This window comes from Telopea speciosissima, chromosome 2 (assembly GCF_018873765.1).
Source record: "Telopea speciosissima isolate NSW1024214 ecotype Mountain lineage chromosome 2, Tspe_v1, whole genome shotgun sequence".
In the NCBI taxonomy this organism is placed as follows: Eukaryota; Viridiplantae; Streptophyta; class Magnoliopsida; order Proteales; family Proteaceae; genus Telopea; species Telopea speciosissima.
In genome coordinates, this window is record NC_057917.1 from 7827983 (window position 1) to 7890035 (window position 62053).

The following is a 62053-nucleotide window of genomic DNA, read 5'->3' on the forward strand; positions in this document are numbered from 1 at the left end:
CTGGATTAAACTTTGTAGATAAGAGATCCACTTTATTACTTGTTGTTTTCTTGAAAAATAAAAAGAGTTAAATATAGAATCCTTTGAGAAGACGGATCAATGCTTATTCAAGATCCAGTAATTGGCAAAGTATGTTAGACTGTTTTGCCTTTTTCTTGTCAAGGTTGCAAAATATTCTTGTCAGCTCATGAAGTGTGATTACTGGGATAGAGATCATCCTCCTTGATGTTATGTGTAACTGATTGTCACGTGTCCGTTAGGTGGTTAGGTAATTAGTTACAGATTCTATTATTGCCAGTTGTTCTCTGGTCATCTATATATATGCAATCTATGCTGGTTGAATAATATATGAAATATATGAGTCTCTACAAAGTGTACTATGTCACTAATCCCTGAATGGTTATAAAGATTGTGTTATCCTTTCAAAAGATAAATTAATCTTGCAAGTAGGTGCTCCTTTGGAAAGAAAAAAGAAATCCCACCTCATATTGAGGCCATGGAGGTAGAAAGAAAATAAATATAGGGAAAAGGTTCTTTTAGCTGGACCAAGGAGGGACGTTGGGTACGTTTGCATCCTTTCTTTATCGAGCTCCTCCTCACATGCAATGAACTCTCTACCCCCTTATTTACGAAACTGTTCTATCATCACATATTAGTGCCCTCCTCTATGCCGCTTGCTCAAAGAACCCTCGTCCTGATATTGAAATCCCACCTTATATTGAGTCTATGGAGGTAGAAAGAAAATAAATATAAGGAAAAGGTTCTCTTAGCTAAACCACGGAGGAACGGACGATACGTTGGCGCCCTCTCTCTATCTCCTCCGCACATGAAATAAACTCTATACCCCTTTATTTACGAAACCATTCTATCATCACGTATTAATAACTTTACTTTTTTGCTCTTTTAGTGTATACAAATTTTATTTTTTTTAATGAAGATAATGACACCTTCTGATAATAACATAATGATATGTCATTTTTAAATTATTTTTGAAAATCCTTTTGTACCTTAACTTAAAAAAACTTTTAAGAATAAGACAAGGACGATTAAAAGAAGGCGCTAAGTTTTAAATACATCAAAATTAAAAATTTTCCTTACCATTTACATAAAGTACATATAATGTTTTGTTATACATAAAGAATACATGTAATTGATCAAGTGTAGGGACCAATAGGTGAGCCTACTTAGGTGAATTTATTCCCCACCATGAGGCAGCTAGTAGCATTTGGTATCATTACTATGGATTTGGTATCACTTCTATGGAGTGATTTTGAAGGTTTTGATGCTCAATGGAACACGTTTAGTACAAATTCTATTGTTTGACATGATTAAAGAATTTTTTGCACTATTTTATGCTTTGAAGTGACAAATTGCAGAGATGACACACAGTATATATTATTCATTCTCTGCAAAAATCATTAGTCAAAATCAAAGAATCCTTTCTCGGAGGAATCACTTTAAACAAATGAAAGGGATACCAAGAAGATTTAGCACTAGAATTTATCAACACAAATGTTTCCCTCTATCATTTTGTAGGTTTCCATCCAAAGAAAACAAAATTACCCACATGGCAAAATAAAGAAAATTATTACAACTTTTATTTAAAAGAAAGAAGGGCAAGTGATCTCTACATGGTCGCATGGTCTCTACACAAGTGTTTGGGCCAATGGGTGAGCTCGTTTGGGCATCTACCTAGGGGGCAGATGCGTAAGTCATCTCACAATGCCCTGTGAGAGGGCGTAGGAAACACCACCAAGTAGAGATCCTTTTTCCAAAAAAGAATTAGGATAGTTGCCATAACTATGCAAGGTCTAATATATAGTAAGTCCTCATAAATTTTATTTGATCATGAAAATTGGCATTTGGCTAATCCAAAGGATCATCAATCTAGCTAATCCAAAGGATCATCAATCTATCTAATCACTTGAATGGGTTAAATCAATTCATCAACAACCACCCTACCAATCTTGGCTACATGTATAAAAAAGAGGACATTTGGTGTGTCAGGTCGGCAGTTGGCACTGAAAAAAACCCTAGTGTCGGACCCTTTATTTCATATGTATAATCTATGTAATTATTTGAAATATCACAAATTAATATATTTATTTAACATGAATGTGTGAATGAAATGATAGTTTTATGGCTTTGAAATTTTACAATAGCAGCCTCCATATTGAGCAGCTAAGACATTATCGTATTGTTACGATGTCATAATGCTCGCATTACTCATATGATATTTTTTTATTGTACATTTGGCTTAGTAGGCGGTTTTACTTCATCGTGAGCATTAATGGAGGGTGCGATAACGAGTGACATAAATGAGAGAGAGGTATTATGAACCTTCAACTAGCAGTAAGAGTAATAATGACGATCAGATCGGGGGTTCCTCAAAAACTTTCTCCTTTGACTTATGAAAACATATAATGCCCTAGTTTTTTTTCTGTATTACTAGTTTTGCTAAATATAATTATTAGTGATAGACATGACAGAAATGATTAATCTCATTCAACACCAACAGAAAAAACCATTTGATAGCAAGTACATTTAACCCACTTACCTGGAATTCTTAATTTGCAGGATTAGGACTTTGGGTGCTTGGTGAGATCTGAGATCAACATAGACATGATGAAGTTCATGCCCTCTTCTGATTGTGCAAGTTGATCTAATTACTTAACCAATAGAGAAGAGAGGAGATATCATATTGAAGCTTAATGAAACCAATTTATAAACATGAATAATGTATATTGTATATATGCAATACCTTTTGTACGTAACCTTTATTTATTACTTAATTACGTGTTACTTTGAATGTCTTAATCCCACAGGTTTGATAAATTAACCCAACACTAAAAGTGTCTCCCACTCTCCAGTCTCCTCTTCTCCAACTCGCACCGCCGCATAATTAATCTTATTGAAATCTTGAAAAGGCTCTAGAAGTGTGTGTGTGTGTGTGAGAGAGAGAGAGAGAGAGAGGGCACTACATCATGCATGAAGGCTAACATCAAGTTGATGATAGTGAAAGACAATATAAAAGAGAGTTATGTTTTCCTACCTGTCTTTCATAGTCATTCCATTTGTCACTCCATAATGCTCCAATGGCATATCATGCATGACTCATCTCCCACCTTAGAGTCTTGTAGGATCTCTCTCTCTCTCTCCTATCTAGAGCTAGGTGGATCGCAAGAAATGGATAAGAGTATTAATGGGGATCCAATAGAGCTCCCCTGCTCAACCAAAGAAAAAAGTGTCAATGTAAACCTCATGGCTTGTTATGTAAGAGGTTGTACGTGTGAGATAGAGTGTCAAGGTGGGCCTCATGACTTGTTATGTAAGAGGTTATATGTATGAATCACATTGAATGCAAGTTACACATTAAGAAGGCTGATTATTTTACACCATGCCAAATGAACATTCACAAAAAGTTGCTCTATTGAGGAAGCTTGGCCTCTGCCACCTAATTAAGTGGTTGGATAGGGATAATAATCTGTTCATTATCATATGATGAGACTATATTTAAGGATTACAAAGGAGTTGTAACTACTCCCACCTCTCTAATTCATACCTCCACTTACGTCCAAATCCTCACTACTAATAGGTAACTAGTACTAATTACATAAATAAAAAAACTTTCCAATAACTCTCTATTACTATCCTACGTATAAGCCCGTGCATTCCTTCTCAACATTAGGATATTCCCATGCAATAGTGCAAGCATATAACACTTTTTTTTAGCAAGAAAATAGAAAATAAAGTTAATTCATAATATATGGCTTTCAATGGACAATGTGTTGTTCAATAAACAATTTTTATTTTCGTAATCCCTCTCTATTTCTTTGTTTTTTATGTCGAAAAATATTGTATGGCATATTTGTATTGAAGATGTAATCAACAAATCATTTTAGTAAATTATATGTTCATTTTTGGTCATGGATTTGGGCTATATGAAGAATGATTTATGTAACATTTTTTTTTTATGAAATATAAAAATTTCTCTGAAATTAATTTATATTAATTAGAGTTTCAACAAAATGGAAATCATAATATTTTTCATTTTAAAAATAGAAATGCTAAACTCGTAGAAACTATTACATCACAGTCCAGCCATATTTCAAGTTAAATTATAGGAGGGGGTTTCTGGCAGTTTGTGTGACCCTTGCACCAGCTCAATCGAGGGCATCTAATAGTGGTGGGATTTTTCATTTCATGGGGGTTGGACAGTCCTTTTTACCCTTCCTACGTCTAGGCACAAGCCTCACACAACCCAACAGCCTTCTTTTTTCATTAAATTATATTTATTTTCGTCCTCTATATTGCTAGATTTTCGATTACATATTCAAAGAAGCCTATGTAGCTATGAGAAGTGGATAACTACCATCATTTGGAATTTTCCTGGCCGGCTTCCAAGTTCGTCATATTTCAAATGTTTGGGAGCTGAAATGACCACTTACCCACTGCCTAGACAAGTGTGTCCAGGCAGTGGGTAAGTGGTCATTTCAGCTCCCATGTGAGGGATTGTAGGGAAATTGGAGGGTGTCAGAATTGTAGGAGATAAAAATTCCATCTAACACCCAAACATATCACAAAATATCACAGACACGCCTTACTTAATGAGTTTATTTCGACTTAGTCCATTCCGTTAGGTCTGTGCAATTAACTCGCGGTTCTCTCTTTTTTAATAGCGAAATTACTCTTACCACCGGGTAAACTTCCCATTATACCCTTCAGGGTTAAAACCCCAAATTATAATGCATTCTCTTCATCATCTTCATTGGTCGGGAGGCGGAAGAAGCAAGAACAGGGCTAGTTCTACTACTGAAACTGCTACCTTGGGAATTTCTGAAGCGTCCGAGGTTACGTTTCAGAAGAGTTTCACATTGAAACGAACTCAAAATTATATCGTTTTTTTCTTATTAATTTGGTTGTTCTGGAAGACGAGAGGGGCCTGCAATTTTGTTAATTGGCATTGGTAGGTGGAAGGTGGAAGGGAAAGTTTCTATGGTTAATTGGCTTACGGTAGGATGCAATCTTCCAGGTTGATCATGGTGGCGGCCCTTCTATCTGATGCTTCTCTCCAATGGATCTGATCTCTGCCATCTCCTCACCGTCCATGGCTGGATGCAGAAGGTCTCCTGTCATCATTGGAGGTTCTTCGGCTGATGATGATATGGCGTATGACGATGGAACTTCCTCCATGGCAGTGGGAGGAGAATAAGATGATGATGATGATGATGATGGAGAGGAAGATGAGTAGATTGATGGGTTGTTGTTAAAATCATGGAGATTGAGATTTAGGCCTAGGGTTTGATTGGGTGGAGAAAAATTGTAGTTCTCACTACTGATTGGTGAGGTTGCAATAGGAAAGAAGAAGCCCATGAGAATTTCCCTTCTTTTTTTAAAAAAAAAAAAATTGATTTTCCCCCTCCTCTCTCCTCTCATCTAAAATCTAGGGTTCTTTCTCTTTCTCTCTCCATCCCTGTCTCTATTGGAGATGGGTCTCGAACAATCCTTCCCTGGAATGCGATTTCAATCTTGAAATTCAAGGGCGATTCCTCGAGTCTGTAGCCCCAATCTGGAGCATTTTCGATGGAGGTAAGTACTGATATACCTTCCGTCGATGTATTTGTTGGATTCGAGATCTATCCACCCCTTCAGTTTCTTTTGGTCAATTTTAATTTCATTTTTACACATTTTATTCTTCCCTCTCCGGGTTTTGGTCGGTTGGTTATCCTCCTTGAGATTGAAATTTGTGACAAAATGTTGGCTTTTGTTTATTTTAAATTTATTTCTACTAGAGGTTTATGTTTTTTGGTTTTTGGGATTGAATTTCTTCAGAGTTAGAATTTGATGTAATTTCTATTAGGTTGCTTTATTAGGTATTGCGGAGATATATATGAATTTGGGTTTTGGGTTTTGCATTTTGTAGGTTTCAGCAATGGAGGAGTAGACTAAGAACACTGAAAAACATCTGACCTCGGCTGCTGCTTTTGTGGAAGGGGGAATTCAGGAAGCCTCTGCCTTGAAGCCTTCTGTGAGAGTGATCCTTCAACGGTACACCTTTTAATTGATCATTCGTTTTTAGTTATACCCACTTCATTTTCTACTTCCCTGGTTGTTAATTGAAATTTTGTCTTATCTTCATGAGCTCTGTTTGTAGCGAATTGTCTCTCTTAGAAACAAACTTCTTACTGTGCAGGAAACTACTTGCAAGCATGAGTTTCATCTTCAGTGCATTCTTGAATTGTATAATCCCTTTATTTAATTGTGGATTATATTTGTGCTTCTCCCCTAGAAGGTTTGTGATGTGTGGTGTAGTGTTACAATAGTGAGACTTGTTCAATTGCATTTGGGTAGTGGATCTGTTAAACTGTCTCCCTTTGTTCATTATCCTATGTTCGTAATTGGTACTTAGGTTGCTTGATTCCCATCAGGGTGAGGGCCAAGACAGAGGGTCAGGTCGGGCTGGGGAGAACCCTGACAGTGTCGGATTGGGTTGAGGGTATCTTAGGCCCTCGCAAGGTTGGTTTGGTTTTGGGTTTAAGTTAAGGTCCCTAGGGTTGGGCTAGGGTTTAGGGCAGGCCCGGCCCAGCCCGGCCCATTGACAACCCTACCTCATTGGGAATGGATTCTGCTGTTGAAGAGGGTGTTCTACTCAGTTTTAAATCAAACACCACTACCAAACAATAGCCCCATTTCTTCTCATCCGTCCCTTCAAGCAAGGAAGAACACAAGAAATCCATTATTCCTTCAATAGAACAATAAGAATACAAACCTTCCTCATCATCAGAATATTATCTTCCAGTACCACATGATCTAATGACCAAATTCAAATCTTCCATGAATCATACATCGGAGTTACCATCGATTTCGAAGTCGTCGAGCCATGGTGATGTTGTTTCAGGGGGTACTACCAGCAGCTTAGACATGGATATGGAGTTGATGGACTCTGTTTGTCTCAATGATGTATTCTATGATGAAGAGTTGTTTTCATTAGCTTCCAACCTCTCTCTCTCCTCTCATTTTCTTTTAATCCATCTGTCTGAATTTCTATTGAAAATTTATGGAATTTGTATACCACAGTGGGTTTTCAGTTCCCTTGTCTCGTAGGAATCAAGAACACCATCCAAAGTTGTGGAGATTGATTTCTATTGAGATCTTATACAAGATGGACTAGTATTCATTACTAAGTTAATGCCAAAACTACCCAATTTTGGGTCATTCAGACTTTTAAGATCCAAGCCATAGAAGGGTAATTTCCTTTAATATAAACTCAAATAAGCCTTCAATGTTGTATGATAATTATAACCTAAATTTTCCTTAATATAAGTATGAGAAGATTGGCATATTGTAATTTGGTATTTTCCTCTATTGAATTAGTCAATGGTGTTACAATATATATAGATTACAATTGGCTGACGTGTATGGAAGATTCTAGATCTATTGTACAAATAACATAGATGAAGCTTAACACGTGTCCTTCTCCTTAACATGGCAATCCCTTTACGTGGGAAAAATTAACAGCCCACTTAATTTCTTGATTCTTATATTTTTTAAATTTGATTATATGAGAAAAATTATTTGCACCTCTCCCACCATTTTTGAGTGGCATGGAGTGATGATCAGTTCATTAGAACACCACCACGAATCAACTTAGGCCCAACCGAAGTTGTGGTGGAGCCGAACCACCTTCACTTCCATCGTAGATCATAGGTTTCTCTGTTTTGGAACTTAAATGCCTCACTCTTTGAAACCCAACTCGAGCCCAGTCCATTAACAAGGTTTTTGAGAAGCAATGTGTGGAGTAGAAGCAGGGGAAGGTCTCGTTCAAGCCCTATGTTTGCGTGCTGGAGATGGAGTTGCCGTGGGTGATGGTCACCGGAGATGGAGTTGGTACAGATGATGGTCGCCGAAGAATGGTTTTGCAGCAATTATCCAAAGGTATGAACAGGGACGAAAATTCAATGGTAAGAATAGGGAAGAAGAGGGAGGAAGATGGAATGATAGGTTATTATTTAAATAACTAATGGGGTTAAAATGGACATTTCAACTTTGGGTGCTTACTATGCTTAACGTCAGGGGGAAAGGTTGATATTTTGTAATATGTTTGGGTGTCGGTGATATACGATATACTTAAAGGGGGTGTCCGTGAAATTTTCCCTAAGAATTTTGATACCACATGGAAGAGACGTCAATATGGGAAAGTAATGGAGTAATACGCTTTGCTGGCTTCATCTTATGAACCTTCATCTCTGATCTTTGGCTTTAAGGGTGTCAAGTGGTCGCGTTGGATCAGTTTCGGTTTTGTAATGGGCCAGATTGAACCAAACTGTTAAGCTGAAGTATGGTTTTGATCTGGTTCAGTTTGGATCTGTGCTTGTGCTTCATTGCCCTTTACCGACCTGCTTTGTTTGTGCTCCATGCCACCATGTTACGTATGTAATGGACGGGCTATTCTCGATTTAGGAGGGAATAGTTAGTTTAGATTTTATATGTTTTAATTATTATTATTATTGTGTTTAATTATTGTAGTTATTGTAGTATGTGGTTAAATAGTAATTATCACCTCCAATTCGTGGGCACCTCTAATTCCTGCAATTCCTCTAATAGGGGGGAGTGGATCCCACCTTGGGCAGTATTTTGCGGGCAGGGGGTGGTGGTCATTTCTGCCCCCATGTGAGGAATTGGAGGAATTGAAGGGGACAGCGAATTGGAGGGGATAACGATTGGTTATAAGTAGTGAAGAGAAGTGTGGTAGTTAGGGAAGGGGTAGGTAGTTATGGATAACTACTATTGTAATTTGAATTTTATAAATGGTAGAGTAACGAGTAAAGAAGGGACTTTTGAAATCCTAAATTATCTCTTAAGAGCTATCTTGAGAAGAAGAATGCCTGCCACCTAATTAGGCCAGGATGTCCGGTGGCTTCGTCCGTAAAGCCCCAAAACCCCTATTCCTCTCTCTTATCTTCCCCTATTATGTCTCTCTCATATCTTCCTCTTCGTATTATTTCTCTTCTTTTTGTTATTTTATTTTGTAAATTATCTTGCACGTAACACGCCATGGGTGCCTCTTTGGCTTAAATCCTCCTCAACCCATAACACCTCCTCCTCTCAAAATAATTATTTTAGGGAGAGATCTACTCGTTGTCTTCCTATTGTCATCATAGACGTCAAGCCGATAGCGTGAAGTAACATAGTATATTTAATTAGGAGAGAGAATGTGATAAAGAAGTACACATTAACAACATGCACTTTCTTTTCTTTTTCCCATAATTTTAATGAGTTCCAAACGATATCAACTATCCATTGTATAGGATGCAAATGGGCCAGGATTGGATTCCAAAATTGATAATTAATTTTTGTCCAAATTGAGATTAAGCCTGGCCTAGCCCAGCTCATTTTGGATCATAGTTGAGTGCAAGATTCTAGGTATTGGTATTGGATCAGCCGTATCAGAAGATTTGTATTGATATCGGCCATAACCAATATATCACTAGTGATCGATACCGTGAACACTACACCTATGTTTGAGCCTTTTAATCTATTCCATACTAGGTTGGTCCAATCATGGTTCTAAGTATCGAACGATACATATCGATTTTGCATGTAATCGATCCCGATACTGTGCCAATACCGTATCAATGACACGATATAGACAAGAGGTAAAATTGTCAGAAAACTTATTTTTTTAAAAGAGTTTCAAGGGTAATTTTATCCAATACAACTAATCCATTCCAATATCATATCGGTTTTGCAAGTGACCGATACCATGACCAATCTAGCGTCCATATGATAGATATAACTCCATTATGCACATAACAAAAATCTTCAGGTACGTAGGTGAATTGGTGAAATGATTAAATCAGTTCAAGTACATTGTTTAAATGACATGTGTCATATTAATTTGTCATTTTTTTATTTTATGGAAATAGTAATTTGTCAATTTTAAATTATGTTTTTTAACGCATGTCATGTAATGGGCGTATGTGAAGAGAAAAATCAATCCAGGATACTTAAGGGTCGGTTCCTATTTGACTCATTAAAACAAGAACAGTTGGTGAGCAAAAAGGATTCTATCTCGCATCTTGTTCGAGCTACATGTGCAACGTCGGACTTGATGAGGTGTGAAAAGATTATTTCACTCCTGCTCAGGCAAGGCGCTCAGGCAAAAATGAGACTATCTTTTCACACGTAACTGTGCCCTACGGGTGTTAGACAGGAGCCGAGTCCGTTATTGAGTAGCTATGCTGATTCCACATGTCTTGGGGAGTGTGATATTTTTTGGAGGCAATAATTTTCGAGCCTAACCCTACTAAGTAGATCTTCCAAGGAAACGATAGAAAAGGCTCTCGATGCTATGGAGCTGGCTAAAATATTCAAAAAAACAGATTCATTATTATTAAGATCTGCTGGACACCGTCCGGGGCACAAGTGCGCTGGAGAGGATCTCGATCCCTGCGAAATGAGGCACCCACAATTGAGAAATGGGGAGCCCGATGTTTCACATCAATCTGTTATGTGAGTTGGGGGAGAAAGTGGGGGAAACCCATCAATGATTAACATGAATAAAAAAAACCAAAGAAAGAAAAAGATAAATAAAGATAAACAGATGTGAAAGGAATGTTATAGCATCTATATATGTGGGGCACTAGTAGTATCATTCAAATTAAAGTACTCTCGATTCTGATCTCTGGCCATGACTGATGTGACAAAAAATTGCGTTATCAACATGATGTGTCACGGGCTTTTTTGTTTGTATAATTGTGAGAGGGGATGAATCATGATTGTTCTTAAAAAATTTTCAAAAGTAATCTCTAAATTCTTATGTTGACCTCGATGGAGAAAATTTTAAGTAAATCTGATTGGTCGGAGTAATTTTGTAATTATCAATCCTATAACACATGCATGTCCACCTCGTAACTATCGTATGATCAGGTTTATTAGATAGTACATCCCACTCTGTAGATCAAACACACTCCAATATTTACAACGGAAAGTAAAGCAGATAAGACACTAAATTTACAAGGTTCGGCCAAACTGCCTACATCCACGAAGCAATACCTTACCCAGGGTTTCATATATTGTTCAATACGTTACTCAAATTTTGAATGCAACAACAGCCGAAGAACTACAATCCCTACTTCGATTTGTTCAACAACACAAAAGAAGGCAACAATCCCTTCTCCAATCAAGCTCTAACTTGAAGGGAGTTACAATCCATCAATTGAGAGTACAAGAATGTAAAACCCCCAATACAAGATCCAACATTAGGGTTTTTACACAGTCTAGGGTTTCCATAAAGCAAACAACGTAGAACATAAAAAAATAGGGTTTTACAAAATTAGATTACCTCTTACAAAGTAATCCCAGCAATCATGAAGCCTATGATGCATAGAAATCGTGTATATGTACGCTCCATTGTTCAAATCATCTTCAATACAAAGTCATCGAGCATAAAATAGTGATATCGTCTACTTTCTGTGCTCAGACGACGCTACAACTACTTCCAATGGCTTCCTCTCGAAAAATACCCAATTTCAAAAAAGAATTCATCCCATTTGGACTCTGGATGGCCAGGATAAGGCCTTCCAACGTTGAATGCTCCAAAACTGGTAATTAGTGGTAGAATCATAAATAACTAGATTCTTTGTGACAAAATGTAACGAGGACACGTGTCAGAGAATTTCACAGGGCCATCTACGTTAGAAATAATAGGTGATGTCATGCTGATGTCACACTCCACTACCGAATCAATTCTTTCCTTTCTTTCTTCCTTCTTTTGGGACAAGAATCTTGCATCAATCCGCAACGACCAAGAGGGATCTAAGCACTTGAAGCTAATTCGACGCCCGTAGAGATTCTGGTACTTTATCAACTTAAAGGGAAACGTCTGTCACAAGAATGGTCATTAAATTTAAGCCAAAAAAATTGGTTAAGTATGAGAGAAAACGTCCTCCAGATTCGCTCCATTTTCACGTGACGACACAAAAAACTCCATAACTTCCTCATCTAACATTGAAAAGAGGTGAAACAAATTGCGTTGTAACCAAGATTTGACGAACTACATTTATTATGAAGAGTGTTTCACCCAGTTCTACCATTATCACTTCCAAAAATAGCTTCAAAGAGGACCCCACTGCGCGATCCTATGAAATCGTAGATTTTGATGTATGAAACCTTCACCTGTTGCTTTGAGCCTTTGCCAAACACTTCTTAGGGACCCAATAAATATACTGCCAATAGTCATCCTCCATGCTCGAATGCCGATGTAACTCTGCCAAATGACCAAACTGCCCTTGATACTGTGTAGAAGCCCGTTTGATATGCCGGCCGAGATTGCAAAGCAAGCCAAGAAATCCAATGTTAGATTGATAGTGACACAAGCTTGTTATGTGGACAAGGTGAAGGAGTTAGCACAAGAGAATGATATTAAGATTGTGTGTATTGATTCGGCCCCAGATGGGTATATTCATTTCTCCGAGTTGACTCAGTTGGATGAGAACGAGATGCCAAGTGTCGAGATCTCATCAGATGATGTTGTGGCTCTTCCTTCCTTTCTCATCGGGGACCACCGAGTTACCTAAGGGTGTGATGCTGAGTCACAAGGGATTGGTAACGAGTGTGGCTCAACAGGTTGATGGAGAGAACCCTAATTTGTATCTAATGAGTGAGGATGTATTGCTATGTGTGTTACCACTATTTCATATTTACTTTCTCAACATTGTGCTATTGTGTGTGTTACTATTACGAGTAGGATCAGCGATTCTGATCATGGAGAAGTTTGAGATTGTGTCCTTGATAGAATTGGTGCAAAAGTATAAGGTAACATTTGCAGTGGGGCTCAGCCTGGAGCCTTCTGGGTCTCTAGACCTTGAGACTCACATGTTAGAATAATAGAGGGAAGGAATTTAGCCTTTTTGGAAGTTGCAGGTCTATAGGGTTTATTACATCAAACAAGAAGGAAAATCAGTAAAGTTGTGTTAAAGCTTTTGAGGCTCCACCCATTGTCTTCTCAATTAATGTAATCTGCTTTCTAGAAAAATCATGGTGATCTACTTATTTTTAATCACACAGTCACAGATATGACAGTAGCAACTAATAAGCAATCAAGCAATTGCTTTGCTTATATTATTAAAAATCCAAAAAGGAAAGGAAAAAAGAAAAAGTGATTTTTCCTTTTCCTTTTTCAACCAAAAAAAATTAATAAAAGTCTTTTTCCTTTTTCCTCTTTCTTCTTTCTTCCACCCAATGGAAAAGGGAATAGGGTGGAAGAATCTTTGATCGTTAGAATTATTGGAAATCTTTTCCTCTTTCGTCTACCCAATGGATTGCTATGATCCAAACAATCATAAAATTAAGGGAGAATTTCTTAGATCTACCGGATAAAAATAAAATTTACAAAAATGATAGATATAAAAAATGTTTTACAATCACACGATACCACCTTGAACAGATTTACCAAATCTCCATATGACTAAAAAAATCAAACTGAACTACCTAAAATACCCTTAACCTCCTCCTTTCTTTCACTTCGATTTTGTTTCTTTATTCAATCTTTTCATTTTTTTAATTTTTTATTAACCCCACCTTCTTCTTCTTCCTCAGACGAAGGAACACCAACAACCACTCTCTCCTCCCTCTCCCTGCAACAACCCACACCGCCTAGAAAAGGAACCTCCTTCCACGTAAATAATCTCCAGGTGAACCCGTCTGTGGATCTGCCCGGCCCCAATGGTGCCATCCTTCTCAGCCAGAGGGCGTGATAGCCTGAGAATTGAACATATTGGTAGCGTGGCAGGAGGGGATAAGGCCGTCCAATCTTTTGAGTGAGAAGATGAATGATATGATATATTGACAATTTGAGAACGACGAGAGAGAGAGAGAGAGAGAGAGAGAGAGAGAGAGAGATAGTGAAGGATTGTTCAAGTTTGAGGCTTTTAACCTGTCAATTTTTTCCTTTTTTTTTATCCTTAATTAATTATTCATGGATAAGTTTTTACTCTTTAAGCGTTTAAACATTTATGAGGTATTGTAGTAGAAGTCTTCCTGCTGTTTTTTATGGAAACATTTTCCTGCTAATTGCTGAACAGGGAGTTTGGTGTTGGTGTCTGTAGAAAAGTGAGGATGTTTGTATCACAGAAAGCCTGTTTGTGTGGGTACGTGGGTTATAGTGTTCAAGACTTCCAACTCGAAGAACACTGAAAATGGTGAGCTTCCTTTTCTAGGTAGTGTGGGTGGAGAGAGGAGAGAAGAAGGGGAGGAAGGTGGGAGTTAGGAGGAAGAAGGGTGGGGGTCAGTAAAAAATGGAAAGATTGAATAAAAAAATAAGAGAGAAGAGAGAGAGTGATGCTGAGGGTATTTTGGGTTGTTTGTTTAACTCTTTTTACTTACACGGGGAGAGAGAGTGATGCTGAGGGTATTTTGGGTTGTTTGTTTAACTCTTTTTACTTACACGGGAATTTGGTAAATCTTTTCAACTTGTAACTTGTGATTGTAAAACATAAGTTTCATTTACCAATTTTGTAAATCTTTTCATTATCTAGTAGATCTAAGCAATTTTCCCTAAAAGTAATTTGGTCAATAATTTTGTTAAAATCATCACAATTGAAGAAGTACCCAAAAATCTTGACCTTGTAGGTTTATAGAGGTGCGGGGTATCGAACCCTGTACCACTCGCATGCAAAGCGGGCACTCTACCATGTGAGCTACATCCCCAATTTGCTAATTTAATTTCGCTATTTTAATTACTAGCACGCTTGTGCATATTTTACAAACAAAACAAGCAATATAATAAACACAACACAAATACTTCCAAATGGTATTTCCTTGGACTTACCAATACCTTACTGATAGCTGTTGACTGTTAAGTGAATAGTTTCTTGAAATTCAGTCTCATATAATTCTAGTTCAATCAGAGTTAGACCTTTTTTTTACCATGAATTTCTTTTAAAGATTCGTCAAATTTTATAAACAATAGGGAAAGAGACTGTCTTTCTTATTTTCACATTTGGATTTACCAAATCATCCTCAAGATGGTCACTCCATGTCGATGAGAGTATGAGAGCTTCCACGAATGGATGAGAGAGAGAGAGAGAGAGAGAGAGAGAGATCCTGTGCATCCGCGTAGGCTCAAGGTGACGCACTTTGATCGCCTTACCCTTGTTCGGACAAGACGCTTAGGTAGGGATAAGGTGATCAAAGCGTGTTGCTTTGAGTCTGACATTGTACATGCAGCCCGACTGCCCAGATGCACAGGATCCAAGACCGAGAGAAAGGCACCTAATGAACCTAATTATATAGCTTATTTGAAATATACATCGTGTCTTTCTTATTCAATAATTGGATGTTGCATGCAAGATAATCTGAAAATAAAATAAAATAAAAGAGAAATAGTAGGGATAGAAAGAGAGGAAGAGAGAAATAAATTTGTGATAGAGTTTACTTTACAGACGAAGCAATGGCGTCCTGGCGCAATTGGGAAGTCCCCAATCCTCTCTCAAGATAAACTCTTAAGAATTAATTAATATTTTTTTCCTTTTTTTTCTATTTCTTCATACATCAATAAATACACAGTTAATATTAACTACCCACTTCCTCACTCGTACAATTTTTTTCAACTCCTAAAATATTTCTCTGAACTTATCCCACTTTTAATAATTATATTTAATAAATAACCACTATCCCATAGATACATATAATTAATAATAAATTAATAATAACTAACTCTAATCACAAACAATTATATCTAAATAAAAATCGACACATAACATTGAATTTATCAAATCATCCACAAGATGTGATTTCATTGGAGTTTCCACGATAGAAAAAGGTCTCGACCGACACTGTTGAGCTAGCTAAAATACTAAAAAACTACAGGTTCATTTTTATTAAGATTTGCGAAATGGAATGTTTCACATCAATCTGTCTGTGTGTTGGGAGAGAAAGTGGGGGAAACCCATCAATGATTATCATGAATAAAAGAAGACAGAGAAAGAACCTGATGAATAAAGACAAGTAGATGTGAAAGGAATATTTTAGTGTCTTTATATGTTTTCAAATTAAAGTACTCTCGATTCTGACCTCTGGCCATGATTGATGTGACAAAAAAATGCTTTATCACCATGATGTGTCATCACGGGTTTGTTTTTTGGGAAAATTACAAGATTAGGCAAAATCATGTTTTTCTTTATAAAACTAACCACCTATTGTTTCAGTTAACAAAAATAGCCAAAATTAGGTATAGGTTTACAAAAGTAACCAAAACAATGTATCCCCCTCCTTCACCTACATTTTTTTACATTTTTACCCGTAATTCTTTCCACCACCTCCCCCTCCCCTGCAACTCCACCACTCCCACTCCTACTCCCGAAGTTAGAGCTGTTTCTAGATAATTGAAATTTAAAAAAGTTGAGAGAGAGAGAGAGAGAGAGAGTTTGGGAGATGCTAACATACTGCCACACACTCAAAAGAGCTTCAACAAACCTCTTTGAAAGATGCTAGTTGTACCGGATTAAATGGAAAAAGGAAAGGAAAAAAAAAAAAAAGGGCAAGGAGAGAAGAAATTGATGAATTGAAACCAGGAACGACTCTCTCTGCAAATCTGGGCATCGAGTGTCTCGGATTCAACAAAAAATCCCCAATAGAGAGACCTAATTCTTCTAGTTCGTAGGTGTAAGGAAGTTCCAAGGTTGGGCGGCGGAGTTCTTTGTTACGTGTCTTTATTTTAATAATTAGAATATTTTTAATAATTAAGATTTTAGTTATTAGTAGTTATTTATGTATAATTAATAGGAGGGAGTTAAAAGATAATGGGGGTTGTATTGTACGTGGGTGGCTTTGTGGAAGAGTTGTAGGATTTATAACTACTTGTTTTTAAGCTTATTTAATAGGAGCAAGTGAAGTGAATGGATATGAATTGAATCCCTAAAAGTTCTCTATTGAGAAAGAGGCATGACTTCCTCCGTAAAGTCAAGAGGATCGACTTCCTCCTAATTAAGCCAAAATCATCCCCTATTTTCTCTCTCCTTCTTTCTCTTCTTATTTTTTATTTTCTCTTTCCTTATTTTATTTTAGATTATCCGTGCACTTATCATTTGTAAGCAACACGAGATTCGCAGGCATGAGAGCTGAGATCAGGTGCAAACTGCCTGGCATTCATGAGGAGGAGGTTCTGCAGGTGGCAGAGTTGGGACCATGGGTACAAGGGCCTCGCGGTGGAGGTTCAGGTTCAGGGGCCTCGAGGAGGTTCCACTCCTCAATTGCGATTGCAACAGGTAGCAAGTGGGATGGACATGGTGATCAGAAAATGTAAAGTTCAGGGATGGGCCAATGGGATTGCAGGGAAGGGAAGGGAGGTTTAGGGACAGGGGTAAAATTGTCTAAAATATAGGTGAGCAAGGAGGAGACACTGTTTTGGCTATTTTTGTTAACTGAAATAATAGGTGGTTAGTTTTGTAAAAGAAAAAATGACTGTCTAATCATGTAATTTTCTATAATTGTGAGAGAGGGTGAATCATTGTTCTTTAAAATTCTTCAAAAGTAATCTTTAAATTCCAATCCTGTGTTGTGATGGAGAAAACTTCAAGCAAACTTGATTGGCAGAGGAATCTCATAATTATCAATTTCACAACATATGCACGTCCACCTCGCAACCACTGTGTGGTCAGGCCTACCAGATAGTGCACCCCACTCTGCAGATCAAACACACTCCAATATTTACAATGGAAAGTAAAACAGACAAGACACCAAATTTATGCGGTTCTGTCAAACTACCTATGTCCATGGAGCAATACCCTACCCAGGGTTTCGTATATTGTTCAATACGCTACTCAAATTTTTGTTAGGGTTTAGGGTTTAAGCACAAGGTTGTTTAAAGCAATACACCCTGCATATCAAGTTTGGAATAAATAGGTTGCTACCTCCAGCTAGTATTTATAGGAAAGACTAGGATTTTTAGGTTATATGGGTTCTATCCAGTGGGGCCCATCAAACCCTAATTCCTTATTCAAGTAGACTTATATTAGAACATATATTAGGGTTATAGAATATACCCAATAATCTCCTCCTATGTTCTACATATAGTCAGCACCAAGAATAGATCAACAATGTTCAAACGAAATATTGAATCAAATAAACAAAATGCTTAAAACTTTAACGGATCATAAAGTAAACTTCAAGAAATAAAACCTTTGAGTTTTAGATCGAATCTAAATCCAAACAACAAGAAGTTCCACATGCAAGTGAAAATTAAAAAGAAAAAGATCCTTGCAATCCTTAATGACTTTACTCATCAAGTAAGTCATCATCATCGAGATCCAGATTTAAACGTTCTCCTCTATCTTTGTCATCCTCTGTAATTTATCAAATATGAATTTCATAAGAAAGATGAATTCAATCATTTGAATAAAGATATAAGAGTATCTAGTTCAACCAAAAGAACTTAATACAATTCATATAATGGCTGAAAATGAATCAAAATTCAACAATAAGTATTATCATCAAGTTTCTATACAAGAACAAAACCCTATACAGTCTATTTAGAAGGACGTACCATATCATGTTTTCTTTTGGAATATTGTAATCCTCAAAGCAATCAGAGATGTTGTATCATCAAGTTTGGAATGACACATTATACTATGAAGGACTGAAAGACAAGCATAATATCAATGAAACATATCAAAATAATTTTCATATTTCTTTGTGGAATAACAAAGTAAGGAAACGTCATACAGAAATTTGCTACACCATCAGATGTGGAATGGTTTCACGAACCTCTATACTTAGTGATCTTACCAGATTATCTGAAATATGTAAATTGTCACAAATGTTTATTATGGCTAGATGAGATTTGAATAATTCAAAATAACATAGGATTAGAATAAGACCTGCCTAAAAGGTCTTTAATCTCATTTCTCCTGCAGTTTTGAATGTTCGATCTTTGTTCAGTCCCTTTATAAGAGCATCTGTCATATTATCCTTCGATCGCACATCGATCAAAGTGATGATTCCGTGTTTTGTCAGATAATTCAGCATGGCCTGTTTCAGCCTGATATGCCTTCTATTTAAAAAAAAAAAATTTGAAGCAGAATAATCGTACCTGGTGAGAGAAGAGGCGGAGGATACGATGGATCAGACACTGCCGATGAGGACCTGATGGTGTTCGACCCTGGCACTGGTCGCTGGCTAACTTCTTCTTTTCCCAATTTCCCATTTTATTCGAACCCTAGCACAGCCGCAGCCTTCCCCCAAACCCCAATCGTCTTCTTATTCTTCTCCTTCTTCTCCATCTCCATCTCTGGTTGCAGCAGCAACGAATCGGTTCGTCCTCTTCTTCTCCATCTTCGTTCGGTTGCAGCGCGACTCGGTTCCTCCTCTTCTTTTCCATTTTCGTTCGATTGCAGCGGCAGTTTGCTTAAGGATCCCTCCCTCGCCAACTTTCTCTTGCAGCAATTACATTCTTGTAAGAATCTCTTTCATTTCATTCTATTTTGCATTTAATTTATATCTGGTTCTCTAAGATGGGAAACGTGGTCTGTGAATCAGAAGTTTCGTTTCTTCTCCCTGTTCTATTTTTTTTTTTTTTGGTAAAAGCCCTGTTCGACTTTCATATAAAAATCTCTTTATTTTGTATTTTTTTTGCAGTGTAGATCTGCTGTTACTACTCTAACAGGCTTGGTTCTCTGACTTCTCGGTTGCTAATACAAGACGGTATAGCCGAAACCCCCTTGTATATCTTCTCTTTTCAGCTCTTGTATTGCTTGTGAGTTGTGACAGTTTAATAGATTAGAACACTACCTGGGTTATTTTATTTTATTGTTGTTCTGAATTTAATGGTTGCAGTGTTGCACTATTGTATTGTCTCTTCCTGAGGTATCAGTTTTATTGTGCTTTAGTGAGTCTTTCATGTTGGGATTCATTGACAATAGTATGGCATTGACCGGCTCTGCCACAACTTCTCTCTTTAAGGAGATACCCAACGGCAGATTTCATAGGTTCTACATACTCTAACGAAACCAGTGTAGTTCTATTTAGATAAGAGACGGCACTAAACTTTTTTTTGGGTAACGCACTTAACTAACATTGGCTATTAAAGTGTACTTAATAGCCACATATTGACCCACTTCGATGGGTGGTCCATTGTTTGGGATTTTTTCTTTTTTATACCCAGCTGTCTAATGCAGTCAATGATTGGAAAATTATTCACTTCAGAATTCAGTCTAGACATTGAGAGTGACTGGAGTAGTTAGAACTGATAATGGTGTAATCCCAAACAATCTCTTCTGTTCAGCCCTAGCATATTCTTAATCTTCATAATCCCAGATGATCAGTAGCATTATAACTACGTACTTCTGCTGAGAATCCTCCTCTTTCTCACCAACACCACCTTCAACTACCCATTTGAGATCTCCAGCATAGATGATTGCTCCCCCACCTCCTGTTACAAGAGTAATGATTGGACACCATCTATGTAGTTTCTTGGGGATGAAAACATGATGTCCTATGCTCCAACATCTACGGTAATCTGAATTTGACTTCATACTTTTCTCTTGGCCTACTAACTTATTATTCTTATAGTGACGATGGAGATGTTGATGAGGTAATGGATAGTCTTTTCTTCTTTTGTAAATTAGTCTAGATGTTTTTAAATGAGTAGCTTTCCGTGTAGCAAACTTCACTTAATGGCATAGAGTTGTTCTTGGTTCTTTCTCAATAATTACTTGTAGACACTGAATTTTGTCACCCCCGGCGATGATGACAACAGGACACGGACAAACATCGGTATCTCTCTCAAGAAGGACTTTTGTCCCTACATCTAAACCAAATCACCCTAACATCCCTAAAATGACTTATAAGATCCTTTTATCAAATGCTGAAGGAGGTATTGCTCACCCTCCCCCACCACAGCGGAGCCCCCCGACAGAAAATTTCCTGAAGAGTCAGAAGGGAGCCAAAAACCCAAAAAAAAAAAAGGAAAAATGGCACTGCGTTCCCACGGCACCGTGGGGATGTGTACCGGATTTCCACGGCACCATGAGGGGGTGTGACATCAGCCTACTGACGTCACCCACGGTGCCGTGGAAAAATCCCCCACGGTGCCGTGGAGGACTTATCTGGCCAGGAGAGAGAGGGGACCCCTCCCTATAAATAGGAGGGTCTCCCCCCCTCATTTCTCAACCTTTTCTCGGGTAAGGAGACCCTCCAGGGCTTGTTTTACCCCCTTTTCGCCCTCTTTTCCTTCGTCTTTTTCTCGTGAGTATGTGAGTGAGTGGAGTTCTTCGACGTGGGTAGATCCTTCGGTTACCCATCCAAGCATAGAGCGATTCTGCTCTTGGGTATTGTTATCCCGTCAGTGTACGGATAACGAAAAACCCCCTTTATAGCCGTTATTCTGTCTGTATACAGATAACGAGAATCTCTTATATAGCCGTTACTCTGTCTGAAGTCTGAGTGACAAAACTCATCTCGTATAGCCTCATTCTGTTCTACAAGAGAGAGACAAGCCAATCGTCCGTCTCCACCTGAGCCGTGGGACCTCACATATTTCGCCCTCGGTGCGCTTTCATTTATTTCTTGCATTTCTAGACAGGTATCTGTCTCTTTCCCTTTCATTATTTTTGGCATAATGTAGACAATTAAAGCAACTCGTTTAGTGTACATAATAAATGATTTTCTCTTCCTTTGTCAAGATTAGTGTATCATAATTTAGCCTTACATGTTAGTATAAGATATATTATCAAGGGAGAATATTCAAAAACCAGCATCTAGTAGAAAGACCGATTTATCCGGGCGAGGTGGGTGCCTAACACCTTCCCACCCTCGTAACCTGACTACTTACGCTGAATCTCTGACCAGACCATATGGAATCACGTAGCCCTTTCCGCTAACCCCGGATGGGGCTACACCCATTGGGTCCTAGGCCCTAATCCTAGGTGGCGACTCCATTTTTTTATAAAGCATGATCCCAATCCCCATGATGATATATCGGAACCCTCGTCCCGAGGACCACGGTACTTACATTACTCTTCCTTTCATTCTAATTCCCATTTTGTATACTGCACTCCCCATTGCTATTGGCTCCCCAATGCAACTCTAGGGTACATGGAAATTTGTTTGATTCATACATGCTGTTTTTTTTTTAATTTTTTAATTTATTTTTTATAATGTCCTAGAAACTCCGAAAATAAGCAAAGATAGGTGTTGTGGTGTGGTGTGGAACTTTGCATGGTAGTTCAGTTGTGAAGAAGTTGTTTCATGGAACAAATTTTGTAAAAAACACGGCTTCCTTCTCCACATTATTTATTTTTAATTGTTGCTTTGTATTTATTTTCTTCACTTTCGAATAAATGTGTCTATATGTTTCCCTTGTTAGGTCAATGTACATTGCTGCAGAGTTATATGAGACAAGAGAGAGGAAGGTCAGAGAAGGAGAATAGAAAAACAACAAGCATTTTCAGCCAAGGGAGTAGTAGTTTTCTGGGTTCTTTGCCTTTATTATCTTTTTCTAACTCAAGTAGGGAACCTACTCCATTTGGTTTAGGACTTCCTTTGTTCTCTTTTCAAACTTGGGTATTTTTGGAACTCTATTTTCAACCTTAAAGATATAACTGTTAGCATTATTTTTTTCATGGTAGTTTAGGCATGGTCTTTGGTTGAAATTGGATATAGATGATGTACTGAAAATCTGGCCATGTTTCTTAAGTGAAAGTTAGCAAAAATGTGTCTGCAGTAGTTCTTTCTTAGTTTGTTCTTTTGGGGATATCATTAGAAGATATGATTGAACTATACAGTGACATAGAGATGATGTATCGATCATTGTAGATTCTTCTTCTTTGTTCTCTATGATACTTCATGCTGATATGATCTAATAAAATTGGTACATGGTTATATTGCTATAGGTATTGCCTATTGCAAGTTTGATTTCAAACCAGACACTTTTTCGACATGATCAAGTTAATAAAGATTGGTACATGGTTATATTGCTACAGGTAACGTCCATTTGAATACTAATGTCAATGAGTTATTGCTAAATTTTGTGTGTTTACTGGAGTTGTTTGATGATTTAAAACACTCCTTGTCTAAGGTGTTCATTGATTGAAGACATAGAGCAAAGTACATACATTGTTTATTTTGTTTTTGAATTTTAATAATTTGTCATAGGTTGCAAGTGTCCTTTGGGGTAAGGTAGACTAAATGTAATTAAGTTTCAAACGGTCATTTGTACAGGTAAACTTAAACTATTTTGGATCCTGTCATTATTTCATTGTTTTTAGGGATGAATGTTCTCTTTTTTTTTTTTTTGTGTGTGGAAGTCTTATGTCTCTTCACATCAATAGGTTAAAGGATAAGATAACAGAACAGGTTAAAGGATTTGCACCACAAAAATAACAGGTTAAAGGATTAGGTAAATAAATTTTTTTTTTAAAAATACTATATGTAGCGGCGTTTCTTACTAAATGCCGCTAAGTGTGTATATTTTACCGGCGTTTAAGAAATGCCGCTATAGGATATTTTATCGGCATTTAAGTAAACATGCCGCAAATAAATCATAAGTATAACAATGCTTACCAACATATAGCGACATTTCAAAAAATGCCGTTATAAAGTATATATGGCGACATTTGTTAACAAACACCGGTGAAAGTATACTTACACGGGCATATGGCATAAACGCCGTGATATATTTTCGGCGGTACATTTGACGACATATGTGCGGCGTTTATTACAAACGCCGCTGAATCATATAGCGGCGTTTTTTTTAGCTACGGCGACACTTAAAAAACGCCGTAAAAGACGCCTTTTCTTGTAGTGGTAAGTGGAGTTCTTCGACCTGGGTAGATCCTTCGGTTACCCATCCAAACATAGAGCGATTCTGCTCTTAGGTATTGTTATGTCGTCATTGTACGGATAACAAAAAACCCTCTTCACAGCCGTTATTCTGTCTGTATATAGATAACGAAAATCTCTTATATAGCTGTTACTCTGCCCGAAGTCTGAGTGACAAAACTCATCTCGTATAGCCTCATTCTGTCTGACAAGAGAGAGACAAGCCGATCGTCCGTCTCCACCTGAGCCGTGGGACATCACATATTTCACCCTCGGTGCACTTTCATTTATTTCTTGCATTTCTAGACAGGTATCTGTCTCTTTCCCTCTCATTATTTTTGGCATAATGTAGACAATTAAAGCAACCCGTTTAGTGTACATAATAAATGATTTTTTCTTTCTTTGTCAAGATTAGTGCATCATATCTTAGCCTTACATGTTAGTATAGGATATATTATCAAGGGAGAATATTTGAAAATCAGCATCTAGTAAAAAGACCGATTTATCCGGGCGAGGTGGGTGCCTAACACCTTCCCACCCTCGTAACCTGACTACTTACCCTGAATCTCTGACCAGACCATATGGAATCACGTAGCCCTTTCCGCTAACCCCGGATGAGGCTACATCCATTGGGTCCTAGGCCCTAATCCTAGGTGGCGACTCCATTTCTTTATAAAGCATGATCCTAATCCCCATGATGATATATCGGAACGATACGCCGTTATTCATCGAAGTCAATCCTTGTCGCCAAGAGGCTGAGGAACCCTCGCCCTAAGGACCACGGTACTTACAAAAGGGTTTTGAAACCTGCAACTCATCTTCCCCAAAATCGATTGGAGAAGATGAGTTGCAGGTTTTTTTTTTCTTGTAAGGGCAATTCCGTCAGTTCAAGTCTAATTTTTAACAGTGTTAGTCATGAACTGACGGAATGGGCCTATTTGTTACCGTTTGCAAACCTCAGGGGGGTACGTAGAATTTTCCAAAACTGGGGGGTGAAAATATCCTTTCGACAAACCTCAGGGGTGGTATGTGTAAATTTCCCAAATTATAATAATCGTTCTCCCTATGTCAGACTTTCTTTTTGATGGTTTCCCACTCCATGATTTCGTACTTTGTTTTAGGGAGATTCCGTACACCTCCTCTGGCCTTACATGCCTCGTCCTCGATAGCTTCTCATATTTGTTTTAGGAAGAAGATGTTTTGAGCCAGTGGACTATATTTATTACATCTCCCTCTAGCTTTTCTTGCGTCTTTTTTGATGGGTTGGCATAGTGTTGTATTTGTTTGAGGGAAAGGTTGGGTGGGGAATTTTTATGCACAGTGCTGTAACGTATCGTGTGGTAGTTGCAGAGGCCATGTGCACCATGTGGGGCCCACTGTGCCACATGGTCTCCATAGCGCCGCACGATGCATTACAACACCGTATTGTAACAAGAGAGGATAACGATTCCCGGGTGGGATTGTTGGGAAGTTTGGGACCTACGTATTAGTAGGATTTTTTTGAGATAAAAATGTTAAGGTAAAGTTATTTTTCCTGTGAATAGGAACCAAAGATTCATCAATTTGGTGAGACTTTAGATAACAAAAGGGTGTGATTTTGAAGTGTCACATCAGTAGACAAAACAATCCCCTGAGCTTTTGGCTTTACGGGTGTAAAGTGGTCGGGTTCGATCAGTTTCAGTTTTGTATTGGACTAGTTTGAACCAAAGTGTTAAGCTGAAGTATGGTTTTGATCTGGTTCGGTTTGGATGTGTGCTTGTGCTTCATTGCCCTTTACCGACCTGTTTTGCTTGTATTCCATGCCACCATGGATGCCTCTTTGGCTTTAATCCACCCCAACCCATAACACCTTCTCCCCAGCCTCAAAATAATTATTTTTGGAAGAAATCTACACGTTATCTTTCTATAGTCATCATAGACGTCAAGCCAACAGCGTAAAGTAACATAATATATTTAATTAGGAGAGAGAATGTGAGAAAGAAGTATACATTAACAACATGCACTTCCTTTTCCTTTTCCCATAATTTTAATGAGTTCCACATGATATCAACTATCCATTGTATAGGATGCAAGTGGGTCAAGATTGGGTTCGAAAATTGATAGTTCATTTTTGTCCAAATTGAGGTTAAGCCTGGCCTAGCCCAGCTCATTTTGGATCACAGTTGAGCGCAAGGTTTTAGGTATTAGTATTGGATCAGCCGTATTAGAAGGTTCGTATTGATATTGGCCATAACCGATATATCGGTATAGATATTAGTATCATTGGATCCGTGGTACACACTACAAAGAGCCAATCATCCGTTAAATTTGCTTTATATTATTCAATTGCAGGTTACAATTACATACAAGGAACAATATTTGTGATGCTTAACAACAATAATGTTGAAGGCTCCATGGACTAAATAGAACTTAAATAAAGAAACCTTCTTTCTGAGAATTCCAAACAAAATTTTAAACTTTTCCCGGGTACTACAATCAAAGTTACCTCTAGAGCTTAAAATCAATCTCCTCCTGTTGAAGAGGGTGCCTGGGTTGTTGTAGTCACTCCTGTTTTGGCCAAAACAATGGTGGCTTATTCATTGTCATTATTCTTCTTCTCTCCGTTATCTGTTGAAGAGGGCTCCTGGGTTGTTGTTGTTGTAGTCACTTCTGATTTGGCCAAAACAATGGTGGCTAATTCATTGTCATTATTCTTCTTGTCTCCGTTACTCGCAATCGCCGTGGTTGGCAGTTCAGCTTGTACTACTGATGAAGAATACTGATCTTTGTACTTACCCCACACCACAAGATACAATCCAATGGCTATGACTATTGCCCCAACTATGCTGCAAAATTGTAAATCTTTAATTAGCTGAATGATATTTTAAAGAAGAGAGAATGTTCTTTATGTCAGCGCAGGCTGTGCCCAGACACATGGGCCTACCACTCAGAGGGCAGGGTGATCATTGCATCCACTCCCATGTGCCTGGGCGAAGCAGCACAGAGAACAGCGCCCCCCAAAAAAAAAAAAAAATGGTTATTCGATCATGGTGAAAGGGTTTTGATTCATACCGCCCTACAGTTAGCACTTCTCCTAAAATGAAAGTACTGAGTACAGCAACAATAACCATGCTTAGGGGATTAAAAGATGTGATAAAAACTGGTCCTTTCGCCCTCATTATCAGTCCTTGAAGAGAATAAGCTATCCCAGAAGACACTATTCCCTGCAAAGCATTTGAGTGAATTCTCAATCATCAACATTAAGCTCCAGATCCTCCATACATAGATTAAAGTTAAACCAAAACAAACAAACCCTTAATTAATAATTAATTAATTAAAGAGAAAGAATAGTCATGATCGACTTACACTGTAGAGGACAGCCACAAGTTTCATGTCCCTTTGAAGAGACCAGATAGAAGGGTTGCCGTGTTCAAATGCAAGCGCAACCAAGGCGCCCTGGATCGTGCCCATCAAACATATCCAAACAGTGAGAGAGAGCTCAGCTGGATATGACTTTAATGTGATTGCCTGGTACAGAGCACAAGAAATTTTTTAAAAAAAAAAAAAAAAAACTGAAACTTTTACTTTTTTATTTACAAGATTCTTTATCGATCTTCAGTTCATCACTACTCATCTCGATCCTAGCTATTAATTAATTTAATGGACTGATGTTCTGTGTGTCGTGTAACATGCGCCGACACATGGGCCTGCCATTCAAGGCGACAGGGTGGTCATTTTGCCCACCCACATGTACAGAAAACATTTGGCCTTGATTTAATTAAAGTAGTTATTGATATGCGGGGCGCTTACCTGGAGAATGATAAATCCAGCAGCACAGATGCAGCCTACTGTGATCATAAGAGCTCCTTTAAGAGGTTGTTGTTGGATACTGGCTTCTGTTATAGCTAATTGGGTTCCTGCTCCTCCTTTGGTCCATGGCAATTCTATGGAGGGACCTTGAAGAAAGGTCATTAGCATTGCTCCCCCAAGTGTGACTATAGTTCCAGCCACCTTAGCTATGCTTCTTGATTTTCTAAGATTCACTTTCTCCATCCTTCAAATCACTCACCACCAACACAACTCAAGTTAGCCACTTTTGAAAATCATGGAAGTTAAGCTTTGTGAAGAGGTAGGAGAGAAGCAAAGAAACTAAAAAGTGACAAAAAAATAAAATAATGTTGTTGTTAAAGAGATGGAGGAATTACTTAAGTAGGAAAGCCATAACAAAGGTCAAGGCAGGAATCATATTGGTCATGGCTGTGGTGAATGTGACTGTGGTATACTGCATTCCAGCAAAGTATATGTTCTGGTCAAGTACTGGTCTGCACAGAGAGATCAAGTTAAAAAATAGTTTAGTTCACTGTGTGTGTGTGTGTGTTAGATATATTGTTTTCTTTTTAGCTCATAAGCTAGAGAGACTGACTATGTATCCAATAATATAAGATTCCAGTCAAGTCAATGTAATAGGATTAAAAAGAAATAGTGGATTAATTACTCTAACAATCCGAGAAATATGATCTTGATGAAGATGGATAGTGTCATCCGCGGCCTCACCTTCCTGATGAAACATGAAACAAAGAAGTTTTAAGTCATTCTGCTGCTGCATTAATACTAATACAGGTTATAAGTTTTATGCATACTCAAAACTCAATAAAACACATTTAATCAGGAGCTAATCTGAGTGATCTTGAGCCAATCAGCCTAACACCATAGAGACAGAGAGAGGTTATTAAACAGTTCCTCTGTTTTACTTACATCTCTAAATTAGAGAATTGTGAGGTTAGCAAACCCTTCAAATCTATCTATCTATCTATCTAATATAAGTTTAAATTCTTAGCCAACCAATAGAAATTAATTAAGACTTCCAGAAAGAATTAGTTCTTTAGAAACAGAACCAACCAAAGCTAAGAAAAACTGTTTCAAATAGTGGACACAAACACACACAGACACAAACCTCTCTAAGATGCTAGCAAAGGGGAAGATGAGAGCAGCTGCAATGGCATGACGGTAGACAACAAGGGAGTAATGGCTCATCCCCTGATCCATAGCAATCTTCACAATGGTATCCAGCCCTGCAATCCCAAACTGCAATAGTAGCACACCCAAATATGGCTTTGCTTTATGGAACAGACCACACAAGCATTGAGAACTCATCATCAATCTTTGCTTTTCCATCTCAAACCAAAAACTATAGATAGATGAACTCAGCTTTTAATTAAGAACTTAAAAACTTCAAACTAATTAACAATGTCCCTCCCCCCAACACTGCTTTGTTTATCTGAATGAAGTAGCCAGCAGCCGTCTTTCCTAGCTAGAAAAGAGAGAAAGAAATCCGCCTGAGCTGTTGAATGAAATAAGAGAAGTGATGCCTTATTTATATACCAACCAACCCAACCCCCCCCCCCCACCCCCGCGGGGCCCCCCCCCCAGCCGCCTCATGCGGCTGGGCTGGTTGATAAAAAAAATGTGGGCAAAAGCATCCATCCATCTAGCTATAGATGAACTCAGCTAGCTAGCTTAGCTTTTAATTAAAAACTTATAAACTTAAAAACTTAAAAACTTCAAACTAACAATGTCCCCCCAACACGGCAACACTGCTATGTTTATCTGAAGTAGCCAACCACCTTTGCTAGAAAAGAGAGAAAGAAATCCCACCTGAGCTGTTGAATCAAATATGAGAGGTGATGCCTTATTTATATACCAACCAACCCTCCCACCCCAACCGCCTCGTGCGGCTGGACTGCTGTGCTGGTTCGTAAAAAATGTGGCCAAAATCATCCATCTGATTCGGCTCCATCCGAGGGGATACTGATCCTGATACTTTATACTTTCTCTGTATTTGTAAAAGTCTTACAAACAGTGACCCCCACAGTATTCAAATCATAATCTATCTCTCCCTAGACTAGACTAGAGCACCCTCAATCAAAAGATCAATAACCAACCGGGGAGCGATCTTTTTAATTCTTTTTGTATTTCAAAAAAAACGGACTTTCATTGGACAGACCGTTTATGTCCATGAAGTCCACCTCACCCTTTTTCTTCACTCTACGTTGCTTGGACTGAACCTTTTCACATTCTTTGTCTGACCATACCGTCTCGGTAAGTCGTTGGAAAAAAATGGACACCACCACCATCCCCAATTAGTCATCATCCGACCATGACCCAAAGTCGTTCGACCTCCTTGACCTGTCCCATGCCCCGAGGACCGGGTCATGTGTTTGGGACAAAACCCGCACCCACATTTTGAAAAGGAGGCTTTAGCACCCACATTTCCACCGGAAAGGTAAACTTTATTCTTCAATAAAAACACAAAGTGGTAAAATAAGGCTGTGTTCTTTCCCCAATATTTTTATATCCATTTTACATTAACAATTGGGTACTACCAAGTCCTTTCCATTAATAATTCAATATAATTGCACTTAATTTTTTATTTTTTTTTTTATGAGAACACAAAAGAAATATACTTAAGGAACCTGATAGAATACATATTGTTTATCTTGCGCATAGGTGACTAGATTAAGGCCTATTGCTAGACATTAAATTAATTATTAACTGATTACCCAAAAGGGTACACATTAAATTTGAAGTAGAAAAAAATGTGTCCCACAGTGCTTGCATTCTAAAACTATTTTAAATTGCATTAAATTATTAATATTTCTCGTTGGATGCATTATTTAGACCTCTGTCCTCCTACTTTAAATACACTCACTATAGCTCACGATCAGGGCACACAATGCACTCATGCAAAACAAATCTAATTTTATCTTTTGACACCCATTATGATATAGCTGACTTATCATAGATCAGTTATATATCACCAAAGATTGTGACTCTTAATCTCATATATGACTTCTGAATCGACCCATTAACTACCTAACTATCAACTAATCCATAATTCACTAGAATCTAATCACCGGCGACAAGTACTAGTTTGGTTGGCTCATGGCCATTGATCAATAACTTAACCACCATCACTAATACCATTTAACTCTTCATTAAGCTCAATAAACCAATAATGACCTTTCAAACATGCTAATGAGCCCAAGTTGCTGACATATTTGTGCTTGGCTCATCACATTCTAGATGTTAAATGAATCTTGAAAAGGATTGAGACTTGGTTCACAATTCAGTGGCCCTCTACAACTCGCATGGTAAAAGAGAATGGTAAGAAGTGAATACCTTTTATTCATGAAAACTTTGAATTGTTTTGGATAACTTGGCATCTTAATTAGCCTCTGTTATACTGGCAATGTGGGGGCATAACAGTGCCGGTTGGCTCCATCTCTAAGATAAGGGATCATGTAGTAAATGCAGTCAAAAGTTTTGATCCTTTCAATTAAAAAATTGCCCATCAAAGGAAGCTTAATAAGCAAGTTGCTTACTGAAATTATTCCTCTGCTTTTCTTTATTTTTATGGGTAGAAAGGTTTCTACAACGCCAGAGCGGGAAAGTGCACTAATGAAAGGACGGAGAGATGAATCATTCAGAATGGGATCCATATTTTGTCTAGGGATGTAAACGGATCATATTCGGTCGGATAGTGGCATTATCATATTCGTATCCGATTATATTCGGACGGATTTGGATAATATCCTATTGATTTTCGGACAGTTCGGATAATTTTCGGATAGTGATATTTTGAATACAGGTTCTGCTAAATGGATATGAACACAGACCGAATACGATTTTTCGACTATCCGTTTACATATTTACCATTTTTATGATGAGGGTTAGGGTTGAGACTTGAGAGTTCAGTAATTACCCTTTCTTCTACTCTTCTTAGTCTTTTATTCTCTTACATTTTTTACTTTAGATTTTTTAATAGATAATCCCCATATCCGATTCATAAATGAGCGGTGGGATTCGTAAGAGAATTAGTTCTGGTACCTTAGTGTTAAGAGAATTAGTATGAATCCCACCACTCATTATGTGAGAAGGAATCAAAAGGAGTCCCCACTACGACGTCGTGGAAATCTTTTTCCCTTAATTTATTGTTTATGAATGAGACCAGGGTCAAAGAGAATGTTTTATTTAAGTGCTTGGTGTAGTCCTTTTTGTTTTTTAATCTACCCAAAGAATGGAATGGAATCTAGGAGCTAAGTCTTAGCATGACACCTCATGACCCTTATCTCCAACCGTGTAATCCTCCTTGTAATTATCTTTCTAATTCTTATATTTATCTCTTAGGATTTATTTCCATGTATATAGGAATAGTTTTAGGAACAGATTACTCTCTTTACATGTATATATCATACTACACGGATTAGTGAAATGTACAACTGAGAATGCAATTGCATCTCTTCATGGATTCTTATCTTAACACTAAGGTACCAGAATACTTTGAATTCCTAGGTATCCTTATAGTCAAAAGTGCCTCATCATGCTTTCATATTGTAGAAACTTAGTGCTGGTCTAGAGATACCCCTTCCACTTTTCAAAAACTTGCAAGTCTGAAATTTGTTATTCTTAATGGGCTTAATCTTTCTTTTCAATCTTTGTTTGAATTCTATCCCTTATTTCTTGATTCTTATCAAACTATACTATCCACATCATTTCTTTTTCTTACTGTCCTATCAGTAAAGGGCAAGTTTCTATGCCAAATTAGTAGCATTGCCCTTGATTTTGTAATGTTAGTATTGTTGAGCCCATCACCCCCAAAGGTAGGTAATGAAACCTTTGTGACTAGTATTGTATTCTGTGAGCCCATCACCCCCAAAATGTAGGTAATGAAACCTTTGTGAATCATTCTTACTGGTGAATTTGTTGATCTTTGTTTTTACTTGCCTGAGCCTTGTGAATTTAACCTTCCCTGATCTTTTCACCTATTGGTACAAATTGTATATATTCATTTCAATTTTGCAATAAATGCTTTAAAATCTAGGGTTGTATTTGGTATGCATTCTCGGAACACGTAATGGGTCTAGAATGCATTCTGAAATCCAATTTTTCTCTTTTTTCTCACTTCAGAATGTGTTTTGACCCAAAATCTATTCTGATAATGCATAAAATAGCCTAAATGTATAGATTTACTTATATTTGATGTGGTGTACTGCAGTGCCAATGAACTTGTTTGGACATTATGTAAAAGACCTGTATGTCTTTGCCTATCAAGTGTGATATCAGAGGAACAACCTTTGACGTCGTTGGTATACTTTAGTAGTTTAGTATAATGAATAATGTCCTTTAAATTTTTCCCTATGGCTCCGTTTGGTTGCAAGGGGAATTAAAGGGAAGGGAAGTGAAATTTTCATACTTAAAAAAAGAACTTTTTTAATCATTACCCCATGTGACACCATGTGACAATATATCTAACTCCAAATCATTCTATATTTGGTTATTAAATTTCACTTTACTTTGCATCCATTTCCCTTTGGTTTAAAATGTAAAATAAATATTACATGTAAAATGTATCTTTACTAGATACGGTAAGAAATTTAATTAGTTTATACAATCACATGAGGTAATGATTACAAAAGTTTCTTTTTTAGGTTTGAAAATTTTCTCTTCCCTTCCCTTTAATTCCCCTTGCAACCAAACAGAGCTAAATGTCAGCTTCCACAACTCTTTTTCCTTCCTTTTGATTAAACCTTAGAAAGAAACAGAAAATACCGGCCTACATCAATAAAATTCCATTATAAAGTCCTGTCCCGAAAGCTTTCTGGATGGTCTTGGTTTGCCCTTTTTGAGCTGCATAGAGGGTTCCTTTAGTCGAGCAACCATTGGATGGGAAAGCCACTCCTTGGATTTGCCATCTGTCACAGTTAGGACCTATCTCCACCATGGAAAGAAAACTCAGTCAAAACCTGAGATATCTCGGTTTCGCAGGTTTCCGAGAAGAGATGGAGGGGTATTTTAAAATCTACATGGTTTTGACTCGGTATCGACAGTTTTGACAGTCTCGACCATGTTTCGATCGAAACATGGTTGAACCACCTTGAACTAGGCCTATATAATACCTCATCTCAACCGAGAAAGACATTTCTCGACTTGGTTTTGATAGAAACCCCTCCAACCAAAGTTGTACAGTATTCTCGTAGTTGCAGAAATGAAAAGCATATATGGAGCAAGTGGAGGTAAACCATAGTTCAAAAACTCGTCGAAATTTTGCTGATTTCGACAAGACTGAGACGAAAACAGTAGCTACATATGCTATTGCATCTAAATAGTTTGTTGAAGCAGTGAGTGCTACCGTGTTAAGAGCTGTTATGGCTTTAAATAGCCAACCCCAGTTACTTGGGACAAGGTTTAGTTGAGTAGAGTTAGCTTGAGTTCTTCTATCCATTATGGGAAGATGACAAGGAAAATCTTATGGATTAAGAGTGCAGCTCAATTAGATCAAGTTGTGCCATATTCTGTAAATCTAGGCTATTCAGTGCAGACAACATTCAAGGAAATCCCGAAGTTCTATAAAACCTCCCCTGTCAGGCTTGACTGAATTAAATGTAAATATAAAATGATAGACAAAAAAAAATCTCTATTCTCCTATCTATCTAGTAATGCCACATACAAGTAATTTGAAAAAACATGACATTTTGGATACATCTAAGTAGAAAAAACAATATTTCCAGATACTCTTATGTATGTATGTATGTATGTATGTATAAAAACCTCTACTAGATGACCAAATTAAGAATTCCAAACAATACCTGGGTGCCAACCTAAAGGAAAACATCAGCCTTCTCAAGGCCAATGAAACTAGTGTTTAGAAGGAATCCTGATCGCAAATCAGCTTGTGGATGCATAACATTTCCTTCACATAAAATGTTGTTTGATCCCATTTTGTTCAAGACATCCTTCACAACGTATTCAATTGTTAGAAAGCTGTTGAGAAAATATTGCTCGGATTGCTGATCGGAGGAACTACAGAATAGTGCATGCGATCTGGTTCTAGGGGTTTTATTGCTGAAATCGTAGTCCAGTCAATATCCCCATCTGAGTATCAACTGTTGCTGATATTTTGGAGATCAAACTAGAAGGGCTACTCGACAGTAGTTGGAGGCTGGTCTGAGATTAGGTTTGGTCTTTGCTGATAAATCTCTATATCTTATCCCTATATCAAGAATTGACATATCTTAGAATATATTGATCTGTTTAACTTGAAATTTTTAGAATTTATCCCTTGATATATTATCTCCACTCGATGGGATTGTTAAGCTCATCCAAGTCTCTTTGAGTGTATTAAAGTAAATCTCTTGAATCCTGAGTTCAAATCCTAGTTCTGTCAAATTTACATACTGGTAGTACCAGCGGATGCTCTATTTTTCTATCTATTTCAGCCTGGTTTGATTTGTTAATTAAATCTGATTTTGTAACCTGTTTAGCCCCAACTTTTGGGACGTCAAAGAGCATCTCCTAGGTAACCTTCGACCTTAGTTTTTTGGGCATCAGATCAATATCTTGGCTTCTATCTGGAATCACCCAAAATCTACAAATTTTGGATTCCAGAATTTTGGGTATCGTTTTTTGGGGTTTTGGAAAGGGAGTGGGTCACGGCGATGATAAATTTGGTTAATGAAAGGAAAAGAGAGATGGATTTTGAAGTTCAGAGGAGAGATGGGTTCGGTTAGGGTGTTTGGAGAAGAAGAAGAAGAAGAAGAAGGCGAGAAGAAGATTGGAGATGGAGATGAGGGCTTGGGTTTCAGTTTCGTATGGAGAAAGAGATGGGTAATATCCAGTCCCAGAAGCTCCATTGCATCATGCTCCGCCGAATGATAGACGACTCAACACAGTTGCACCGATCCTCATCCGTTCCCAAACCAAAACTCTACAGAAGAAGAAGAAGAAGAAAAAATAAGAAGGGATAACACCGTAAGCCACTTGGGGTACGGTGGATAGAATCTTTCAAAAGTATGGGGGGCATTATCATTATTCAAAACTTGGGGTAGGGTTTGATATTATGGACCATTAAAATGCTGAGATTTTCCAAGCAACCTTGGGCTCGTTAAGGCTAATGCTCATGGTAGATTTTCCCATCAGATGCAACCGTATCAGGGCTCATGGCAGGGACTGTTGCTGTTGTGTGATTGCAGCACCCGAGAAGCACCCACGGTCTGACATTTCACCACAAGGACCGATGTTTTGTAACTCATGCGTACTTGGATGGGAGGGGGATGATATTTCCCCTAAGAATTTTGATACCACAAGGAAGAGACATCAATATGGGAAAGTAATGGACTAATACGCTTTGCTGGCTTCATCTTACGAACCTTCATCTCTGATCTTTGGCTTTAAGGGTGTCAAGTGGTTGGGTTGGATCAGTTTCGGGTTTGTATTGGGCCAGATTGAACCAAACTGCTAAGCTGAAGTATGGTTTTGATCTGGTTCGGTTTGGATCTGTGCTTGTGCTTCATTGCCCTTTACTGACCTGTTATATTTGTGCTCTCTGGCTTAAATCCACCCCAACCCATAACACCCCCTCCCCACAAAATAATTATTTTAGGGAGAGATCTACATGTTGTTTTTCTATTGTCATCATAGACGTCAAACCAATAGAGTGAAGTAAAATAGTATATTTAATTAGGAGAGAGCATGTGAGAAAGAAGTACACATTAACAGCGTGCACTTCCTTTTCCTTTTCCCATAATTTTAATGAGTTTGACGATATCAACTATCCATTGTATAGGATGCAAGTGGGCCAGGATTGGGTTCGAAAATTGATACTTAATTTTTGTCCAAATTGAGGCTAAGCCTGGCCTATCCCAGCTCATTTTCGATCACAGTTGAGCACAAGGTTTTAGGTATTAGTATTGGATCAGCCGTATCAGATAATTCGTATTGATATCGGCCATAACTGATATATCGATATAGATATTAGTATCACTGGTGACCAATACCGTGAACTACACCCATGTTTGAGCATGATTGGGCCCAACTTACAACCTCTGGAACACTGGTGCACACTACAAAGAGAGCAGGGGAGCATTTGTTGTAACAAGATTTGTGGTGCTTAACAACAATAATGTTGAAGGCTCCATGGACTTAATAGAACTTAAAAGATACCTACTTTCTGAGATTTCCGAACAAAATTTTAAACTGGGTACAATCAAATTGACCTCTAGAGCTTAAAATCTCCTGTTGAAGAGGGTTCCTGGGTTGTTGTTGTCACTCCTGTTTTGGCCAAAACAATGATGGCTAATTCATTGTCATTATTCTTCTTCTCCGTTACTGGCGATCGCCGTTGGCGGTTCAGCTAGTACTACTGGTGGAGACTTGTGATCTTTGCCCTTACCCCACACCACAAGATACAATCCAATGGCTATGACTATTGCCCCAACTATGCTGCAAAATTGTAATGTGATAAAAAGCTCTTCAATTAGCTTTTGTTTTAAAAAATGATCATTCATGGTGAAAGGGTTTTGATTCATACCTTCCTACACACAGCAGTTCTCCTAAAATGAAAGTACTCAGTACAGCAACAATAACCATTCTTAGGGGACTGAAAGATGTGATGAAAACTGGTCCTCTTTCCTTCATTATCATTCCTTGGATAGAATAAGCTATCCCAGAACACACTATTCCCTGCAAGCATTTGAGTGAATTCTCAAAAATTAACAATAAGCTCCATAGGTTAAACCAAAACAAACCCATAATTAAAGAGAAGAATATTCTTGGCCTATTTTCTATGGACTGAAGTCATGACTTACACTGTAGAGGACAGCCACAAGTGTCATGTCCCAATGAAGAGACCAGATAGCAGTTTTACCGTGTTCAATTGCTAGCGTAACCAAGGTGCCCTCGATCATGCCCATCAAACATATCCAAACAGTGAGAGAGAGCTCAGCTGGATATGTCTGTAATGTGATTGCCTAGTACAGCACAAGAAATTAAGACTAGTTTTTGATTATCTATGAATGGATGGTGTATTGTGGGAGAGATTGCTTACCTGCAGAAAGACAAATCCAGCCCAGCAGACGCAACCTGCTGTGATCATAAGAGCTCCTTTAAGAGGTTGTTGATGGTCACTGGCTTCTGTTCTATCTAATTGGCTTCCTGTTCTTCCTTTGGTCCATGGCAAATCTATGGAGGGACCTTTGATTAGGGTCATTAGCGTTGCTCCCCCAACTGTCACTATAGTTCCAACCACCTTAGCTATGCTTCTTGGTCTCCTAATATTCACTTTCTCCATCCTTTAAATCACTCACCACCAACTCAAGTTAGCCACTTTTGACACATATTACACACTCAAAAGTCATTACCATGAACTAACCCATATGTATAATGCATCAAACAGTGACTGAAAAACTCATGTATAGTATAATTATGCATGGAAGTTAGCTTTCTGAAGAGGTATGAGAAGCAAATTAAGTGGCAAAATAAAATACGGTTAACAGAGGAATTACTTAAGTAGGAAAGCCATTACAAAGATCATGGCAGGAAGCATATTGGACATGGCTGTGATGAAAGTGACTGAGGTATACTGCATTCCAGCAAAGTATAAGTTCTGGTCAAGTACTGGTCTGTAGAGAATAAGTCAACTATTTTAGTTCCCAGTGTTAGCTAGATTATTTTCTTTAGCTCACAAGAGAGACTATCTATCCAATAAGATTCCACTCAAGTCTATGTAATGGTTATAGTGATTACTAAGGGTGTCAAAACAAAATCGAAACCGAATCGAACCGTTTAAATCGGAACCAGCAGACCGTTTAAATAAATGGTCTGGTTATGGTTTCAGAAATGCCACCGTTTAGCTAAATGGTTTAGTCCGATTTTAACCGATTAATCCAATGGTTTCGGGCCGTTTAATCTAATTACAACCGATTATAACCGTTTAAATCAAACATAAAAAAATTCAAAACCTAGCAATAGCAACTACTAAGTACTAACCACTAAGTCATTAACTCACTAAGTCACGTTTCTTCAATAAATGATTTCCTTTTTTTAAAAAAAAAACAACTAATAATTTCATAATTAATAACTAATTACTAATAACTATTTAGTATTAGTAAATAGAAGGTAAACCATTTTCTACCCAAAAAAAGAAAAAAAGAAAAAAATGGGTAAACATGGTTGAAGGTACAAACAACATTTTCATGGGATCCATCGTGCATTGAAGGTATTTACTAATTAAAAGAGACGCACTAGGACTGCAATAGGGTCGGGTTGGGCCGGGCTTTTTAAAATCCTAGCCCAACCCTGAGTCCCCTTAGCTGGGCCCAGGCCCGCCCTGACCGACCCTGACTCAAGGCCTAAATACCTTGATCCTAACCTTGACCATGACGGGCCAAGCCCAGCCCAAGCCCGCCTAGACCCTGCAATAATTAAATTATAATAACAAGACTATGTAAGATGTGAGAGAAGAGACTTGAACCCAAGACCCTTTGGTAACAATTGATTTTTATACAATACAAACTCCCAAGTGAGCAAAGCACTTGGTATATGAATAATAGCTTCTATTTTTTAATAAATAAAGAAATTTCTTCAGGTCCAAAATCAGGGTCGGGCTGACCCGAGGTCTCAACCCTGACCCGACCCAACCTTGACTCAGGGTCAGGAATTTCTGGCCCTAACTCGCTCTCAGGGCCAGAAATCTGAGCTTAGGCCCTGTTCGGGCTCAGGGCGGGTTCAAGGCGACAGGCCAAACTTGCAGCCCTAAGATGCACTACAGGCTACAGCCCATTTTTTATTAAAAAATACAAGAAGTTTGGTTTGAAAACTATTAAACTATTTAGTAAATTAGGATTGTTATTCATAATCGACTAACCTAAACCGTGTATAACCATTTAACTAAAACCATTTAAAAACTGTATAACCGAAACCGTTTACTAAACGGTTATGGTTTTGGATATGCAACTGTTTAGCTAAACGGTCTGATTACGGTTTCTACCCTCAAATAGTCAAAATCGAATCAAATCAAACCGTTTAATCGAAACCGGAGCATTAACACCTTTAGTGATTACTCTAACAATCCGAGAATTGTGATCTTGGCGGAGATGGATACTGTCATCAGCGGCCTCACCTTCCTGATGAAACATGAAACAAAGTTTAAGTCACGCTGCTGCATTCATATTTGCCAAAATACTAATACAAGCTATAAATGTTATGGATACACAAAAGTCAAAACCCAATTTATTTAGGAATCAGGATTGGTTCAAATAGGCAATCCTATTGCTAATCTGACTGGTCTAGAGCCAATCTGCCCACCACAGAGAGCAGAGAGCAGAGAGCAGAGAGCAGAGAGAGGGGGGGAGGGGTTAAACAGAGGAACTGTTTTGATGTTATGTGTAACTGATTGTCACGTGCCTCTACAAAGTGTACTACGTCACTAATCCCTAAAAGTCAAAACCCAATTTATTCAGGATTGGATCAAATAGGTAATCCTATTGCTAGTCTGAATGGTCTAGAGCCAAGCCAATCAGCCTCACATGAGAGAGAGAGAGAGAGAGAGAGAGAGAGAGAGGGGGGGGGGGGGGTTAAACAGTTCCTCTGTTTTGATGTTATGTGTAACTGATTGTCACGTGCCTCTACAAAATGTACTACTTCACTAATCCCTGAATAGTTATAAAGATTGTGTTATCTTTTAAATTAGTATAATCTTGCAAGGAGGTGCTCTTTTGGAGAGAAAAAAGAAATCCCACCTCATATTGGGTCTATGGGGGTAGAAAAAAAAATAAATATAAAAAAAAGATTCTTTTAGCTGGACCAGGGAGGAACGGAGGGTACGGTAGCATCATTTCTTTATCGATCTCCACCTCCACCTCACACGCCATGAACTCTCTATCCTTTTATTTACGAAACTATTCTATCATCACGTATTTGTGACCTCCTCTATGTCGTTTGCTCAAAGAACATATCGGTTTTGCATGTAATCGATCTCGATATTGTGTCGATATCATATCAATGACACGATACAGACAAGAGATAAAATGGTGAAAAAACTCGTTTTTATAAAAAGATTCAGGGATAATTTTATCCAATACAACTGATTCATTCTAATATCATATTAATTTTACAAGTGACCGATACCTTGGCCAATCTACCATCCATACAATAGATATAACTCCATTAAGCACATAACAAAAATCTTCACGTACGAACGTCGATGAATTGATGAAATGATTAAATCACTTTAAAATACATTGTTTAAATAACATATGTCACGTGATGTGGATTTTACTATTAATTTGTCAATTTTAAATTATGTTTTTTAACACATGTCGGGTAAAGAGTATATTTGAAGAATCCGGATCAACTACCCACATGGAAACGGATGGGGATAGATCTGACCCCTCCATAGAGCATGGATCCCACACCCTAGAGATGAAAAGAATTCTGTCTAATACCCTATTCGGGTTGCATGTGCAAGACCGGACTTTGTGTGGTATGCAAAATATCGCCACACCCCTTCTCAGACAAGGCCCTCGGACAGAGATTTGGTAAGTGGCTCTGCTAATTCCACATGTCTTGGGGAATATGATATTTTTTGGAGCTAATAATTGTGGAGCTTAACCCCTCTAGTAGATCTTTCTAGGAAACGATAGAAAAGGGTCTCGAAGCTGTTGAGCTAGCTAAAATAGTCCAAAAAAAAGGGTTCATTATTATTAAGATCTGCGAAATGGGGCCGACGTTTCACATCAATCTGTATGTGAGTTGGGGAGAAACTAGAAAGCGGGGGAAACCCATAAATTATTATTATGAAAAAAACAAGCCAAAAAAAAGACAGTACTAGTATAGAATCTCTATATGTGAAAGGAATATTTTAATATCTTTACATGTGGGGCTTTTTTTGTTTCTATAATTGTGTAAAATGTAATAATCGTTCTCCCTATGGTAGACTTTCTTTTTACCCAAAAAATATATGGTAGATTTTCTTTTTGATGGGTTCCCACTCCATGATTTCGTTTTTTTATTTTTTGTGGTAAAACCCACTCCATGATTTCATATCTTGTTTTAGGGAGATTCCGTACACCTCCTTTGATGGGTTCCCATTCCATGATTTCGTTTTTTTATTTTTTGTGGTAAAACCCACTCCATGATTTCATACCTTGTTTTAGGGAGATTCTGTACACCCCCTTTGGCCTTACATGCCTCGTCCTCGATGGCGGACTTTTATCCTTTGAGGTTCGTTGATCGATACGATTGTGTGGTTCCTCTCATAGGGGGGCTAAAATGACCATTCCATCCCCTCACCGAACCCACTGCCCAGATAGGATCCACCCCCTTTTATTAGAGGCACTAGGGAACCGTATCGGGAAGGGGAACCGCAGGTGATAAAAATTCCCTCGATGGCTTCTCATATTTGTTTAAGGGAGAGGATACTTTGAGCCAGTGGACTATATTACATCTCCCTCTAGCTTTGCATGCCTCTTTTTTGATGGGTTGGCATAGTGTTGTATTTGTTTTAGAGGGGAAGGTCGGGTGGGATTGTTGGGAAGTTTGAGACTCACATATTGCTAGTAAATTTTTTGAGATAGAAATGTTAAGGTAAAATTATTTTTCTCATGAATAGTAACCAAAGATTCATCAATTTGGTGGGATTTTAGATAGCAAAAAGGTTTGATTTTGCGGTGCCACATCAACAGACAAAGCAATCCCCTGAGCTTTTGGTTTTACAGATGTAAAGTTGTTGGGTTGGATCAGTTTTGGTTTTGTATTAGGCTAGTTGTACCAAATTGTTAAGCTGAAGTATGGTTTTGATTTGGTTCGGTTTGGATCTATGTTTGTGCTTCATTGCCCTTTTATCGATCTGATTTGTTTGTGCTCCATGCCACCATGGGTGCCTCTTTGGCTTAAATCCAACCTAACCCATAACACCCTTTCCCCGACCTCAAAATAATTATTTTTGAGAGAGATCTACACATTATCTTTCTATAGTCATCATAGACGTCAAGCCAATAGCGTGAAATAACATAATATATTTAATTAGGAGAGAGAATGTGACAAAGAAATACACATTAACAACATGCATTTCTTTTTCCTTTTCCTATAATTTTAATGAGTTCTATACGATATCAACTATAGATAGTTAATTTTTGTCCAAATTGTGGTTAAGCCTGGCCTAGCCAAGCTCATTTTGGATCACAGTTGAGTGCAAGGTTTTTGGTAATAGTATCGGATCCTGCTTTGGCCAAAACAATGGTGGCTAATTCATTGTCATTATTCTTCTTCTCTCCGTTACTCGCGATCGCCGTGGTTGGCAGTTCAGCTTGTACTACTGTGGAAGAATACTGATCTTTGTACTTACCCCACACCACAAGATACAATCCAATGGCTATGACTATTGCCCCAACTATGCTGCAAAATTGTAATGTGATAAAAAGATCTTTAATTAGCTTTTATTTTAAAAAATGATTATTCATGGTGAAAGGGTTTCGATTCATACCTTCCTACACATAGCAGTTCTCCTAAAATGAAAGTACTCAGTACAGCAACAATAACCATTCTTAGGGGACTGAAAGCTGTGACGAAAACTGGTCCTCTTTCCTTCATTATCATTCCTTGGATAGAATAAGCTATCCCAGAACACACTATTCCCTGCAAGCATTTGAGTGAATTCTCATCAACTAACAATAAGCTCCATAGGTTAAACCAAAACAAACCCATAATTAAAGAGAAGAATATTCTTGGCCTATTTTCTATGGACTGAAGTCATGACTTACACTGTAGAGGACAGCCACAAGTGTCATGTCCCAATGAAGAGACCAGATAGCAGTGTTACCGTGTTCAATTGCTAGCGTAACCAAGGTGCCCTCGATCATGCCCATCAAACATATCCAAACAGTGAGAGAGAGCTCAGCTGGATATGTCTGTAATGTGATTGCCTAGTACAGCACAAGAAATTAAGACTAGTTTTTGATTATCTATGAATGGATGGTGTATTGTGGGAGAGATTGCTTACCTGCAGAATGACAAATCCAGCCCAGCAGACGCAACCTGCTGTGATCATAAGAGCTCCTTTAAGAGGTTGTTGATGGTCACTGGCTTCTGTTCTATCTAATTGGCTTCCTGTTCTTCCTTTGGTCCATGCCAAATCTATGGAGGGACCTTTGATTAGGGTCATTAGCATTGCTCCCCCAACTGTCACTATAGTTCCAACCACCTTAGCTATGCTTCTTGGTCTCCTAATATTCACTTTCTCCATCCTTCAAATCACTCACCACCAACTCAAGTTAGCCACTTTCGACACTTCTCTCCACATATTTCACACTAAAAAACTCATTACCATGAACTAACCCATATGTATAAAGCATCAAACAGTGACTGAAAAACTCATGTATAGTATAATTATGCATGAAAGTTAGCTTTCTGAAGAGGTATGAGAAGCAAATTAAGTGGCAAAATAAAATACGGTTAACAGAGGAATTACTTAAGTAGGAAAGCCATTACAAAGATCATGGCAGGAAGCATATTGGACATGGCTGTGGTGAATGTGACTGATGTATACTGCATTCCAGCAAAGTATAAGTTCTGGTCAAGTACTGGCCTGTAGAGAAAGTTAAATAGTTTAGTTCCCAGTGTTAGCTAGATTGTTTTCTTTAGCTCACAAGAGAGACTATCTATCCAATAAGATTCCACTCAAGTATATGTAATGGTTATAGTGATTACTCTAACAATCCGAGAATTGTGATCTTGGCGAAGATGGATACTGTCATCGGCGGCCTCACCTTCCTGATGAAACATGAAACAAAGTTTAAGTCATGCTGCTGCATTAATATTTGCCAAAATCCTAATACAAGTTATAAGTTTTATGGATACTCAAATGGCAAAACCCAATTTATTCAGGATTGGATCAAATAGGCAATCCTATTGCTAATCTTACTGGTCTAGAGCCAATAAGCCTAACACCAGAGAGAGAGAGAGAGAGAGAGAGGTTAAACAGTTCCTCTGTCTTGCTTACATCTCTAATTTATGGAGCCTCCAAGATGTTGAAAACTGAAGAGAATATATTTTTTACATTTAAATCTCAAAAATGCAAACTTCACAGAATCTGTGATCCTCATGAATCTTACAGCCAAATCTCCTGTCCAAAAGATAATTATAATTTCTTATATCCCTCCTATTTTACAGGTTCCCTAAACCAGTATGCCATGGGACTTGTCTGGAAAGGACAGTAAGAGAATTGTGAGGTTAGCAAAACTCTTCAAATCTATCTAATGTAAGCTTAAAATCTAAAGCCAACCAGTACAAATTGAGAACAAAGAGAATTATTAGTTCTCTGCAAATAGAACCACAGCTAAGAAAACTGTTTCAAATAGTAGACACACACACACAAACCTCTCTAAGATGATAGCAAAGGGGAAGATGACAGCAGTTGCAATGGCGTGACGGTAGACAACAAGGGTGTAATGGCTCAGCCCCTTATCCATAGCAATCTTGACAATGATAGCAAGCCCTGCAATCCCAAACTGCAACAGTAACACAGCCAACAACAGCTTTGCCTTATGGAACAAACGACACAAGTATTGACCTATCATCTCAAACCAAAACTATATGAACAGCAATGTAAAAGAAATCCACCTGATCTATTAAATCAAATAGGAGAGGTGATGCCTCATTTATATACCAACCAGCTCAGCAGCTAGGTTCCCCGCCCGGTCAGGTTCGTAGGTTCCTCTCATAGGGGATCGGAAATGACAACCTCACCCCCTGCCCGAACACACTACCCGGGTGGGGTGAGGTCGTCATTTCCGCCCTTCCTATGAGAGGAACCTACGAACCTGACCCGGCAGGGAACCTAAGAGGAGAAAAATTCCAACTAGTCTGGTAGTCAAGTCTAGGGGCTCCACTAAGTTAGGCATTTGGCATTAGAACTCAATGGCACCCTTGTGCATTCCATCATCCTTATTAATTCTGAAATATTCTATTTACCTGTACATGCTATGATTCTTTATGTATAGGTTTGATCTAAACCTATACATGGTATGATTCTATATGATCTGTGTTACCCAATATGAGAAGATATGATTGTCATTGATCTAAACCTATAAATGGTATGATTCTATATGATCTGTGTTACCCAGAAGATATGATTGTCATTGATCTAAACCTATACATGGTATGGTTCTATATGATCTGTGTTACCCAATATGAAAACATATCAATCTTGAGTGTCCATACCGAGTTGGACTCTCAAGATCGGTTGATAATCGTTAATTAACAAAAGCTAAAAGCTGGATTAAACTTGTTGATAAGAGATCCACTTTATTACTTCTTGTTTTCTTGAAAAATAAAGGGTTATTTCCAAATGTCCTCTTGAAAATGGCCAAATTTATAGTTGCCCCCTTAAATTTTCATTAATTTCACGTGCACCCCTGTTTTCCAAACTAAGTACCACTATAGTCCCTCTTGTTAGACAGATCCGTTATGTTATAACGGATCCCATATTTTAACATTGATGGACCATTCTACCCCTTGATAGGGTAGAATGACAAAAATGCCCGCCCTTAAAAAAAAAAAAAAAAAAAAAAAAAACAACCTGTATCTCTTCTTCCCCAAATCGATTTTGGGGAAGATGAGTTGGAGGTATCTTTCAACCCATTTGCAATCATCTCTACCTTCACATACACACAAAAAGAGAGAGAGAGAGAGAGAGAGAGAGAGATTGGGGAGGTGAAATCGGACTGTATCCCTCCTTTCAATCTGTCAGGATTTGATGGCTCTTAGCTTTGGAGATGTACTGGATTTAGAGGAAGGGATTGGTTTACAGCCAGGATAATTCACAGCATTCAGATCACCATTACATAAAGGAGATTCCAAAATTTTAGTTCCCACAATGAATTAGAAAAAAAGGCAGTACATGTAATGAAGTGAAGATTCAGGCAAATGAAGTCGAAGCAGCTACGAATAAAAAAAAAACCCTAACCCTAACCCGTCTGGGTCTTTCTCTCTGCAACCAGTTTTAGAGGCATGAACTTTCAAGACTTCCTTGATCGACCCTCCAATCAAGCCCATGAATCAACTCCCTTTACTGCTTCTCCTCCGTCATTACCACAACCAGCCACTACCTTAAGCTTGAGCTCTGTTCCAGCTGAGTTTCGTTTCCTCGACAACATCCATCCTCTTAGACCTCCTCCATAATCACGTATCTTTATGTCTTCCCTCACCTCCTCATCTTCTTCCTTAGACGCTTTCCCTGGTTCCCCTGTCTTTTCTCCATTTTCCACCAAGAAAAGGGCTTCGGATTCTGAAGATAATTCCGGCCGCCATAAGCGTATGATCAAGAACAGAGAGTCTGCTGCACGTTCTAGGGCTAGAAAACAGGAATCACTCTTGCTCCCTCCCATGTCCCATCCCACCTTTATTTGAAATTTCTTTAATTTCCTGCTAATTCTTTCAAAAACGTTTATAGATTTTGTTTCTTTCCTATTATAACAGGCTTAGACGAACGAATTAGAGATTGAAATTGACAATTTGATTTCTGATTCAAGAACTCATCTTCCCCAAAATGTTGCAGTTTTTTTTTTTTTTAAGGTAAGGGCATTTTGGTCATTTTACTTATCCAGGGGCATAATGGTCTATCAAAGTTCAAAAACTGGGATCTGTTATGTTATAACGTCTTTGTCTAACGGCAGAGCCTATAGTGGTATTTAGTTTGAAAAGCAAGAGTGCATGTGGAATTAATGAAAGTTCAAGAGGTATTGTAAGTTTAGTCATTTTCAGGAGGACATTTAGAAATAACCCAAAAATAAAAAGAGTTAAAAGATAGAATCCTTTGAGAAGACGGATCAATGCTTATTCAAGATCCACTAATTGGCAAGTATGTTAGACTGTTTTGCCTTTTTCTTGTTAAGGTTGCAAAATATGCTTGTCAGCTCATGAAGTGTGATTACTGTAATAGAGATCATCCTCCTTGATGTTATGTGTAACTATGGAATCAAAACTCGATCGAAACCTATCAAAACCACCGAGACAATTCGGTTTCCACAGGTCCCGAAACAAGACTCAAAGTGTCCTCGTCCGATTGTTTCAGATAAGCCGACCCCATTTATCGGCTTTTACTTTTTTTTCCTTTTAAGCCAACACCAATTCTCTCTCTTTCTCAAGTTGTTCGATTTTGGAACTCAACTTTGATGAAGAAACCAAAGACCACAAACTAACAATCAGGGGCAGGGCCTATTACATAGTCAAAGACATTTTTACTTTTCCATATATAGAATCTAAAAGGACCTTTCCAGTAATTCCTCTTTCCACTTCTTCCACTTTTTCATTCTTCAACCCCGTCCTCCCTTTCCTCATCTAGAAGGCATTTTAGAGGAATTACAGTGCAAACATCATGGTTTCTAGGCAATCCCCAGTTCTACTTATTAATCAGGTTCCCTCCAATTTAAGTCTTTCTTCATCTCACTCTCAACTCAGCTAAAAGAAGAAAAAAAACAAAAAGAGTTCTTAAGTTTTTTGTTTTATTACCCAATCATCCACAGTGATTTGAAGTCTCATCATTAACTCCTATTTCCTTACTAACAAAGGTCCGAAATATCTTTCATGAGTTGGGATAACTACTTAAAGTGCATCAAGCCAACTCCAAAATTTTAATGTTTTATTTGGATTCAATGAATTATTCAGGGTTCAAGTACTTTATAATTATGTGAATTAATTATAAATTTATAATATCACTTTAGTGTCTGTATCGTATCAGTGTGTACATTAGTAAACTTGGGTCAATAACTACAAGTACAATTTTCAGTGATTATTTTGTCAATGTAATTCATGGATTGTGTTTAAAATGTGAAAAATAAGCAACCTGCAAAAAATCAGGCCTAAAATACCTTGTTTTAAGGTCGAAACCTTGGTTTCACCATCAATGGAAAAAAAATTCTAGATTTCAACTGAGATATGGTCGAAACAGAGACGAACTCAATTTCTGGTTGGTCGAAACCTTGTCGAAACCCGAGTTTTAGAACCTTGTGTGTAACTGATTGTCACGTGTCCGTTAGGTGGTTAGGTAATTAGTTACAGATTCTATTATCGCCAGTTGTCCTCTGGTCATCTATATATATATGTAATCTCTATTGGTTGAATCTCCAAGGAGGTGCTCTTTTGGAAAGAAAAAAGAAATCCCACCTCATATTGAGTCCATGGAGGTAAAAAGAAAATAAATATTAGGAAAAGGTTCTTTTAGCTGGACCAGGGAGGGACGGAGGGTACATTTGCATCCTTTCTTTATCGATCTCCTCCTCACTAGGGATGTAAATGAATAGCCGAAATCCGTTTTCGTATTCGTGTCCGTATTCGTTTAGCACTATCTGAATCCGTCCGAAAGCTAAACGGATACAAATTCGGATATGCTATAGCTATCCGAAAAGCTATATTTACATGTAAACGGATAAAATATCCGATCCGTATCCGTGTCCATATCCGTTTAGCACTATCCGAATCTGTTCGAAAGCTAATCGGATGCGGATGCGGATGCGGATATTGCACTATCCGAGTCGAATCCAATCCGTTTACATACCTACTCCTCACATGCAATGAACTCTCTACCCCCTTATTTACGAAACCATTCTATCATCACATATTAGTGCCCTCCTCTATGCCGCTTGCTCAAAGAACCCTCTTCCTGATATTGAAATCCCACCTTATATTGAGTCTATGGAGGTAGAAAGAAAATAAATATAAGGAAAAGGTTTTCTTAGCTAAACCATGGAGGGACGGATGAGATGTTGGTGTCCTCTCTCTATCTCCTCCTCACATGAAATAAACTCTCTACCCCTTTATTTACGAAACCATTCTATCATCACATATTAATAACCTTACTTTTTTGCTCTTTTAGTATAGACAAATTTTTTTTTCCCTAAGAAAGGTAAATATTGTCATTTAACGTGTATACTTGAAAAATGTGTATAATAATGACAACTTCTGATAATAACATAATGATATATCACTTTCAAATTATTTTTGAAAATCCTTTTGTAGTTTAACTTAAAAGAACTTTTAAGAATAAGACAAGAACGATTAAAAGAAGACGCTAAGTTTTAAATACATCAAAATTAAAAATTTTCCTTACCATTTACATAAAGTACATATAATGTATTGTTATACATAAAGAATACATGTAATTGATCAAATGTAGGGACCAATAGGTGAGCCTACTTAGGTGAATTTATTCCCCACCATGAGGCAGCTAGTAGCATTTGGTATCACTTCTATGGAGTGATTTTGAAGGTTTTGCTGCTCAATGGAACACGTTTAGTACAAATTCTATTGTTTGACATGATTAAAGATTTTTTTGCACTATTTTATGCTTTGAAGTAACAAATTGCAGAGATGTCACACAGTATATATTATTCATTCTCTGCAAAAATCATTAGTTAAAATCAAAGAATCCTTTCTAGGAGGAATCACTTTAAACAAATGAAAGGGATACCAAGAAGATTTAGCACTCAAATTTATTGACACAAATGTTTCCCTCTATCATTTTGTAGGTTTCCATCCAAACAAAACAAAATTACCCACATGGCAAAATAAAGAAAACTATTACAACTTTTATTTAAAAGAAAGAAGGGCAAGGGATCTGTACTTGATCGCATGGTCTCTACACAAGTGTCTGGGCCAATGGGTGATCTCATCTAGGTATCTACCCAAGGGGCAGAGGCGTAGGTCATCTCACAATGCCCTGTGAGAGGGCGTAGGAAACACCGCCAAGTAGAGATCCTTTTTTCAAAACAGAATTAGGATAGTTGCCATAACAATGTAAGGTCTAATAGATAGTAAGTCCTCATAAATTAAATTTGATCATGAAAACTGGCATTTGGCTAATCCAAACGATCATCAATTTGTCTAATCACTTGAATGGGTTAAATCAATTCATCAACAACCACCCTACCAATCTTGGCTACATGTATAAAAAAGAGGATAGTTGGTGCGTCAGGTCGACAGTTGGCAATGAAAAAAACCCTAGTGTCGGACCCTTTTTTTTCATATGTATAATCTATGTAATTATTTGAAGCGAAGCAGTTTTCAGTACGGGAGTGTGGCCTATGCCAGCACTCCCATGTGCCTATCTCTCTCTTCCTTAAAACAAGGGGACATAGATGTCTTTTCACATGGGAGGAGAGAGATAGACTCATGGGAGTGTTGGCATAGGCCACACTCTCGTACAGAGAACTTTTTCCCTTATTTGAAATGTCACAAATTAATATATTTATTTAACATAAATGTGTGAATGAAATGAGAGTTTTATGGCTTTGAAATTTTACCACCACCCAATGGAAAAGGAAATGGAGTGGGAGAATCTTTGATCCTTAGAATTATTGGAAATCTTCTCCTCTTTCTTCTACTCAATGGATTGCTATGATCCAAACAATCATAAAATTAATTTGGTCAACAATTTTGTTAAAATCATCACAATTGAAGAAGTAACCAAAAATCTTGACCTTTTTCTTTCCTAATGTCCACTCCAAAGATGTTAGGTGTTCGGATAACTCTCTGACTAGACTTCTTTCAACTCCATCCCAATCTATTTGGCCCTACAAGCTTCTAACGCTTTTATTTTTTTTTTCAGATTTCGGATATGACAAAGGATATCCAATTTCGAAATATTACTAATGATAGGATTTTAACCTGGCTAAAATCAAAAGCTAATGCAACTGCTAGACATTCTCTTCCCTGTATATATGAACAAAGTACTAATTTGTCATCTTTTTAGTAATATAAATTTCTTGGATAGGGATAATAATCTGTTTCATTATCATATGGTGAGACTATATTTAAGGATTACAAAGGAGTTGTAACTACTTCCATCTCTCTAACTCATACCTCCACTTACATCCAACTCACCACTACTAATAGGTAACTACAATCAATTACATAAATAAAAAACTTTCCAATAACTCTCCACTACTATCCTACGTATAAGCTTGTGCATTCCTTCTCAGCACATAGGACATTCACTACTATCCTACACTTTTTTTTAATTATTGTAGTTATTGTAGTACGTGGCTAAATAGTTATAAGTAGTGGAGACAAGTGTGGTAATTAAGATTAAATTAGAGAAGGGGTAAGTAGTTATGGATAACTATTATTGTAATTTGAGTTTTATAAATAATATAATAGCGAGTGAAGAAGGGACTTTTGAAATCCTATATTATCTCTTAAGAGCTATCTTGAGAAGAGGATCAGCCGCCTCCCAATTGGGCCAGAACGTCCGATGGCTTTGTCTATAAAGCCCCCAAACCCCTATCCCTCTCTCTTATCTTCCCCTATTATCTCTCTCATATTTTTTCACTCCCTATTATTTCTCTTCTTTTTGTTATTTTATTTTTAGATTATCTCGCACGTAACACAACATGGGTGCCTCTGGCTTAAATCCACCCCAACCCATAACACCTCCTCCTCTCAAAATAATTATTTTAGGGAGAGATCTACATGTTGTCTCTCTATTGTCATAATAGACGTCAAGCCAATTGCATGAAGGAACATAGTATATTTAATTAGGAGAGACAATGTGAGAAAGTACACATTAATAGCGTGCATTTTCTTTTCCTTTTCCCATTATTTTAATGAGTTCCAAATGATATCAACGATCCATTGAATAGGATGCAAGTGGGTCAGGATTGGGTTCGAAAATTGATAGTTAATTTTTGTCCAAATTGAGGTTAGGCCTGGCCTAGCCCAGCTCATTTTGGATCATAGTTGAGCGCAAGATTTTAGGTATTAGTATTGGATCAGCCGTATAAGAAGATTCGTACTAATATCAACCATAACTGATATATCGGTATAGATATTAGTATCACTGGAAACCGATACCGTGAAGACTACACCCGTGTTTGAGCCTTTTAATCTATTCCATACTAGGTTTGTCCAATCATGGTTCTAAGTATCGGGCGATACATACCGATTTTGTATATAGGCGATCCCAATATTGTGCCGATACCATATCAATGACACGATACAGACAAGAGGCAAAATGGTTAGAAAATTCATTTCTTTAAAGAGATTCAGGGGTAATTTTATCCAATACAATTGCTTTATTCCGATATCATATCGGTTTTGCAAGTGACAGATACCATGGCCAATCTAGCATCCATACACTTCATTAAGCACAACAGAAATCTTCACGTACGAATGTAGGTAAATTAGTGAAATTATTAAATCACTTCAAAAAACATTGTTTATTAAGATCTACGAAATGGGGCCGATGTTTCACATCAATATGTATGTGAGTTGGGGAGAAAGTGGGGGAAACCCTTCAATTATTATTATGAATAAAACAAGCCAAAGGAAGTCGGTTAACCTTTGGTTGACTTTTGAGACTGGTGTGTGATTTGTGTGATTACACTTCACTTTGTTGTTGTTTTATCAAAAGAAAAAAACAAGCTAAAGAAAAGACCGTATCAATATAGAATCTCTATTTTTACCAAAAAAAAAAGAAGATATAGAATCTCTATATGTGAAAGGAATATTTTAGTATCTTTATATGTGGGGCCTTTTTTTGTTTCTATAATTGTGCAAATTGTAATAATCGTTCTGCATATGGTAGACTTTCTTTCTAATGGGTCCTTACTCCATGATTTCGAACTTTGTTTTAGGGAGATTTTCTTACCCAAAAAAAAAAAAAAAGTTTTAGGGAGATTACATACACCTCCTCTGCCGTTACATGCCTCGTCCTCGATGGCTTCTCATATTTGTTTTAGGGAGAAGATATTTTGAGCCAGTGGACTATAGTCTATATTACATCTCCCTTTAGCTTTTCATGCCTCTTTTTTTTATGGGTTGGCATAGTATTGTATTTGTTTTAGACGGGAAGGCCAGGTGGGATTGTTGGAAAGTTTGGGACCCACATATTGGTAGGATTTTTTTAGATAGTAATGTTAAGATAAAGTTATTTTTTAATGAATAGTAATCAATGATTCATCAATTTGGTGAGACTTTAGATAACAAAATGGTGTGATTTTGAAGTGCTACATCACCAGACAAAGCAATCCCCTGAACTTTTGGTTTTACGGGTGTAAAGTGGTTGGGTTGGATCAGTTTCAGTTTTGTACACTACAAGAAATGTGATTTTTGTCGCTAAAATATATCGGCGACGGTATCTTTAACCGTCGCCACTCCGTCGGCTAAAGTGACGTCGGGAAAAATGGCGACAGTAAAATAGCGCCCGTCTAGCAAAATACTTTTTGGCGACGGTTTGTTTTTCTGTCGCTTAAAATATACTTTTTTGTGACGGTTTTTAACCGTCACTATAAATTCACATATTAGATGACGGTATTTAATTTACTGTCGGAGAAAATATATTTTAGGCGACACATATTCTATTACCGTTGGTAAAAATAGTTTTTTAGCGACAATAATACTTTTACCGTCGCAAAAAAGGTGTTTTTTTTATAAAAAAAAAATTATAATTTGTATAAAAAAATTTCACCTATAATAATAACATCCAGATATAATATTTATTCATTTCATAAAAAAAAACTATTAAATACAAATACCATAATTTCATTACACTTTCAATCAATTATCCACCATTGTAATGAACAAAAACAGCAACAAAAAAACTTATATTTTCATTGTACTTTCAATCAATTATCCACCATTGTTGTTAACCAAAAAACATCCAAAAAAACTTCATCCATCTTTCGGGTATGTTCACGGTGTGTAAACTTCAAAAAATAATAGAATAATTCTAAGAATAATAAGTTCTTGATCATTTCAATATTAAAAATCTAACAGAACTTAAACTTCATATACAACAACCAAACTACTGCAACAGTGCAACTCCATTTAAAGAAGAAATCACCTTCACTTGCATCCATGGATCATTGGGAGAAGTTGAAAGGTGCATAAGAAAACTCCAACAAAGAAAGTTACGTCACAACCAAGCAAAATACTCTTTCCAATAACCTGCTATTTAGATGATTATTAGCAGTCTCACTAATGTCAAGAACAACAAAATAAAACCCCTACTGTGTGAACTGAGTATACCTACAAGTAAGTGTTAAGCTCATATTCCAATAGACCTATCTTGAAACTCCAAAGATGTGTCAAAATTATACCTTCCCAAAATCAATTTCTTTTCAAGAAGTTCTGCTATGGAACTCATGCAATATAATGAGCTCTTATATTCAGCTGTTAGAGAGACTTAAAAATAGGAAAAATAGCTAGGACTCATGCAATATAATTAATGAGCTCTTATATTCAGCTGGTACACCTGAAGCATGTAACCTTCTAAAGCATGGTAGTTCCCTCCTCCCTTAACCCACATCAATAGGAAAAATAGTTAGGACCCATCCACTATAAAGTAATCACAAAATATTCTAGATGAATGGATGTAATAATTATGTTGTGAAGCAGATGTACCTTTATGATTTATGCATAAGGATGAGTGCTTTGTGCCTGTGCATGATGACAGACATTAAATATCAAAAGTGCAGTCCATTCTGACGAAGCAATGGTGTAAATTACGTAGTAGTGTTTGAGGGGTCATAACAAGAACCTGCAGTCCATATCACACACAGTAAGCACAAACAAACCAAAGTAGATAAGTAAATTAATGAGAGCTATGAATTTTCAGTAATGAGAATCTTTATTGTATTTCCATCCATTTATTCTATTAAAAGGTCACATAAGTCTTAGTATTCAAATCTGCTCCTTTACAAGGAATGAAGGTTATGCATTGAGAGTGTTCACTTTGTTAAAGACCCATGTGTTCACTTTGTTGAAGTTTATCCATGCACAGATAACAAACTCACATTGTTACCCACACATTCAGATTTATCATTCACTTCTGTAGTTTGGATTATTTCACATTAATTCCTGTGTATTTGGAGTGGATTTTGTGATTCTGTATTTCTTGGTTAATTTTTTTTAAGTTCAGCTTTGTGTTGCATTGTAGATCTGTGTTTTGAACCAGCTTATCTGTCGATTGCTCTATTCATCTCTCAGTTGCTCTCGACCTTTAATTTGTCTGCTATTTGGGCTCTGCCTCAAACAAGAAATTGCAATTGATTGATAGTTTGTATCGGTAGATTAGAACTTGTAGGCCGAGGGGGGGGATCCTTGAGAAAGATAAACCTCATGTATATGGTATGTTCTCCCCACAAAACAGTATTGCTGTCATTATCAAATGCAGCACCAAGATTTGAAATGATTTTATACAAGATTAATAAGAAGAGAAGTTAGAAAATAGTAGCTTGGTAAAATTAAACAAGGCAAATCTCAATACAGAAGAAACATGCTATCATTACCAGAAGTTGATTTGCATTTGTCCATTACTTTGTGAGTTACTACTTGAGTTCCTAATTTTTAGGATCTGAAGTTGCTAATTCTGAAACAGGACTTGTTCATAAGATATAAATGTTGGATAAGGCTCTTCTTTGGTGGAGCAAAATTTCAATTTCACCAAGCTACTACTTAAAAGATCAAACTGGCTCATTTGAAATAAGTTCAAGAGCCCCTTTCTTGGTCAAAGAGGATAAGTATGGGGTATGGTTGGAATAAAGAGACGGATGTGTAGTTCCAATCTAGTTTTTAATTTGCTGTTAGTTAAGGCTATGATTTGTAGGCAACAAAATCACCCAACAAGTTAGAAACAAGAAGATATCTTTAAATCCCCACGGCAGAACATCATCAAAACTGGAAAGTTTTTCCCGCTAATCAAGTAGAAACTTTGATATAAAAGAATCAACTATTCAATCCAATGGACAAATACTTTGATTTACTAGTTACACTAAATTATTAACTAATGGCAGAATTTTGCAACTACTCAAGTTGGGAATGTAAAATGGATAAAAGATTCACATAAACAAGTTTTCAAAAATACCCATGCATTAGATTGGATCAAAGTATACCATTAATCCGACAATGTCCTTTCAACTCTTAGTTTTAAGAATTTATCTCATTTTTGGTAGTGAAAAACCCTTTGAAAAGGATTTGACACCCAAAAAAGCATCAGGAGACATTGTGACTTCCTATTAATGCAGCTGAGAGTCATTCCAGCTTCTATGACTCCTCACGATAGAACTTGAGCAGACCTCCAACTTAATTTGTAAGGAGTCTTGCTCCTCTGATTGACAACTCCAAGACAAATCCACACATCTTTGATTTAATGGGAATGGCACAAACCAAGCTCTTTTATCCTACACAACACTCACAAAAAAATCCACACATCTTTGATTTAATGGGAATGGCACAAACCAAGTTCTTTTATCCTTCACAACACTCACAAAACACTGGATGACCCATCCACTTAAAAATTTCTGATTTAACTTTTATTGTATCAATCACTTTGCTATGTTAGATGAGATTCAGCAAACTAGCTATCCTAAACCCAAATAGTAATCACCTGTGAAAGATAGAAAAACTGCACCATTAAAGGCATTCAGTTCAATTGTTAAAATAATAAGAAGAAGCTATAAGATACTACTAGATGAACACCGATTACATCTAGACACAACTATATAGAAGGGAGGGGAAGAGATAAAAAAAAGCCTATGCAATGGACAACTGGAAACCTAAGAAAATCAAAACACACTTTAACAAATACTAAAGTACTACGATAAACCCTAGCGAGCAGATAGAGAAGAATTGCATGCAAATAATGAGAGAAGTGGGGGAAATCAAAACTAACAGGTTCAAACACCAGTTTGAGAAAGAGACCGGCAAACATCACAGTCAACCTTAGAGAGAGAGAACCAAACCTTGCAGAGATGGCAGTTCGAGCAGGGAATTCTCTTATAACCTCTGTTTCCACCATCCTCTGTGTCGAGCGCGATAAATGCTCAACGAGGGGACGCGAACAGTAGAGAAGGTGGTGGAGAGGGGTTGCTGTAATCGACTGTCAGAACTAAGACGAACAAAAATTCAAGTGTTAGACCATAATTATTTTTATCTTCTCATTTTTGAAATAAATCAAGGGGGAGAGGAAAAAGATCCTCAAAATTTACAAAAGTCCCAACAAGCTTCTTTTTATCGCAATCCGCTGGAGAAATTTCGAGAGATCAAGCACTCTTTATTTAGTTGTTAATGGAAGTTGTGAAGTGTTGATGCCGATAGAACTCAGAGTTGAAACCATTGGCCTGAAATTTCAGGCCACACAAAGCCCTGTAGAGGGGTTCAATCGATTGAGTCTCTTCCTCCTGCCACTGGTGTTCACGATCAAATGTTGAAGATGACTCCTCTTGTTTTCCTTTGGTAATTAAAAACCATTTTAATCCCTTCTCTAATTTGGGACTACGGTTGTAAAGAGGAGGTTTTCGAGAGAGAGGGAGGGCGGGCGGAAGGAAAGAGGTCAGATTAAGATATGAGAATGGGATTGGGGCTACACATAGGGCATTTCGATATGGAGATGGAGAGCGAGAGAAAAGGAGGCCGAAATTGAGATGTAAGAAGGGGGTTAGGGTTTCACATAGAACGGTTTGCGGGAATCGAAGAGAGAGGTCGGCCTGAGAAGAGAGAGAGAGGATTTCGTGCGGGAATGGGATAGACTGATAGAGAAAGCGGGAAAAAGAAAAATCAAAGCGTAAAAAAATGCTAACGGTTGAATCGCGACGGTAATATTATTAACGTCGTATATTTTGTTATATGACGACGAAAGTATTACTACCGTCGCGGATTAGAATAATAGACGACGGTGTTTTTATTAGAGTCGCAAATTAATACCTATTTTCAACGATGGATAACTGAAAAATGTCGCCCAAATTAGATTTTCCACGACAGATAATTATAAACCGTCGCCTAAATTATATTTTCCATGACGGTAGATTATAAACTGTCGCTCAATTCTGTTATCCACGACAAAAAATTTCAAACCGTCATGAAAAATATATAGGGCGACAATAGCATATTAACCGTCGTCAAAAATTATTTTTAGCTACGGTACATTTTTCTAACCGTCGCCAAAAATCACATTTCTTGTAGTGGTATTGGGCTAGTTTGTACCAAACTGTTAAGTTGAAGTATGGTTTTGATCTGGTTCAGTTTGGATGTGTGCTTGTGCTTCATTACATTTTACGACCTGTTTCGTTTGTGCTCCATGCCACCATAGGTGCCTCTTTGGCTTAAATCCACCCCCAACCCTTAACACCCTTTCCTCGACCTCAAAATAATTATTTTTGAGAGAGATCTACATGTTATCTTTCTATAGTCATCATAGATGTCAAGCCAATAATGTGAAGTAACAAAATATATTTAATTAGGAGAGAGAATGTGAGAAAGAAGTACACATTAACAACATGTACTTCTTTTTTCTTTTCTCATAATTTTAATGAGTTCCATACGATATCACTATCCATTGTTTAGGATGCAAGTGGGCCAAGATTGAGTTCGAAAATTGATAATTAATTTTTGTCCAAATTGTGGTTAAGCCTGGCCTAGCCCAGCTCATTTTGGATCATAGTTGAGCGCAAGGTTTTAGGTATTAGTATTGGATCAGCCGTATCAGAAGGTTCGTATTGATATTGGCCATAACCGATATATCGGTATAGACATTAGTATTATTGGATCACTGGTACACACTACAAAGAGCCAATCATCCGTTAAATTTGCTTTATATTATTCAATTGCAGGTTACAATTACATACAAGGAACAATATTTGTGATGCTTAACAACAATAATGTTGAAGGCTCCATGGACTAAATAGAACTTAAATAAAGAAACTTTCTTTCTGAGATTTCCAAACAAAATTTTAAACTTTGCCCGGGTACTACAATCGAAGTGACCTCTAGAGCTTAAAATCAATCTCCTTCTATTGAAGAGGGTTCCTGGGTTGTTTTTGTTGTTGTTGTAGTCACTTCTGTTTTGGCCAAAACAATGGTGGCTAATTCATTGTCATTATTCTTCTTCTCTCCGTTACTCGCGATCGCCGTGGTTGGCAGTTCAGCTAGTACTACTGATGAAGAATACTGATCTTTGTACTTACCCCACACCACAAGATACAATCCAATGGCTATGACTATTGCCCCAACTATGCTGCAAAATTTTAAATCTTTAATTAGCTGGTATGGTATTTTAAAAAAATGGTTATAGGCTGCACCCAGGCATATGGGCCTGCCACTCAGGGGGGCAGGGTGGTCATTGCGCCCACCCCAATGTGCCTGAGCGCAACGGCACAAAGAACAGTGCCCCAAAAAAAAATTGGTTATTCGGTCATGGTGAATGGGTTTTGATTCATACCGTCCCACAGTTAGCACTTCTCCTAAAATGAAAGTACTGAGTACAGCAACAATAACCATGCTTGGGGGATTAAAAGATGTGATAAAAACTGGTCCTTTTGCCCTCATTATCACTCCTTGAAGAGAATAAGCTATCGCAGAAGACACTATTCCCTGCAAAGCATTTGAGTGAATTCTCAACAATCAACATTAATTAAGCTCGATATCCACCATAGATAATTAATAATTGAAGAGAAAGAATAGTCATGACTTACACTGTAGAGGACAGCCACAAGTTTCATGTCCCTTTGAAGAGACCAGATAGAAGTGTTGCCGTGTTCAAATGCTAGCGCAACCAAGGCGCCTTGGATCGTGCCCATCAAACATATCCAAACAGTGAGAGAGAGCTCAGCTGGATACGTCTTTAATGTGATTGCCTAGTACAGACCACAAGAAATTTTTTATTAAAAAAAAAAAACAAAAAAAAAAATAAAAATGTATCAAACTGGATAAATCCTAACACCTGTGTTTATCTAGTCTATAACAAACTCTTGATTACCAAGTTACCTCTTAAACTGAAACCGTGTACAGCTAGCCTTTATCTCATTATATTCTTATCTTCTTATCATGTAAAACTGTTTCATTGTAAGTGGGCTCTTGCCTAATTTATCATTATAAATACAACATCACTATCACCGTATCAAACACGGTGAATACCACTTCAATTGAATATCTTTCATGGTATCCAAGCCACTTACAATCCATTGAAACTCAGATTTTTTTTTTTTCTTTCTTTCATCTCCACTTCTTCCACATGGCTAGCACTTCTTCTTCTCCCTTCCCCATCACCCACCTATCCAACCTGGTTGCTGTGAAGTTGGATGGAACGAACTACCTACTTTGGCGTGAACAGCTTGAGTCTATATTCATCAGCTGTGATCTTGGGTCACGTTGATGGTACTGTTGTTGCGCCGTCAATGACTATTGCTGCAACTGATGATCTCCCTGCTTCTTCTCCTAATCCAGCATATCAGACCTGGCGGAAGACTGAACATTTCGTTCGCGCATGCATTAACGCCAATCTTCATCTGTCACTTTCTTCACATATTCTCGGTCTTAAAACTGCTAAAGACGTCTGGGATGCTCTTGCTTCCTTATTTCAACAGCAGTCCTTGACACGGCGCACCTACTTACGTCATGAACTGCAGACGATAACTAGGGGATCATCCTCTATTACTGATTACCTGAACAACATCAAGTCCATAGCTGATTCCCTGGCAGCCATTGATGATTGGGTTTCAGATTCTGATCTTGTTGGCCACACCTTAAATGGCCTCGGTTCGGAATACAGTCCCTTTGTCATCACCATTGAGAACATCACTCTAGTCGTCTCCTTTGCTGACTTGCGTGCGAAGCTACTTGTCCATGAGCAACGTCTCCGTTGTGGCTATGGCAACACCCCCTCTCCCCTACCTGACCCCAATTCATAGGTTGCTCTTTTCAACAATACTCGCAAGCCTAAAACCAAGGCCCCTTCACAGTATTACCAAACACCGCTTCTACCCACGCCCTCTGGTTTACCTTCCAATACCCTGGCCTATACCAAACCTTCACAACCACGGCCATCCACCAATAACCCGACAGCTTTCCACAAATGTCAGATCTGTGCCAAACACGGCCATGCTGCAAGCAAGTGTTTTTACCGCTATGCTGCTAGTAGGAACAGTAATACTACTACTGCTCCACCTCCCTATGCTGGTTTTCATACTCAATCATCTGCATCTGCATTACCACATCTAGACGGTCAATGGATTGCTGATACTGGAGCCACATCACACATGACCTTTGACCCCTCACTGCTTCAATAGTCCTCTATTTATAGTGGGTCGGAGGAGGTTTCTGTTGGAGATGGAAAGGGTATTCCAATTACCGGTACTGGTACTACTACACTCTCTACTTCTGCCAAAGTATTTAATCTTCCTGATGTTTTAATCGTTCCAAGTATTGCAAAGAATTTGGTTTCCATTTCTAAGCTTACCCGTGACAATTTTTGTTCTGTTGAATTTTTTCCCTCTGGTTTTTCTATCAAGGATCTTTGCACAGGTCAAATAATGTTGACAAGTCCGCTCACGGGTGACTTGTATTTCCCATCATCCAAGGCATCTTCCGCTGCATTCTTGAGCACCCGTGTAACTGCTTCTACATGGCACCAACATCTAGGGCATACCTCTGTTTC

General features: G+C 37.7%; 2 protein-coding genes across 2 annotated transcripts; both read right to left on the minus strand.

Annotated features, from left to right (window-relative positions):
* Window positions 1-26389: 26389 nt before the first annotated feature.
* On the minus strand, window positions 26390-28950 carry LOC122650401 (WAT1-related protein At2g39510-like). The gene is made up of 7 exons (XM_043843818.1): window positions 28751-28950; window positions 28292-28354; window positions 28002-28118; window positions 27607-27850; window positions 27163-27324; window positions 26869-27020; window positions 26390-26642 (listed from the first exon to the last, which is right to left on the minus strand). Exons 1-7 carry the CDS (start codon window positions 28948-28950, stop codon window positions 26390-26392), a joined length of 1191 nt encoding a protein of 396 aa, XP_043699753.1.
* A 7870-nt stretch (window positions 28951-36820) lies between these two features.
* LOC122650402 (WAT1-related protein At2g37460-like) lies at window positions 36821-45206 on the minus strand. The gene is made up of 7 exons (XM_043843819.1): window positions 45007-45206; window positions 44338-44400; window positions 44099-44215; window positions 43631-43874; window positions 43392-43553; window positions 43115-43266; window positions 36821-37074 (listed from the first exon to the last, which is right to left on the minus strand). The coding sequence occupies exons 1-7, from the start codon at window positions 45204-45206 to the stop codon at window positions 36942-36944; spliced, it is 1071 nt and encodes a 356-aa protein (XP_043699754.1). The 3' UTR covers window positions 36821-36941.
* Window positions 45207-62053: the final 16847 nt, after the last annotated feature.

What these genes read in the sequence shown, in the direction of transcription:
- LOC122650401 (XM_043843818.1), bottom strand. Translation starts at nt 28,950, where the DNA reads ATGAGTTCTCAATGCTTGTGTGGTCTGTTCCATAAAGCAAAGCCATAT. An exon ending in ATATTTCTCGGATTGTTAGA is followed by an intron (nt 28,119 to 28,291) that starts GTAATTAATCCA and finishes CTCTCTGTGCAG; the next exon opens with ACCAGTACTTGACCAGAACA. An exon ending in TTGTGGCTGTCCTCTACAGT is followed by an intron (nt 27,021 to 27,162) that starts GTAAGTCGATCA and finishes AATGCTTTGCAG; the next exon opens with GGAATAGTGTCTTCTGGGAT.
- LOC122650402 (XM_043843819.1), bottom strand. Translation starts at nt 45,206, where the DNA reads ATGATAGGTCAATACTTGTGTCGTTTGTTCCATAAGGCAAAGCTGTTG. An exon ending in GTAATGGCTTTCCTACTTAA is followed by an intron (nt 43,875 to 44,098) that starts GTAATTCCTCTG and finishes AGTGATTTGAAG; the next exon opens with GATGGAGAAAGTGAATATTA. An exon ending in CTGGATTTGTCATTCTGCAG is followed by an intron (nt 43,554 to 43,630) that starts GTAAGCAATCTC and finishes GTGCTGTACTAG; the next exon opens with GCAATCACATTACAGACATA.